We start from the raw sequence: 71,882 nt of genomic DNA, 5'->3' as shown, positions 1-71,882 counted from the left end.
AAGCTTCACTCTTTACTTTTATAGCTGGCTTTTCATGATAAATTCTCCATTTTGAATGCAACTTTTATTGGCATGGCAACTATGGTCATAAAAACTTGAGATAATGGCCCAATATGAGTAGGCTTGGAAACAAAAGGTTTATGAACAGAGAATATTCGGATATAAAATTGAAACATTTTGACTGATATACAAGCTCAATGATGTCTGTAAGAAGGAAGTACAAAAGTCAGAATGAGGAGAGCAGAAGCAGACGAAATTTCAATGGAGTTTTCTTTCTGTTCTTAGCAACTGCTACGAGTATATCCCATCATAATTAATATTCAAAAGAGAGATTTTCTTAGGCTAGTGTATTTGCAGGTTTTCTTTCACAACTGATGAAAAAGAACTTCTCTTCTTGATTCAGTTTCTTCCCCTAAGCAACACCCATGAATGTAGTCCATAATTCTTTGAAAATAGAACAAAAAAAAGACGTGTATCTTTCTTTGCTTAGTGTAGTTCTTCATTTGTTTTTACCAACTTCCATAAGTTGCCCTCACTGAGGATTCACGTAGTCCCTAGCTTAAAGAATGAACTTGGATACTATATATATTTTTGGAAGTGGAGGGAATCTTCAAGAATAGTGTCTCATGACTGTGGTTGAAGCAGAGGATGTGGGCTAGGTTTAGCCCAAGATCAGGGCGAAGCAATCATGTTCAGCCGGGCTATGTTAATCTCTACCCAGAGCTGGAACATGAAAACACACCTGTACATAATTATATAGGGACATCAAAAGAAGGTTAGGATCATTCATATATCAAATTGATGGCCGGGCTATGTTAATCTCTACCTTGCCAGTTCGTAATTGCACAGCCAGAATCATTAATTCGTTGTGAGTTGTGACACTTCAGGCATGAATGTTTAAGTTCCCTCATAGAGAACTTATTTGCAGCAAATCAAGATTTTACTGAAACCGGCATGCACCCGCCACTTCTTGTTGGAGTAAGATAAATTCTGTTCCATTCAACATGGTGAAGAAAGTCATAAAATTCCTTCTCGGTCATGGATCAATGTTTTACACAGCATTCTGTGATGGGCTTTACGTCTAAGATAGCAGCTCCATCTCTCAACAGATATCACTTTTATGGGAACAAGAATCAGCATCTATGCTGGGGCACTATAATCTAGAAGTACTTTTCTAGGTTTAAACCATTCCTTCTAAATGTTAAAAGGAATCCTTCAAGTAAAGAACCAATTGTCTACAATTTTCTGTTCGGACAAACTCTGCACTTCCAGTCACAGTGAAGCAGAGACTGATATGGCATCTTTTCCTCTAACATGAGCAATTACCTGAAATCTGTTTCACTGTAAAACTTACAAGGCTAGACAATTGGTAGGAAATTAGGAGTTTCTCATGCACTAGTTACAGCAGCAAACCCAAATCAGACTACCGCAGACAATGCTTTAAAAAGCTGTTAGCGATTATATTTACGAGGACTAAAAACATTAGACATGAGATGTAACATGAATTTACACTTTGGAATCTGTCGGTTCAATTGGTGAAGCCGAAGAGTCAACTTCAGGCAACAGTCTGAACTTGATAATCTTCTGAAGACTTGTAACTGGCTTGACCTTTCTAACAGGAGCTTCATTTGGATCTTCAATGCACTTTCCCATGAAAAGGTTCCTTTCAGATACTCCCTTCTCCTCATGAACCACTGGAGTAGCATCTGCCATGAGAAGTTCACTTCTTTATCATACAACTAAAGTTACATGTGACAAAATATAAGAAAAATGAAGGAATGGGGATGACAAAATTTTCTAATTGATAAAAGTTCAAGATCTGCCAAGATAGCAGGATCATTTTTAAATATCTAACAAACGAGGAAAGTACACAGCTATCCAAGAACTGAGTTTCTTTTAACATGCAAGGAATTTATATATTGGAAAACTATGTATACTGACCAGTTTCTGAGAAAACATAGCAGGTGCCAATTGTTTCTTCATAATCTCCTATCTGTCACAAAATCAAGAACAAATCAATGGTATTTTTTTTATGTATTAGTTGCTTTATGAGTTAGCGATGGTATCAAGTCCTAACAAATAAAATAAATCAATTATCATACAGTAAACCTTTCTTCCATCCAAGTTTTCATATGCCGCATCATTCAAAATCTTAATATAGGGTTTAAAAATCTCATTGCCAAATGGTAGCATGTTTGATCATAAGAAATTGATGTGAGTTGATAGCGTGGATCAGAAGGGTCTAAACAAAGGTTTGAACATCCTGATGAATCAAATATGTAACTCACCAGCTTCAATTTGTCACCTATAGTTAGCACTGGATTGAGTGTGTCCAGGTCCTACATGAACAGAATGCACATATTAAAAGCCAAACAAAAAAATAGAAAAGATAGCATGGTAGGACAAATAGATGAAACAACATTGCTCAAGATTTTATAGGAGCTCCGGTAAGGTTTCAACTAAAGGATGATTTGAAGAAGAGTCTTTAAATTGTTGCTGTTTTAGCCTTCATATGTATCAAAGAACATAACGATTTACACAGAATACAGAAATGAAACTACCTTTGATATGTGTACCTGATAAATCATATTTTCTACAATCTAACTTCACACACCCACCCCCCCAACCCCCCACCCCCCGGAAAGAAAAAATATCCACACAAGTTAAGCATCACAAATTACAAATTAATATATTTTTTAGAAATTATTATCTGTATATTTTAAATGTGTTTGCAAACACCTCAAGCAAATTATGTTCAAATTACAAGACAATGACTTTAAGATTCAGACTAGTGAAAAATCATAATTTTACTATGTACTTTTGCAGAATTAGTTATTTCTCAAGACAAATAAACATACTGAGAGAACATATGGCGCATTTGGTGGGATTTCAACATGGGCGGCTACAGCATCAAGATCAAGCAAAACATACTCTTCTTCATCCTCCACATACACAGTTTCCATGGATGGCTCCATTATCTACATAAACAAGCAAGCAGTTATAGTCTAGCAGTATCTGAAAGAGTTCAGGCACTATTTAAGAGAGTTAAAATCAAGCCATTCATTCCGAGGATTCTCACTTTGAACCGACGAGATATGACTCCTTTTTCTGTCACAAATTGAACCATAAGTGTTTACACCAAAAACTATGTTTTGTAATCAACACAAGAGTTTCTGTCATAGGCTAATCATATATAACATTCATTTCGAACTTTTTATCCCCTTAAAATCCCAACCATGATTGAAACAATGATGAAGGCATAAGAGAAAGTTAAGATAACTAACAAAAGCCAAATAATGAAACTAGAACCCATAAACTAGTATTAAAGATGAATGAACTCTGACTTCTCATTTCACCCTCCCCCTGCCCCCCCCCCCCCCAAAAAAAAAAAAAAAGTCTTCACTTCTCAGCAGAACAAATTCATTAACTCCAACCTTGACTACACCTCACATTAATATGATACAACCAGCAAAAAACAGCTCTTCCATCAACAATCCACTACTGTATAGATACTGCTACAACTTGCAAAAACTTATTTGGAGACCTCCATTTAACATCACTAAGAGTATCAACTCAGGGAAGAAATACCATCAACAAATATTATAAAGGCACAACCAATGAGGCCAAAAACTTCCATTTAAGACTAAATTGTTAAACCAAAGTGAAATTCGATATATTACATGGAAAATGCCAGTAAAGTTATAGTTTTGGTCAAACAGAGACCATTGCGGTTTAAATATGAATCAAACAATAGGCGAAAGATAGCTCCTCATTTTGGAGAATGTTTCTATCCCTTCATAAACAAAACCTTCACATCCACTACCTGAGAGAAACTATAAGTACCTTATGCAGGGTAAGACATAGAAGCAATTGGAGAGCCATATACATTTAAGAAATTAGGCTATTAGTGATATACTGCTGACCATTCCAGGACACTTGAGAAATTCAGAAAATCATAAATCTACAACACCAAAGAAACAAAATGGAGACACATAAAAGCAAAGAAAGACAGGTGGTGACGTCAGCGTGATAAACTTTAAACCCAGTGTTTGGTTTTAAGAACCACATGATACCCAGGAAAAAAAATGAAGTGGGATAAGAAATAAAGGTAATAAAGGTATCATAATCCGTTTATTGACTTTGAAGGGGGAGGCATTGAATACAGGTTTGAGTCTGCAGGCTAGCATCTCCATGGAAACCACAAAGCTTAATGAGGGCAGAGGGCTCGGCACAGCAAAAGACATCCTTGTATTTCCGTTAATTTTGGAGTTCAAAAAGAAGAAGCAAAAACATATAGATATTAGAAAAGGAAATATCATTGAATAGACTCTGCGAGGTGTCTAAGGGAAGGAGAAATCATAAATTGGTTCCTGTTCAAAATAATGGTAGAAATAAACCGAACCCTTCTCTAATACCGATCCCTCCAACACACCTCGCTCCAAAGTTCCAAACCCATAATCAAAACTATAAATATACTCGGGTGTCAATTATCATTGCAGCATCTCATGTATTAGGCTATCGCTGCTTATTGACGGCGAGAAAACAGATAACACTAGCCATGCCAAAGACAAGAACCAGCCATCGAATTGAAAAGTACGCATATAGAAGAGGTGGAGTGCAACATAGTATTTTTTATGCATCCCCTTTGAAACACAAATAGCACGGAGAGAAACAGAACGAGAAGGAAGGACACCGCGAGAGCAGATAGAGAAGAAGAGACATGGATGGTACCTGCTAGCTGCAAGATTATAGTGTCTCTCCAGAGGGAGTCGTCTCAGGGAGCCAAGGCTGGGAAGTTGGTCTCGGGGTATCGTTCTGAATTCCCTTTAGGGTAAAGCTGTTCGAAACCAACTCGAACCTAAATGGTGTAAACTGTAACGGGTGTTTTCTGTAAATTCCCCATCCCCTCACTTCTTCTCTAGTCTCCTCTGCTCTGTCTCTCCGTCTTGCTCTCCTTCCCTTGCTGGCTTTGGCATTATCTGCCTGACAAATAATGAACTTCCATCCTCTCAACCGGTGGATCAGCCAATGCAGTTTAACCTTCCAAAATGTAAATGCACAATGTCCATGGCATGGAGACACTGTAGTTGACAGAATAAAAATATCTTAGAATTTTCAGGATAACTCCTCTATTGAAATATAGTTTTATGTTTCTCCGTACCAAACGTCTCTGTATGAAGCTGGGTAGAAGGGTGGGTGGGTTCATTTAATGGAACAAAAAAGGAAAGCTTTCCGAGGAGACAAATATTCCTAAAACTAGAGCAGACATGGGATAGACTACAGAGATGCAGAGAACATCGATTGTGACCTAGGCAGTGGTTAAAAAATTAATCTGAATGTAGAAAAAACGAGCTGATCCACCCTAAATTCATACTCTCTCCAAACAACCCAACGAAGAAACAAAAAAGGGTTTTATGCTCGTCGAATCTCTCTGCCTGTTGGATTCTCTCGTTCGATTTGTTGTCTACAAAATTGTGTGTGTGGATGGGGGAACAAGTTCACAGACGAAGACAGTCTAACTTACGCCACTATCAAGTTTCCAAAATTACCAAAGAAAAGAAGGATGCATCAAAACCACTCTGAGACAGATTATATTTGAAAATTGAAAAGAGCAAATTAGGGGAAACTAACGTTTTCTTGCAAGGGCGACAAAACCAGGTTCCCACTAAGCACGCGGAAAATCGAGTGATAATTACGTCTCTCGATTCTTCGATCTCAACACAACTAGATCGCTGTGAGCATTCAACAAACAAAAAATGGAAGGAAACGAGTCCTGATTGTAGAGAATTCCAACTCGTTTATCATCAGGGTTTAAGGGTGGAAGAAAGAAGTGAACAAATCTGTAAAAATAGGATCCTTACTTATTTTTATTTTTTGCTAAAAAAACGCTTTTTATACATATGAGGAAGTTAAGGATGGGATATTATCATATTATATATACTGCAGGAAGAGTTGAACCCAAAGAATGATATTTTGACAGGTTCGCCGGGTCGCTACCCAACGAATCAGGCAAAAGGGCGAAATATTGCTGAGATTTTGACAATATTTCGCCCCCTAGTTTCGGGGGTATTTTTGGTCAATTTGGACTGAAATTTAATGCCTACCTTAATTTGATGCCAATAAACACATTGGAATGATTGATTTTGCCTTCCCAGCAACAGTACAAAGATGATTATGATGATGTCACCCTCTCGTATAGATCTTACGGTTCTTACGATTACGGATCATATGGTTCTTATGTTAATCCTTCAAATCCAATAGGTTTGAGTGCAGATTTGACGAATGATGAAAAACCAGTAGAAATCTTGGACTGAAAAGATAAGCAGTTGAGGAACCAGACTATACCTTTGGTGAAGATCAGATGGAAGAATCATTCATTTGAAGCATTTTCGAAAAAAGAAGATGAGATGCAAACCAAGTACCCCCATCTTTTCGAACTTACAGGTACGTTAGAATTTCGAGGATGAAATTTCTTTTTATGAGGGAGGGATGTAACAACCCCCGTATTTCTAACTCGGGATCCGTATTGCAGGTCCAAGAACCCGAAGGTCTAGTCGGGTAAATTTGTGGAATGTCCAGATAGAAGCCCATGATCCATACCCCGAACCCATGGATCTTGATTCTCCTGATGAAGAACCTGCCTTATCAGAAAATTGGATCTCTGGTAGAAAGCAAGTGGTATTTGGAGATGTCCGGAATGAAGGTAAGACCTCCCCCTTGTGTTGATTAGGGTTAGGTTGTGTTTGGGTTTCAACCCCCTAAGCAAAGCACCCTTGTATATCAATATACTAGGGGGCAATTACTAGTGGCGGTTGATTGAACCAAGCGACTGCCAGGTTCTGCTTGTGGGAAAATGCCCTATTTTGCCCTCTATTCGTTATAAATAGCAACCCTCACCCTACTAACACATTATTATGTTCAGGATTGCTATTTTGGGAGATTAGGAAGCAGTGGAAACGTGCTGGACGGTGGGCGAAGTGCTGTTAGTGATCTGGAACCTTTTCCATTCTATTCTTGGTGATTCTGGTTAAGGTAATGAATCTCTATCTGCTATTCTCTTCTTTTTAACCTCTAATTGATATGAACCCATCCCCATTTTGTTAGTGGTTACCCCATTTGATTAGTTGTAGCTCCCTTTCCAATGTTCTTGATGAGATCCTATCCAGAAACGAATCCCTGCATTTGTTAATGGATGGATCTAATCAAGGGGAGAATTTTGGGTGGTTGATCTTTGTTAATTTTAGGGTTTCGTTTCACCCCTTTGTTATAGACCTATTTAGATTGAAATTCGGACTAAGATCATCCCAAAACAGATTGAAATCGGATGATCAAAAGTCTAATTTTCGGAGTTGGAAACCTGTCTAAAACAGGGCAGTCGCTTGTGGAGGTCGCTTGACCCAAGCAACCGGCTAGTTTCCAGTGACTGTGTAGGTTTGATTTTGGCTTTAATTTTACTCTTGACTCTTATACATTCTTATAACCTTATATATATGTGTCCTCTATTTCTACTTAAAGTTTTATAATTGTGTTTGGATTGCAATTTAAAAGACTTCTACTAAATTACAGGTAAGGACAATCATTCTTATTTATATGCAATTACATATACATGATGATTCAGCTGTTCTATTTACTATTCTTTGACCATGTATCTTGCTGTAATTGTATAAAGCATGTGAATCTTATTGTATACTTGTTATTTGTGGTGTTCCTTGATATACTTCATCTTTTATGATATTGCACAACTGTTTTGGCATGATGATGAGTGATGTAGTGTAATTGTGATGGAAGGGGTATTCCATTGGGATATCTTGGCTGGAGATATTAGAGGCTTGTGGTATGGGACACATGCTCAATGATGCCTCTAGCACTATCATGATTACTAGATGACATACCTAGGAAAGTCTAGAATTGCATGGCTAGGTACCCCATATACTATTACCCTTTCGGCAGGGGAATTGAAGTCGGGTGACCCGTGACAATGGTGATGTGATTCTGTTTCATCCTACAGCGGTAACCAGTCCCGTGCGGAGACTCAGTGGTCCACTGTTGGTCATGCAATGGTAGGGTTGCATATGTTAGGGTTGGGCTCATGGACGCCTAAGGAACAGACCAGGTGTCGTGAGGAGTCATGAGAGCATTCCGCCCCAACAATATGTGGATGACCATAGGGTTAAGGAGTGGAGTCCAATAGCGGTAGCCAGTTCGTGAGGGTTGTCACTCCTAGGTTGCGAAGGATACTGAACCGAGTTGGTTGGTGCCATAAGGGAAGCATCTGGACTCCATATAGTATGTTACCAGTATGACTTGCATTTGATTAGAAACCCCGACATGCGCCAGTACTCATGCCAATGGTCGTGGTGAAAGAGTGTTGACTTAACCCCAGCCATGGTTTGAGAGCCAAGTGTGAACTTACCCCTTTGCCCAGGATCCCTACAGAGGTAACTAGTCCCTGCCGAGTCAGAGTGACTAGACCTATCCAGAGGAGGCCTAATGTATATCTTAAAGAATGTCAACTGTTAGAGACTTGCATAGTTAGATCTTAGTAGCATTCATATTTCTGCATACCATCCATATCATTTCATATGTGCATTCGTGGATTGTATTGACATATATATGAGAATTGTCTGTTCCTTATTGAGTTCGTAAGAACTCATTCCTTTCACTGTATATATTATATGAGTTATACAGATGGTGGCACAACATCAGAAGTTGGAGATGATTCGTATGAAAAGAGCCTTCTCGTATGAAGCTAATGTGGCACGGACAATGGTACATGAACTTGCAAAGCATGAAGCCTCTTGAAGATGCTTGTGCGCTTTTAGCACCCATTGATGGCCGATGGAGGCAGATTGCCAGGATTTTGATGATCGTATGGAGAAAGATTGGAGTACCCCTTTACTTGTTAATTTAGAAAACCAGTTTTTAGATTTAGAAAAGAAAACTGGAAAGAATATTATTTATTTTATTTATTTTGCTTCCATTGAACTCGATATTACATTTGATTATTGATTCTTTCCTTTGATTCTTTCTTGGATATTTATTGGAGTATTTGGACTCTTGTAACCTTTTTTCTATTAATTATTGCCCTTATTCTTGCTCTTGATTGTCTATACTTATGTTTATTATTATTGTTGGATAAGACCGAAGATCCTGTGACTGTTCACTCCCCATGGGTTGTCGTGGGCAAAAAACCCGAGACCGGAGAGTGGGGTGTGACAAAAAGTCGCCCAAAATATCGGCCTGTGTCGCCATGTCGGTAGTGTAGCTAGGCATCGACAATGCGACCTGCTGACACGGTGACACAGGTCGACATGTCAGACCTTGGGTGCAGCCATGAAGATGAGACATTTTAATGTAGACCTACATGTGCACGGTGTGGAAAAGAGGAAGTGACTATAGAGCAGTTGTTTGAATGCCAGTTTGCAAAATGGACATGGTTTGCTAGTGGAGTGGTCAAAACATCACAAGCAAGTATCCTTCCGCTCTCCTTCATTGCTCAAGAGGAGAACCTATCTCTCTCGTTAATCTCCTTCTGCTACTCTAATTGGATGCGATGGTTGTAGCTGTTAATTCCTTTCTCTAACTGTTGGTAAATTATTTTGTTTTCTTTTCTTTATATTGAAGAACATGAATTTGTCTACAGGTACCGTACCTTGCCTGGCCAAAACAAGAGGTTGCTGCCCATCAACTTCACAGATCCCAATCCCCTAAGGATAACAATGGAGTCTTGACTCCAACATTGGACACTCTCCCGGATTGAAAATTGTAACAGCTAGCCTTTGTAGCATTCTAAAAGAATCAATATTTTCTCTAATAAAAAATTAAAAAAAAAAAACTAAAAATATTCAAGGAACACTTGTAAAGAAGAGAAGATCTAATGTATTTTGATCAGAACTTGTAATGAAACCAATTGCCATTAATAGTAGTTTTCCACTTTTATTCACCTCTAAGACTTCAAAGTATAGTGACCACCTAAATCTACATAACAAACTTAACCAATAGCTGCCACTGAAACATTGTAAAAAAATTTGGAAACCAATCACAATCTGTAGCATAACATATATTTAATTTATATATATATATATATATATATATATATATAAATAGCACTGAAAACTGAATTATCCACAAATCAGCTTCTTCTTCCCTACCAAACAATGGGAGCAAACCAAATGAGTGGAGATGCACAGGAATGAAAAGAAGTCGAGCTATTGAATTCAATGCTGTTATCTTCCAATTGAAAGACACCGAAATCATTAAGTACCCTAAATCTTTCTTCTATTGCTGAAATAGTGTAAAAGTAGTCATTTGTGAAGTATATGCAATTTCCCTTAAATCCATGATAATGTAGTGCTGAGACAGAGAATCCAGTATTTGTGTCAATAAATAGCATTTGATCACCCAAGTCCTCAACTTTAACCCAACGTTTACGTGGTAGATCTAACCTGAATATCCAAAACATGTCTGTTGTGGGAGACTCAAAATCAAAATTTGGATCATAATTCATGTTCGGAGGAGGTGAATCATCTAAATCAAATCTAATCCTTCGTATAACTAATAGCAACTCTCCACGAGATTCCACCAAATAACAAAACTTCTGATGAAAGCCAGCATCTATTGCCGGAGGAGCAATGTCACAACTTCTTTCTCTCATCTGAGGAAGTAATTCCAGGAGTACAAGATTATAGCCAAGTCTGAGGGCGTACAGTCTTCCATCATAGACAATAAAGTCGTCAATAGGTGGCCGTGGCCGGATCAAATCAGTGGTAGGAGTCCACATAGTATTCCCTGGCCTACAGAAGGTTAAATGACAGCGCAGACAAAGAGCTACGACCAAACAATCATCGGTTGCAGCCATTGAGGTTGAGGATACAACCTTGTTTTCATTCAAATTGAAGTTGTTGGTAACAGCACCAGGCGACAACAACATAGCCTTGCGAATGTAGTTATGGCTCGGCTCATGATGCAGGAGTATACGAGGAGGAACATATTTAGGTGGAAGTTCAATGCGAACCCTAGTAAATGGATTGTAAAGAAACATACATTCCTCAACATGACCGAACATTATCAACCATCCCCAATTAGACCCACAACACCGAGCACCACCATGGACTTTAGGGAATTCTAATCTATAAACTTTGTCATAAAAGACACTGAAAAAACCCTGATGATCAAAATCACCTCTTGATTCTGATTCTGAGAAGGAAATCATCAACCATGGGAATTGGGGTTTAAGGAATCGAGGCTTAAACAAACATTGACGCCATGATCTACAAACTGCATTGAAACGATGAAACTCCACCAAGTCTAATTTCTCCACTATTAAGATCAAGATTTCATCAGGAAGTGCTGCAATCGAAGTGATATTATTCTTGAAACCACCAGAGTCGCAGTTTACGGTTGATATCTTCAACGGTCTCCGCTTTGAGGGGTAGCAAGGAAGGGATGCCATGCTTGGTTATCAGGAAGATGGGATATAACAGAGACGAGAAAAAAAAAAAAAAAAAAAAAAAAAAAAAAAACAGAGAAACTATCGGATGGAAGATCAAGATGCGGAAATACTTGCAGGGATCGACTGATGATCAATAGATTGATGTCGAATAAGAAACACCCACTTGCGTGAGTTATTTTCACCCTTTAGCTTGATCCAATTATCTGTCTCTGCGTCTACGGAAAAAGAACAAAATTATCCGCCTCTGCTTTGTTCTGATAAGTTCCAAACCATCCCTTATTGATCTCTTACCCACCAGAACATTCAATCTGGAATGGAATTCTGTACCGATTGTGATTCTTCAGATGAAGTTACGGTGCAACAACGTCTTTATTGGATGATAAGTAGAAGTTAAATTGGTTGACGGTTCCAAAGAAATTGTTAAGGTATGGTTAGAAGTATTTGAGTCCAGGGTAGTTATAGTGGGGCCGGGGGCCATGGTTCCTTCAAATTTTTTAAAAATAATATTAATTCTTTTACTTTCTTTTATTTTTTTCAGTTGTTTTCTCTTCTCACATATGAAATGTCACTATTTGCCTCGTCCCCCATATTGAGAACAGTTTTTAAAGGTAAAATAATGAGTATAAATGTCATTCCTAATTAAAAACTAACTCCTCATTATCTATTTATTCTCTCCTCTTTATTCTTTTCTTTTGTCTTTTTTTCATATTTATTCTTTTCTTTCGTCTTTTTTTCATATTTATTCTCTTCTTTTTCTATAAACGATGGTTAGGGAAATTTTTGAAAAAAAAATCTTATTAGGTATTTAAAATTCCATTCCTAATTAGAAACTAACTCAATTCCTATTTATTCTCTCCTCTCTTCTCTCTCAATTTTTTTTTTTATCCTATTTCGTATTCAAAATTTCATTCCTAATTAGAAACTAACTCCTCAATCCTTATTTATTCTCTCATATCTCCTCTCTCTCCTTTCTTCTTATTTATTCTCTTCCCTTTCTATAAGTGTGGGTTATGAAAATTTGGAAAAAAATATATAGTCCACAATTAGCTACTCTTTCTCTTTTCAATTTATTTATTGTTTCTCATTTTCTCATTTTTTTTTTTTTGCTATTCTTTTAATTTGAATTTATATTCTATGTTTCTTTATTTCTTCTGCAATTTGGTTATTTGATTTTGTATTGTGATTTGTGAATAAAATGTCGTCTATACTTAGTGATACGGGAAAATCATGATCGAACCGGGTCCACCCTCGGCTCAATCTTTGACCCAGGTCGAGAACAGCCTGACCATCTCAAGGTCAAATGAACCGGATTAAAAGATAGCGCGTTAAGGAAGGAACCTTGCACATCCAGAAGGCAAGCACGCGCCCGGGAAACTTAGGATAAATAATCCACCAAGAGGCGGTTATTAACACTCACAGAAGTGGACGATCGTGCAGGATAGAGTAACTACCATGCCCTCAGCAAAGGATCGTGTGATTAAGGGAAGCTATCTACTACTCCACGAAAGAGGTCTAACCGTAAAGATCCGACAGCAACCAAGAGAAGGCTCGAACGAATCCAACAGACTGGATTAGAAGGTAAAAACTATATAAACCACAACCTATGTACAAAGAAGGTAACTAAATCGTATTCCCAATATTCGTATTCAAATTTACGCTCTGCAACTTGCCAGAGTTCTGTGATCAGTTCCTTAACTGACTTAGCCTTCGGAGGTGGCCTCCTGACCCCAACGGTCGAACCACGTCTAACGTTATTTTGCAGGTCATTCACCAGTGATCTAAGGTTGAGCAAATTTTGGACGCATTATTTGGCACTATCTGTGAGAAACGCTTCAGAAAGTCATGGTTACCAGATCAGTTGCAGCAGCTGCGGCGATTCAACAAGAACTGAGCATTTGTCCTCCAGATGGGAATAATCAAGAAGATATCCCTGAAGGAAGTCATGCTCGAGAGGTTCACGAAGATGGAGGATTAGGTGGTAACGAACGCTTGAACCCTCCAAATCCTCTTCAACAACAAGTAGATCAAATTCAGCTCCAATTTTTGGAGATGAACTAGACGCTTCGTACATTGGTCAAGCAAGTGGTGTCTCCTCAGGCTCCTAATCAAAGGAGGCTAAAACACGTGCAGGAGAAGCATAGATGCTTATACCTCCGGCACGAGGGCATTCCCAGCAAGGAGATAAACAACTAGCCGAAGGCCAAAATTATGGCCAGAACTTTCAAAGGGATCCCTGAAGGCGGAACAAAGAATTAAGAAGAGGGGAACTACTCAGAAGGGATGATCGGCGTGATAGGCCGCAAACGAGCCGAACCAGAACAATAACGAGATTAGGCAGAGGAGTTTGCACTCACTCGCCAACCTCTAGACGTTCGGGGCGAGAAAGCATTTAGACCGGTGGTGGACGATCGGTGCACATTGGTCGAGAGATTGCTGATATAAATTAGGGGTTGGGACAACTTTCCCGAAAAAGGATGATCGATGACATTTATTCGGTCATCAGAAAGACCCTGTTCGTTAAAGCTATAGCTAGATTCTAATTTCCTCATAATTTTCGGCTCCCAACTTTTTCTTCGTTCGACGGTTCGGGAGATCCCATTGCTCATATCAGTTACTACCAGCAAACTATGGCAATAGCGGGCAATTCTGATGAGATTCTTTGTAGAGTGTTCGGTTCTTCCCTGACTAGGGCTGCTCAGAAGTGGTTCTCAAATCTTCCTTCAGGAAGAATTGTTGATTTTGAGGAGTTGACCCGAAAATTTATCGGTCATTTCCAAAGTGGAATTCAGATCAAGAAAATGGAGGAAACATTATTCATTATCAAGCAGGGGAAGAACGAATCAATTTAGGAATACCTGAAGAGATTCAACAAAGTCACTATGGAGATCGAGAATTTGGATGAGCAGGTAGCTAAAACTGCTATATTCACTGGACTCACAAACCGGAGGCTTCTAGAATTATTACTTCAAGACATGCCTACTACTTACTCCGAGTTGGTGCAAAGGCGGAAAAAGTGACCGAGATCCTTGATGCACGCCAGGGGAAAACAAAGGCCTCCAAAAAAGAGCAGAGGGCTCCTGAAGAAATTAGAAGCCAAAGCAGTCCAATCATGATCGGGCAAGGAAGCCTCGTTTGGCATGGAGGCAGCGTTCTCCCGATCAAAGTGAGTATACACCGTTGAATGCTCCACGGTTAGAAATTTTGATGCAGATAAAAAATCAAGATATTCTGAAGTGGCCACCAAAGATGATAGCCAAGCCAAGAGAACGGAACATGGAGAAGTATTTCCATTTTCACAAAGAATATGGGCATTACACCAATGAGTGCAGACACCTAAAGGCTGATATTGAGAGATTGATATCTCAAGGTTATCTCTCCAGTTTTGTCAAAGGGCGACAGACCGAATCAAGAGTAGCTGTCGAGAAAAGGGAATGATCGAGAAGTAGAGATTGCCAAGTCGAGGTTCCCAAATTAAAGAAGGAAAAAGAAATGATCGATGCTAGCCAATCTCCTATTCTTACCATAATTGGAGGACCCGAACCAAAGTCCCTTAGAAAACTGAAGGCTAAGTCTAAGATCGTTGGAACTGGAGAGACACAAAAATGGAAGAGGTCGAGCAGCGAAAGTTCTATTACTTTCAATGAAGAAGACGAAAGGGGTGTATATACACCTCATGATGATGCGATCATAATCAAAGTACAAATCGGGCGCCGAGAGGTGCATAGAGTACTAGTTGATACAGGATCTTCGGCAAATTTTTTTATCTTACGAAGCCTATCAAAGATTGAAGGTTGAGGAGGACTTAATAAAGCCGTCATCCACACACTTATATGGGTTTGTTGGTTCGTCAGCTATAGCCGAAGGATCAATTCAACTGGACCTTTCGTTTGGAAATTCCCCAAGGAAACTACAATTCGGGTAAACTTCTTAGTTGTTCGGGATCTCCCGGCTTACAATGTCATTCTCGGCAGGCCATCCTTGACAAAGCTAGGCGTTGTAGTCTCAACGAAGCATATGAATATCAAATTCCCAACTGATAAGGGAATTGGTTAAGTATCTTTTGATCAAAGATTCTCCCGACAGTGCCATGTGGCGTATTTGAAGGATAAAGACGGTCCAAAAAAGGCCACAGCGTATCTAAGCACGTTTTTGTAAGTTCTTACGTCGGTTGGTCGATAAGGATTTTGCAACAACAATTGGAGCCCTTTGTGGGAAACTGATCAAAAGGGCACCATGCAAATCAGATCAAGAAGGGTGGTTGGAGACGATTCAAGCGAAAGTGAACCAAAAATTAATACGGGGGATGTGCCTCAAGAATTCCTCGTCTTGACATCCATCAGAGCAATTTGATTAGTTCGTGACCATGGGTCAATTTAATGAACTCTAGAAGCAAATTCTGGACCTAAGCAAACTGATTAGGACAAGCATCCACTAGCAAGTGGTTGTCCCTAGAATAGGTCAGCAGGTTAATTCAGTTAACCTTGATAAAACCAAGGAAGGTCGATCACCAAAGCAAAAGGAGGTTCGAGCATCACTACCCGAAAACTCCGTACGACCATCCCAGAGAAATTAGGATAAAGGAAAAGAGAAGGTTGGAGAGAAATCTCAACCACCAAGAGAGGCAGCATCTAAGGACCCTCCTCTAGGTGATGAACAAGAGGATCGAGAAAGTAGTACTCGTTATACCAACAATCTTCATGGAGAAAATAATAAAGGAATTCTAGCACGTTGACTATGTAAACAAGTGGTTCAACTTGAAGAAATTAAAAGACTCAAGCAGAGATGCTCTATACTCTATTTTGAAGGAGGATCCTTTCATCTAAGCAATCTTTGAAGAAGCACAAATGCCAAAGAACTTCAAATGCCCAACCTTTACAATCGACAGGACAAGATGTCCAAGACGTCACATCATGCATTACAATTCTGTCATGTCCCCATACCGTCTTAGTGAAGTTGCAAGTGCAGAATCTTTCTTGCTTCATTGATCGAAGCTGCATATGAGTGGTTTCTGGCATAGAACAAAATTCCATCGAAACTTGCGAAATTTCCACCGAAATTTCCCATTTTGGAAAATGCGAAACGAAACTCATGAGGACCGGAAAAAAAGTCCTCAGTTTCTATCGAAACTATCGAAATTTCGTCAAAACTTATTGACACCTCAAAACCTATCGAAACTTGTCGAAACTTGGTTCAACCCAGTTGGACCAGCTGGTTCATGAGGAAAAAAAATTCCCAAATTTCGTGGGAAACTTGGGAAATTTAGTGGAAAACTAGGAAATTTCGTGGAAACTTGAGAAATTTCGTGGAAACCTGGGACTTTTTTCCTGTAAATTTTGTAGCTTCCCAAATTTTCAATTTTTTTGTTTATTCATGTTTCCCCAAATACCCACGACAAATACCCCCTCCATCAGGACTTCTCTATCCAAAGTGCGTATTCCCTCAAGTTGGTTATCTATTTCTTTTAAGCATATTGATGACCAGACTTATAAAGTTATAGTTGTCAATTAACTTGACAACCATAGGCATAAAATGTCATGGGATGTCTATGTTCGTTGGTTGGAGGAGAGGATGTTACAGGCATAATACTACTCAGCTCATAGGATGAATCCACTCTTGGCACTCCTCTTAACACTAAGTTGTACTTTCCTTTTATTGTCAACTATTTTGAAGTTAGAAATTATATATTGAATGTTATGTGCTTAAGTAGTTAAGTTTATAATGTACTTTTGGACAACTCTACATTGATGTTATGTACGTTGAATGACATATCTACAATGATTTTTTTAGCAAAATACAACAAATGCATTCTTTATACTCTAATTAGCTTAAATACAAGATCCCACCCCAAAATACTCTCTAAAACCTGTAGAAACTTGATGTCGAAACTTGTACGGAAAAGTCCTCGGTTTCCTCGAAATTTCCCAAATTTCCACCTAAGTTTCCCATTTTCACCCAGTCGAAACTTGAGTTTCCCTCGAATTTTTTACCATGGTTTCTGGGACTTCAGAATGGGTCAATAAAGAATTTTGACCATCTTGGTCGAGTGTTCCTGTCACGTTTCCAAAGCGGAGTGAGTACAAAGAAGAGAGAAGACATCTTGTTCTTTATCAAACAAGGTCGGATGGAATCTGTAAGAAACTATCTTCAAAGATTCAACAACCTAACCATCAAATTGAAAATTTAGATGAGAAGATAACGTTTCATGCGCTATATTAAGGACTCAATCATGAAGGATTGCTCGAACGTCTCTTGTTGGAAATGTCTGAGACATATGCAAATCTGCTCGAATGTTGTCACAAGCAAGCCAAAATATCAAAAACTATCGAGTCCCGGAAGAAGGAACCGACCACAGAAACAAGGGCAACTAAAGAAAAATTCAACAGAGCAGGAATCCGACCACTAACCCAAGCAAGGGAGGTCGGTTAGATCTAGCAAAGCAACTAGAGGAGACATATACTTCGTTGAATACTAGAAGGTCAGAAATCTTGATGCAAATCAAAAGTCAAGAGATACTTAAATGGCCAAACAAGCTTCACTCTCGACCAAAGGATTGTGATAATAGCAAGTATTGCGAATTCCATAAGGATCACAGACATTGGACTGACGATTGCAGAAAATTGAAAATAGAGATTGAGAAACTAATCTCCTAGGAGCAGTTGAAGAAATATGTTTGAGCAAAACAAAAAGCTTCTCAACAACCAAATGGGGATACAAGAGGGCTAGGTTGACCAGCAAAGAAAGGCATCAAAGCCCTAACGGAAACCGACCAAGGAATGAGGATGACAATAAGAAGCGATCCCCAATATATATGGTGTTCAAAGGCCCAACAGAGGAGTCAACTCGGTAGGCTAAGAGAAAGGCTCAATATATTGTGAATGCTGAACTTGAGAAACCAGGCGTAAAGGTGATGTCAGAGCCAATCAACTTTTCTTCCAAAGACATGCAAGGTGTAAAGATTCTCCATGATGATGCTCTAGTAATAAAGGTCATCCTACCCGGAACAGAAGTTTAAAGAGTCTTCGAAGATACAAGCTCTTCAGAGGACATATTATTCCTAGAAGCTTTTAGAAAGATGAAGTTGGATGAAGATATGCTCGTTCCATGAGGAGTTCAACTTTATGGATTCACAAGATCTTTAACTCGAGTAGAAGGAACCATCAGATTAGATATATGGATTGACAAACACCTAAGGGACAGGGTTTTCCAATAAACTTCATAGTTGTTCCGAGATTTGTTGGCATATAATGTAATTTTAGGTCGACCAACCCTGTGTGCTCTAGAAGCGGTGGTGTCATCTCTTCACCTAAAGATGAAGTTTCCGACCAAGAACGGAGTTAGGGAATGCAACGCCGACCAGAAATCTAGTAAGCAGAGTTACATCAATTATATGAGAAAAAAGGCCAGAACCAGTTCAACCATGTCTGTCGAAATCAAAGATGATCGAGACGAGGAAGCCATGCAAAGAGATGAATCAGTTGAAATACTGGAAAGGATCTGTCTAAATCCTGAACAACCAACTCAGGGAACAATGATTAGGGTTGAGAAAGAAGCACACTTCAAAACTAGATTAACCAAGTTTTGGAGGAAAACTCAGATGTCTTTGCCTGGTCAGTAGAAGATATGCCAGGCATAAACAGATGAGTAACCGAGCATAGATTGTGCATCGATCCTCAAACAATTTCGATTGTCCAAAAAAGAAGAAACTTCTCTATTGAGAAATAAGAGGCAATTTGAACGGAGGTTTAGAAGATTAAACAGTCAAATTTCATTAGACGAATCGACCATTCAACCTGGCTGGCCAATGTAGTAATGGTCAAAAAAGCCAACAACAAATGGCAAATGTGTATAGATTACACCGACCTCAACAAAGCATGTCCAAAAGATTGTTACCTGCTTCCCTTGATAAATCTCCTTATAGATGCAACTGGTGGATATGAAATGCTCAATTTCATGGATGCATATTCTGGAAATAATCAAATCCCGATGCATCCAAATGACATGAAGCATATTGCCTTCATGACTAATAGAGATAGTAACTACTATAAGGTGATGGCCCTTTGGTCTAAAGAATGCAGAAGCAACATACCAGAGAGTAGTAAATAAGATTTTCACCAGTCAAATTGGCAGAAATATGGAGGTTTACGTAAATGATATGCTGGTAAAAAGCACTTCAAAGGTCAACCACCTAGCGACCTAGCTGAGGTGTTCGATGTACTCCGAACATATAAGATGAAACTCATTCATGAGAAGTGTGCCTTTGGGGTATCATCTAGCAATTCGTAGGCTTCATGGTATCTCAAAGGGGAATTGAGACCAACCCAGAGAAGACCCAAGAAATTTTAAACATGAAACCACCAAGGAATATTAGAGAAATACAAAGCCTAACAGGTCGGGTAGCTGCACTCAACAGATTTATTGCTCAAGCAGGAGAAAGATTCTTACCATTCTTCAAAGCTCTAAAGGGTGTGTCCAAACAAAAAACTGAAGTATGGAACGAAGAATGCCAAAAAGCCTTTGAGGAGCTAAAGGAGTTTTCTCGGTCGCCTCTGCTCACTCGCCTAATCCCAAAAAGGGAGTTACTTCTATACTTGGCAGCATCGCCAAATACCGTCAGTGTTGTGCTTGGCTGCTCATGGTTATTTTGGCCAATTGATCTTCCAATATGCTAGTTTCAACAATTCTCGTTCTTTACATTTCTTCCTAGCTGCTTGGCCTGTAGTTGGTATCTGGTGGGACTATTTTCTTTCCATAGACAAAAAAAGAGAGGCCATTGACAAATCAATCAAACGAGACTAACAAAGAAAGTAAGCGCATCCTACCCCAGGGCAATAGGTCGGATTGCATACTGCTGCCCCGCCCTCCTTTCCGAAGCCACTGGTAACCGTGAAGGGCCTTTTCCATGTGAAGAGCTAGTATCGACCAACAGTATCAAGCCATATCGCCCAAAAATGAATGGTGCTGTTGAAGCTGCAAATAAGAACTTGATGAGGATTATCAATGGCAGTGACATACAAGAGCGGGGGCGGCGGCCTGTCCGCGCAGAGCCCCTCGGGGCCACGGCGCCGGGGCTCGCGCTTCACAAATCCAAATTTTGCGCCATAGAGCGTGAACCAACATCCGTGATAGGAAAACCAAAATCAGTTCAAGAAGAAGGTAACATCCAAAGCCCTGTCTATTATATAAGTCATGTGTTGGCTAATGCTAAAACCAGGTATCCAGAAGTAGACAAACAAGCACTAGCTTTGGTAGGTGACTACAACCCAAAAACTCTGACCATACTTTCAATCACATCCTATCACTATTTTGACAAACTTCCCTTTTAAAGAAGATACTACACTGACCTGACTTAGCAGGATGACTTGTTACTTGGGTGGTCAAACTCATCAAGCATCAAATTGATTTCCATTAGCGGATTTTGTTATTAAAACCCATTAATCTGAGGAGGATCAAGCCGAGCACGAGCACCGATCTGAGCTTGAGCACCATACTGAGCAAATCAGCAGATGGATCCTATCTGTCAATGGATTTAGCAATGCGCAAAGAAGTGGAGCAGGTTTGCTTCTATGAAGCCCGGGAGGTTTTGAAATTAAATATGCACTCCGCTTCAAGTTTAAAACCTCTAACAATGAAGCTGAATACGAAGCGTTACTAGCTGGCCTCAGATTAGCAATAGCTCTGGAGATCTGATGTTTAGAAGTTAGAAGTGATTCACAACTGATTGTAAATCAAGTAAACGAGGTGTATGAAGCTAAAGAAAAGAGGATGAGCATATATTTGCGCTTGGTCGACCAGTGTAGACTGCATTTGCAGATTTGTTAGTTAAGCAAGTACCAAGAACAGACAACGATCAAGTAGATGCACTTTTTCGTCTAGCTAAAGAAAAGTTATATGTCACTAAAACATCAATCTATCTGGAAGAGCTCGTACATACGAGCATATGTATGGTCGATAATATGCAGATACAAACCGAGTAGGGATGGTTGGGTCTGATCATCCAATATTTATCACATGATCAGCTTTCAGAAGATCAAAAGGAAGCTCGAGTTATTAGACAAAGAGTTGCCTGTTACACAATTAGAGATGGTCGATTATGCAAGGAATCAACAACTCGACTATTGCTTCGATGTTTAGGATCCTAGAAGCTAACAAAGTTTTGAAGGAGATACATGAAGAAATATGTGGAGCAAACATTGGAGCTTGAGCAAGCAAATAAAGTATTAAGGCAGGGATATTTCTGGCCAACTATACAAGAAGATGCAAGAAACTATGTGAGAAGATGCGACAAATGTCAGGCTCATTCCAATGTACCTCATGCCCTTGCAAGACCACTAACATGAGAATTATTACCTATTCCTTTTGCAAAATGGGGAATATATCTGATAGGTCAGTTACCAAAAGCTTCAGGAGGCAGAGAATATTTGGTGGTTGCTATCAATTACTATACTAAGTGGATCGAAGTACAACCCCTTGCTTCAATCAACATCAACCAAATGAAAAAGTTCATCACCCACAACATTATATACAGATATGGAGTGCCCAGTATAATTATATTCGACCATGGAAAGCAGTTCGAAAACACTCTGAATTCAAAAGGTTTTGTAAAGAACAAGGCATTGAGCATTGGATGCTTCAATAGCCTATCCTCAGAGCAATGGTCAGGTCGAAGTAACCAATAGAACAATGCTCGACAGATTGAAGAAAAGACTCGACCAGTTGAAAGGGACATCATTCAATGGCAGTTAGAAACGACCATGCTCGGATTCTTTCAGTTTCAAAAACTCAACATGTTTTCTAAACAAGACCATGCCAAAAAGGCGTATTATACTTGAATCAATAGATAAAAAAGAAAGTAGTTGATGCTAAAGGTTCAATTATCAAACACAAAGATATTCAAGTATCATCATTACAATTAAAAATGACAATGCAAGTCTAAGCATAATAAGCTCAAGCGTTCTTTTGAGTAGACTCTTCTTCTTCTTCAAAACCCTCTTCACTTCTGCCCAAGACACTTTGATCATTCTCATCATCTGCGTCGACTTCTTTCTCTTCTACTGGGCCGGCTCCCAATTTGAGTCTAAAAAATTGTCGACTTCAATTGAGACACCCTTTGGAAAAGGGTCTTAGCCGACCGCCCAAGAAGGTCGAGACATCTTTAGTTCGTTATAAAGCCTAGGGTCTACAGAATCCTAGAATTCAGCCACATCTAAGGTCGGGTAGTGAGTCAAGACATCTTTATATGCATACCTCCGACCATAGTTGAAGCTCGGACTTGCAACCTCAACCATGAATTCTCGGCATTTCAATGTTCAAACCCAGTGGCGGATAACAGAGTGACAAACATCATCAATTAAGTCTTTAGAAGTGGCAGGGGAGGATTGAGCAACACGAGACTTAAGCTCTTCAATTTCTGCTCCAGCAGAAACTCTATCCTTGGTAATAGCCTCAAGCTGGCTTGACATCTCCGTTAGTAGCTTATCTTTTTCTCTCAGTTGCTGCTCCAACTTCTAGATGAGCTCAGACGACGCCTGCTCCGCCCCTTGCAGCTCAACCACTCTTGTCAGAAGGGAAGCTTCCTTCTCGACCAAGCTTTTGTTGCGTGACTTGAAACTCGACACCGACCTCCTTTTTCTTCAAATTCTCTTGTAAGTTGTGCACCGACAGGTGGTCGTGACGCGCTGTCCCCAAGCAAGAACCCAAAGCTTGGGTAAGGTTGCAGAGCATCCTGAGAAAGAACACATCAACAAAGTGTGATCACATAGAACCCATATAAATAATAGAGTCAAGGTGCTCGAACAATACTTACTCAGTCGCTACATCGTACCGATGAAGAGGGGTGAGCCCTTCCATTAACTTTTGGTATGCTCGAAGTAAGATATTTGTAAGCCATTCCTTTGCAATAAGGGTGGTCCTTTGGCTGTTGAAAGGACAATTGACTCAGTTGTCAACGTCCAATTTGGGAGAAGAAGTGGTGATAAGGAAGAAGAAGCACTGGCCGGTCTCAAACTAGTAGAAGCCATCCCGGCCGGAATTTTTCTCTGACGGCAGTGGCTTTTCGGGCATAGATCCTTTGGCCCTAAAGCACTTCTTAGGAAGAGGAGGTTGCTTGACTTCAGGCCTGGATGAGTTGGCCCTCTTCGGTGATTGAGGAGGAGGGCCAAAGGGTACCTTGACCCTTAGACCTCAAGCTTCTTAACCTTTCAGCTTTGGCCAGGTGCTTTTCTTTGACCGCTTTTATTTTCTAAGTTGTGGCCTTAGCACACGTAGTTGGCCTTAGCAACACTACAAAAAAGAGAATCAAGGGTTAAGAACGACCACAAGAACTTATCAAAACAATCACCAAATCATGAAAACAAACACCAACTTATCAGGAAGAAAACCCTAGAAACTTAAGATCTCTGGGTGCTCGAGGCAAAAGCCATTCACTGCTAGAAAATTTTTGTCCTCGGTCAAAATCTTGAGCATCAGTTCTTTCGCTCGTTCCTCTGGAGGAATGAGTATCGAAATATTTTTGGATCTCTTTGGAGGACACTTATTCCATGAGGTCAAAAAAGCTAGGTGTTCGGGGAGGTTGGATATAGAGAAACTTGGGACTCCAACTCTTGGTGTTCGAAGGGAGGATATCGTTCCTTACAAATTTACCATCCCAACCTGATTGGCTGGACGGTCTCTTAGACAAATAAAACCATCATAATTGCTCCATCTTTTTTGCCATAAAAAAAATGCAAAAAGAGAGCCAAGGATGGTTGGACATTTACTTTTGGTCGCTGGCAAAAACCCCAAAAACAAATCAAATTTCTCTAGCGATTTGGGACAAACATTCTCGGACACATCTCAAAGGGACAAAGGATGTCGAAAAAAATTGGGGGGGGGGGGGGGGGCAGGGAGCCTGAATCCACTCTTTAATGAGTCCTCATATAAGACAAACGGCACTTATGAGCACGGTCATTTTTCTCAGGGCTCGGAGGAGGAAATCTAAAGGGATATCATATATTGTCGGAATTTCCTCTAACCTCTGAATAGAGATTTCTGACACCCTAAACTTTGGACCAAACTTTTTACGATCGGATTCTATATGGTCACGTGAAGGATCTTAATCCTGTTCTAATTTATACTGCTGGGGCGTCAGACTATCGACCCATTCTTGCCTCTGGGCCTTGAACCTTGCCCGAGTACTAAGGATCGGCTTTGTTGTACAAGGAATCACTGATGGTCGAGTGTCAAGCTCGGAATCCTCACCATCATTTCTAGACGATTCTTGAGCAGAGCTTGACACAAACAAAGGATTGGATTGACTACTCATCGCTTGCTCGAAGTCAGCCAATCTTTCAGAATCAGAGGATTCGACAGTTTCCACTATGGATCGACGAGGCTTCCTAGCTACAGTTTTTCTTCCTATCATAAGGAAACCGTAAGGTGAATAAGAATGAAGTATGGGAGGTAAGAGACCCTAAATGGTTCACAACATAAAAGGTTCAAAACAGGGCACCACAACAATTGCAGACAAAGAGCGGGTAGAAGAACCCACCGAATAGAACAGCAAATAAGAGAAAAGAAGAACACAATAATAACAACTAAGAGAAAAGAAAGACACAATAATATATGGGCAAGAGAGAAAATTCCACTATAAATAAATAAATATCCAAGAGAGAAGATATTTGGGATGATTAAAGAAGAAGGAAGAGGCATCTTTATAGCCTCTTCCCTCCACATATTTCCACACGCGAGTGGGACAAATTACAACAACCCACGGAGATAGATGAGAACCAACAACTCCACAGCTCTATCTGCCACCACCAGGCATGCTCTACAAGCCAACAGGATCGCACCAAAGAACTGCGGATGATTGCTTTGTCAATGCATCGCAGGTTCTCTCGTGTGGATTTCGATATCCACCCTCCGCTTCCACCACTCACGAACAAAGATATTGTACCATGTGTTTTGTCCCGGAATGAAAAGGGATTCCTGCAATGTGCAAGGCACGGCCAAACAGAGAACTCCGGTGTGCCAAGTCTTATGAACTCGATCCGTGTCTTACAAGCGGAGCGCATATACTGCGGAGAGAGGGAGGATACACCACGCCGCAATGTAAACACAAGCGAGGGATTTCCTATCAAGATCCCGCAAACGAACAACATATCGAAAACGATCCTCCAAACAGAGAGCACAGGTCCTTAATGTATCTTAGGATCCTCTTCACTATAATCCAATGCTCTTGTCGGATTGCCATAGCGACAATCACTCCCCCGCATGTGCAATGCGGCTTGACAACAGCGAGCGAGCAACGGACCGAGACATCTCCACCGCTCAGCAGGACACATACGAGGATAACGAAATAACGGGAAGAGGAGTAGAAATGGCTTACGCTTGCATATTGAAGCGGCGCAAGACTTTCCTAAGTAACTCTTCCGAGATAGCCAAATCTTCCGTTATTGTCTCGGTGAATTTGCATCCCTAGAATCTTGTTGCGGGTCCGGATCCTCATTTCAAATTCCCTAGCCAAGAGCCTTTAATCTACGATCCGATCTTTGTTGGGGCGACACCAACATATCAGACATACAACAGAAAATGATGAAATCATCACACCAAACCTCGATACGACAAGGGCGAAGCAAGTCGTTGTATCCAAGGCTCAATATGAAGGAATCAAACTCTTATACCAACACTGGCGCCTGTTTAAGCCGTATAGAGATGCAACGCAAACCAAGTTCCCCTTTCGGTTCTTCAAAACCCGGTTGGAGCATATAGATTTCTTCTTCAAGATCTCCATGAAGAAATGCGTTTTACATCTAACGCCAAGATGTAGATCAAACGAGCACAAAGGGAACATCCGGACGTAGAAGCGAACCACGGAGAAAAGATTGGAAATCAACACCTCCCGAGCATATCCTGATCACCATGAGATACCGCCACGATCATCACGTGTTGATCTTGTAAACCCATGTTACCAATGGGCTTCCTTCGTGGGTAAAGGTACAAGCTCCACGCTTATTCTATGAAGAGCTCTAGTTCTTCCGAAGGCCATCCAAAGTGACGCTGAGCTATCAACGCTCTGAATGTTGATGGCTCACCATCTCGTAGAAGACAGATGCAATGTTGCTCTCCATAATATAATCGAGCCAGGTTGGTGTATGTCTTTCACGAGGGAGGAACTCAGGTGAGACTCAAGGACTGCTCATCCGATCGCCGGAAGAATTTTCTACCCCGGAAGAACGGATTGGACTCTCTCCGAACGTGTACCTCCGGAATTTCTATTGAAATGCTACTCACATCTCCATTGGCTATCCGCAAAAATGACACTCGCGATGACGACTTGTGGGCGGTGGGATCCCACGGATACCCCGACTCCATCGATTTCCCAAGAACGCATTTCGGATTTTGGATCCAACTTCGAAATTTCTTGGGGATGATACATCACGACAGGGACTCCCAAATGTGTGCGGGGAATAATCAACGCGAGCCACATCTCCACGGGTCTTCAAATCAATCGATCTTGTTGGTGATCGATAATCACAAAGCAGTGTGGCTCGCCCAAAGGACTAGCCATACGGAGCTCAACATCACCGCTCTTTGAGTAGAGTTCTATCAACCGCTGCTACTCCATTCGTTGAGGAGTGTAAGCCACCGTGAGTTGTCTCTTGATGCCTTCTTGATTACAAAACTCAAAGAAGTCATCCCCGATATTCACGCCATTGTCCGTCGAGGCACGATTTTCTCTCGCTGTCAACTGCGCTTTGAATGTTTTGAAACCGAAAACACATCGACTTCTCTTGATAGGAAACACCCAACATCTTCGGAATAATCATCAATGAAAGATACATAGTACCTTGCTCCTCCCGGAGATGTAACCGGTGGTGCCATACATTAGAGTGAACTAATCGAACACACTCCCGGAATCGGATGCATTGAACTTCAATCTATGCGCTTGCTTGTAACACGGTGCTCACAAAAGGGTAATGAAACCTTTGGAGACCGGGAGTAATCGCAGAGAACCTTCAACCCTTGCTCGACATGTGGGCCAATTTTCGATGCCACACTTGTCATCTCTTCGCAGATGCGGTGATGCAACCGATGCTTCTCGCCTCCGGACATGTTTCTCCCATTACTCGTACAAATTTGCGCCCCTTCAGCTTTCATTACAACTAGCGCTCCTTTGACGATCCTCATCATTCCATTTTGGATGCGTGTCTTGCACCCAATTTCATCTAATTGTCCCAAAGACAATAGATTCTTCTTTAAGCCCTTCACATCGCACATTTTGAATAGTGCGTATCATACCATCGTACATTTTCAACTTGATGGTGCCAACTCCAACAATCTCCAAGGCATGATCATTTCCCATGTATACGGACCACTCTGAGAGATAGGTTCATAAGTTTGAAACCAATCTCTGCGAGAGATCATGTGCCATGTTGCTCCCGAATCCAAGATCCAAGCATCGGTGAGCTCCAATCTATCCTTGGATACCGTCGTGCTTTGCTATAAAGAATCTCTCCTTAACAACGCACCCTGAGATGTTTCTACCTTATCTACAATTTGATGAGGTGAAGTGATTTTGGCTTCATACAATTTGATGAGGTGATCCCAAACCTCCTAGCGTTCTCTCTTCTATGCCCGCTAAAATATCATCGATAATGCTAGATGCAAATCGAAAGAGCAATCGCATCTATTTCCACTTTGTTGTCGTGAACCCGCCCGAACACCGATGGCTTCCAGGCGAGTTATCTTTTATCAATAATGCCTTCATCTTCATTTTCCATAATGAGAATTTCGTGCGTCAAACTTGCCGATGTCAATTTTTGCTGCCATTGCTTCTATCACGAACCGTTGTTGGGGAGAATAACTCCCACTATTTCACGTGAAACTTGTCTTCTCGAGTTATCTCCACGGTATATGGTTGAACCAAAATGCACCAGGAAAATTTCGGGAAAGACTGGAGGGACACAAGCGGTCCGCAAAAACCGACTCCTTAGACAAAATCAGAATGCACTAATCACCCAAAACCCAGGATACCCGAAAAGAAACCACGGAAAACGAGAGAGGAGAAAAAAAATTACTATCGATGGAAGGATCCACCAAGGGAATCAAGAGCAACAAAGAGATACTCACACCCTAAACCAAACAAACAAACCCCCAAGGAATTTTCGAGGAAGCGGACACGCAACCACGAGAACAAAAACGCGAACGCGGGTATGAAGAACCCACCGAAAGAACAACAAAAAAGAGAAAAGAAGAACACAAAATAACAACTAAGAGAAAAGAAAGACACAATAATATATGGGCAAGAGAGAAAATTCCACTATAAATAAATAAATATCCAAGAGAGAAGATATTTGGGATGATTAAAGAAGAAGGAAGAGGCATTCTTTTATAGCCTCTTCCTCTCCACATATTTCCACATCAGTCGATGTGGGACTAATATTACAACAAAAGAAACATAGCAAATCAAAAACAAAGTACTGAAAAGACTTGTAAATGAAGAAGAAAATGGAAGAAGAATTTACTTTACAGACGAATAGAAGTTTCTCCAAACAACGCTTGCTTGAAGCACAAGAGTTTAGCCATTCTAAGCGAATAAAAAACACAAATGAAGGGAGAACCTTCTTTTAAGTAAACCAAAGAGGCTAAGCCAGGGCAAGATTTCGAAAGCACGAAGAGCTCTAACACTGTTTAAGCACTCAGAGAAATGAAGAAGTTAGGAAGACAAAGTCAGCAGATGCTTTTATACCCCTTCTAAGTTTCCACTCTAAAGACTTGGAAGAAAAGTAAGTCCAAGGGAGCAGATTTAGGGGCTTTAGAAATTCTAAAAAGATACCCATCAGAGGGGCTAAAAGAGATCTAATCTCAAGGAAAGCACTCATCATCAACGGCCCCTCCTTCAAATTCTAATAAGAAACCGAATGAATGGATCAGATTAACCCACGTGGAAACACAAGCAAACAACAACTTTTCGAAAAGGTAACAAGCCGTCACTTACGTCACGTCCAATTACGTCCAAGTACACGTGGCGCTGCACATATAGATCTTAAAAGAGAACATACTACTATAAATACTCTGGTACACAACGATAGAAGGTAAGTATTCAAAAGTATCTAGTTGAGGTTTAAAAGATATATTAGATTTATGGTTCTCTCAGCCTTGCCTAACTTGTTCATCGGAGACGAAACTCGACCAACACGGTTGAGCAGGATTCTGCAACAACAATATCTTATGTGGGTCATTAAGAATATTAATCACTAAATAAACAATGTATCTACTTGTCTAATATTTTTTTTCTAGTGTCTATTCAATACCCACGATTGAAAAGATCAAGTTGGGTTTATGGAATCTTTGTGGATGGTTTTTCTAAACATTAGCTATGGTTGACTGAAAATTGACATCTCTTGGGATGCTTTGATTATTTATATCCAGAGAGAATCAGATTATGCACAAATTCTCTCTTACCATATTCAGCAGGTATGATGTAGGGGACAAAATGTTTATGATCTTCCCCAATTCCAACTAAATCTCAGGCTTTTTGGTCTGTACGAATAGAAATTTTCTACATTTCTAAAACACCCAAAGAACAGTCTCTGCAAAATATCGCTTATTTAGACTAAGTCTTGTTCTTCAAGTGAGACAACAACTTTTTCTGTTCTAATTTTCCAGTGCATCAACAACTTTTTCTATTCCAATTTTCTAGTACCTTGACTTGAAAGACTAGTTGACTTGGTTGCTTCCTCAGCTGAAATCCCTCATTTCGCGAGGCCACCTCGGTACATTTTCAAAAATTTCTCTCTTTGTTATATCATAGACCAGGAGAGCACCAACTGCACCTCTGTAATAACCAGTGGTGATGGCACGGAACCACTCTTGACCGGCAGTGCTTTCTTGCTTATAATGTGGTAGAACTTTATTATATATAATAGTTTCGAAAGCATTCACAATATTGTGTGCTTCCAATGCTGATGTCTCAAGAAATAAAAGCCCTTCCTTCTCTGCCAAGCCATCCATCATCCTCTGGTACAGCTCTGAAGTGTGTGGCAAATCAATCTTGTTCCCTACTAGCAAGACGACAATGTCGGATTCTATGGAATCCCTCATTTCGCTAAATCACCTCGGTACATTGTCAAAAGTCTCTCTTTGTTATGTCATAGACCAGGAGAGCACCAATTGCACCTCTATATTAACCAGTGGTGATGGCACGGAACCACACTTGACCGGCAGTGTCCCATATTTGTGCCTTGATCGTCTTTCCATCTAGCTGTTTTAGAGAATCGAAGATTTCATTGCATTAAGTATTGAATTGTTGATTAAACATCATACTATACTATACTACTATTATAAAAATATGAATTACAGCAAAATGTTTAGGTCTTCTTTCTAAGACACCCAGCAAACTCATTAATTAATTAATTGGATATTTTTATTAAGTCTGTAATTGTAATATAATACATAACATTTGATAATTAATATTAGATATGATTAATAAATCTGCTCTAAATAGAATTTGAAAGTATATCTAAAACTGCAACCAAACTCAAAACTCCTTTGCATTCAATTTTTCTTTGAGGATGTGCATACATTTTTCTAATGAACTCAAAAGGATATCCACCAATTCACCATTTTAATTTATTCTTGGAACAAAAGCATAAAATTTATTATATGAATCAATGCAATCAGGGGCGAAACCAGGATTCAATATTGGGGGGCCAAAGTATAGAAGTTCAAATTGGGGAAGCACCAATGTTTTTTCGCCACACATATTGTGTGGGCCCTTATAAGACCCATTGGGGGTCTCACCTATGAATTATATTACTATATTGAGAAATAGGTCCACATATATTTTGTGGGGTCACATATATTTGACAAAAATAGGTAAATTATTGATAATGATATTTTTTTTCAACAATATATAGGTAAATTAAAGCATCAGCACACCAAAAAAAATACACATGACTTCAACCCTAAAAAGTAAGATGCAAACCAAATTTTATTTTTTTTCAAGGTAAGAGATTACTTTACTAACTATAAACATTTTATTCACAATATAAAATCAAATAACAAAATTACAGAAGAAATAAATAAAAAAAAGAATATAAAATCAAAAGAATATTTAAAAAAATAACAAAGAGAGAAACAATAAATAAATTGAGAAAGAGAAAGAGTACCCAATTGTGGAGAAGATTTTTTCTCAAATTTTCCTTAACCCACGCTTATAAAAAGGGAAGAATAAATATGAAAAAAAGAAATGGAAGAGAATAAATAGGAAGAAAAGAGGAGAGAGGAGAGAGGAGAGATGAGACACGAGAGAATAAATAGGGATTGAGGAGTTTCTAATTAGAAATGACATTTTATATATATATATCTAATAAGAGTTTTTTTTTTGAAAAATTTCCTTTAACTCATGTTTGTAGAAAGAGGAGAGAATAAATAAGAAAAAAACATGAGAGAGAAAGAAAAGAGGGGAGAATAAATAGGGATTGATGAATTAGTTTTTAGATATAGATAACATTTATACCCATTATTTTACCTTTCAAATTTGTTCTCAATATTGGGGTAGGGGGGCCAAATAGTGAAATTTCACACTTAGGAAGAGAAAAAACTGCAAAAATAAAAGAAATTAATGTAAGAAATGAGAAAATTAAGGCAATTATGAAAAAATTTTAAAAATCCGGGGGCCATGACCCCCGGCCCCTTAGTGAGTCCACCCCTGAATGCAATCGTAACATTTGTTGCAAATCTTTTCTTTCACACTTCTTTGGTCCTAGAAGACTAGAACCAATAACCCAAATCAGACTGTATAACATTGACTTGATCCTCACATGTAATTTTACTAGGGTTTTTAAGAAAATGTACTGAAATCTATTGTGGAGGTAGAAGATGAATCTGTGACACTTCAATTTGTAAACCAAAATTGATGTCATCTCTCAAGCATTTGTTATCATTTTTCTTCTGTCTTTCCATCAAAATATTATACGTGTACGAATGAAATTATACGAAAATCAATTCTTCCAAAGAAACTAGGGAAATAGTTATCTTTTGGATAATAAAAGTAAATAAATAAATAATTATAGATAAGAGAGACTGACATTGCTATTTAATTTTCTCCAATATCCCAAGTTGCAACAAATCTACAATAAAACATTTTCTTTTCTTTTTTTCTTAGTTAGTACTTTAGTTTCTTTCCACAAAACTAGAGGGAATTTAAGCTAGACAGGAATTTAAATGTGAAGTGCATGACAATATAAAATGTGTGATAAATGGTTAACTCTTCACATCATGTTTATTGATTTCACGTCGGTTGTTTTTCCTTTTTTTGTGCCCTATTTGTATTTGTAATTCACGACTGGCCCAACTAAGCCAATTTGAATGGGAAGGGATTTACCCAAAACCGTGGAGGAATCCATTGAAACCCACCCGTTTGGGAGCCTGAGAATTATTCCTGTGTTTGCTCTGATAGATTATCCCATCTGAACCTTAGCCAAAACTGACAGTCAGTGTTTTAATCAGTTTTCAATTTGGAAGATGAAAACTTGATTAGACTACATCAGTAACTGTACATAATAGTATTTGCCAATTGCAGTTCCAACTGTTGGGATAAAATCTTCAATATTTTAATTGCACAGGATTTGGCCCGAAGTGGTCTCTCTGAACCTATGTGTTCCCAAGTGGTATCTCCGAACCTATTTATTCCCAAGTGGTATCTCTGAACCATTTTAATATTGAGCTGGTTTTTGTCAAAGATCATTCACCACGTTAAATTAGACAACAGTTGGAGCATATGTCATCCCACACTTGGCTTTTTCCCCTGTACAATTGTGTCTGGCTTCTTGATGGCGGGAGCTTCGAGTTCTTGGTCTCAGCCAGGCATTGATCCCGAACTTGCGTTACACCTTCGCGGCAATTGGAATCACGATTGACATCGGAGTTTCTGTGCTGGGTGTTGCCTGGGGAATTTATATTATTGGAAGTAGTTTGATTGGTGCTGCAATCAAAACGCTGCATATTACTTTGAAGAATCTCATTAGGTATGAACCTAAGATGATATCATTCAAGGATACATTGTGCAATCAATATTCTGGCCAAGGTAAAGAAAGTAAGGTACAACCCAAACTGAGGTTATTTGTTTTCTTTCTATGGGTTAGCAGAGATGGGAATTGTCCTCTCTCCATCTTTTCTCCTTCGATTTCTTTTTATATTTTTTTATAAAGAAAATTGATTATGAAATTTAGAACGTGGTTTCTTTGGTTTACTAAAAACATCTTCTGTTTTATATGCATGGCGTATTAGATGGAAAATATTTACATAAACCTTAACAATCTTAAATTTGTCATCCTATCTGTGAGTTGTACGCTGAACTGGAAGCTTAATGGCGCCCAAGCTGAGGCAGATGAACGAGGTGGACATATTAATTCTAATCTCAACTAACCCTTTCAATTGTTTCACTGATTCCAAATCCATTCTGGTTTTTTTTTTTTGGTAACCAAATCCATTCTGGTTGATTCCATTATTGTCGCCACTAGTGCTCTCACAAAGCATTTAAATTCAAGGGATGGACAACATGGTTTTTGGAATCAAGGGATCTTTGCTTGCACGGTTTGTGATTAAAATGCCTCCACATTCAGGTATAACCCATTGGCGATGACCATTGAGGAGGCAATTTTTTTGACCTGGCAACCGATTACTACTGCTGCAAAAGGATGTATGGCGGTATTAGAGGTAGAACGTTATCTTTAAGAGGTTTGTTCTCAAGAGGGCAAGAGTGATTGTCTATCCATCTACTACTCCAGTAAATCGTCACACCAAATTACGTGTTCTCTGTAGGAGGAAGCTTTCAGTTTAGACATGTATGCAATCTGAACCACATATGTTGATGTTTTCATGAGTTCAGAAAAAAAAAGGAAAAGGGTCAGCTTGCACACATACCAACAAAACAGACTTCCGTTTACATTGGATTCATTGGCTGCATGTGTGTACCATCTATGTTTCCATTGTGCTTCACAATTACATTATGGTAACATTGAAGAGGGCACAGTTTATATTTACTACATCAAAAAGAGGGCACAGTCAAGGCACACGCCAAAGCGCACAATTTTGTTCGGTTCTCTTTTTTTTCCCAGGTGCAATCGTGCCTCTCTATTCCTTTTTTCCTTTTTCTTTTCTCTTTGATTTCTTTTACATTTTTGAGCAAATTACACTGGCACCCCAAAATTGAGACCTTAAAGCACTGACACCCCACTTTATGTTTAAAAAACATATAGGTCCTATTATGTTTGAATGGTTAGTTATATTATTGAAAAGACTATTATACCCTTGACTTATTCTCCAAATATCTTCCTCATTTATCCAAAAAACCAAAAAGCAATAACCCTGCGTACAATCATTTAATCGTTTTCTTCCCTGCACATCTTCTTTTCCTTCTGTTTTTCTAAGGAAAGCCACGTCTGGTAACACCTCTGCAACAAATCAAAACCCCCTCCAAAACACAATTGGTAATCTTTCCCATTAATGTCCTCCACGGCAGGACCATGTGTTGATAAAGATGGAAGACAAAACGCAAAGGTTCTTGCGAGAAATACCTGGACAATCAATTTAGGCGACATGAATTCTCCCACTAGCTGCTCAAATGCCGGCCCAATCATCTCGTGAATAAGGAAGTTGGAGGAGAGGTTGAACATCTTCTTTATGGTTGCAGGTATTGAAGAATGCTCAAACTCAGAGCTCAGAGTTGGACCTTTTGGGGGCACTTATCACTACAGGAACATAAAAACACACGCTGATCAAACATGAGTTATCATTAATAAGAAAGAAAAGTATAAAATCAAACTGAAACTACCAGTGTCTTTCTTGATCCAAGGAGAGACCATGATTTTCGGCACATAAACTCCCAATGTATCAAAATTGAAAAAGTCAAGAGCAAGGCCCGTGTTCCCATCAAGGTTTGGTACTTTCGCATATGGAGTAGTAACATACTAACATGATCGAAGAACCCACCATGCTCATCATTGTCAAGCTAGGCAATTTACCTTCTCTGGCATCCCTCTTGAACTTCAAATTGTATTGGTGGAAACTCAGATTTATATTTTAGTTTCCATAAATTCCTGTAAAACAAAGTGGCAAGATGCTCTGGAAGTAAATACCACAATCAATCCCATTCTCATGGATAGAATCGAAGATGGTTTTCTATGGTTATCCATGCACAAGTTGTTTCTTAACATAGCTGATTGGCCCGTAAGAAGTTGCAGAGTAGACAAATAGTCTATTAGGCTGGGTAGGTCGAGGAATCGAAGAGAGCCATCAGTCGAAGACGGCGAACTCATGAACCAAATATTCATAGATAGGTAGCGATTTAGGATGGAAGCCATTCATCACGCATCGGAGCGGAGCCAAAGACCGCACGACCAAAAGAGTGGCTTGGATCAAGGTCGACGAACTTGGTGCCGTCAGTGAAGCAGATGGATTGGGAACCTGGGGTTGTTTTTTTATTTTATTTTTTTCTCTTCAATTTTTTGTAAGGGTATTTTTGGAATTAAAAAAAAGTTAACAGTGAATTAATAGTTTTACTAACATAATGGACTAATGTGTTTAATGAAGTGGGGTGTCTGTGTTTTTTAAACATAAAGTGGGGTGTCAGTGCTTTATAGCCTCCATTTTGGGGTGCCAATGCAATTTGCTCTATATTTTTTGTATAAAAAGAAAATTGGTTATGAAATCTAAAATATGATTTCTCTTAAGTGGCTGGGTTTGTTAATTGACCAAAGCCCCTTCTTGTGGTTTATATGTATGGTGATGCGTCCAAAATCTGCTCAGCCCTTAGATCTCCTAAGAATGACCTGCAAAATAAAGCATCAGATGTGGTTCGACCGCTGGGATCGGGAGTTCACCTCCGAAGCCTAAGTCAGTTGATGAACTTAATCACAAACGGCTCTGTTAGAGCACAGAGCTAAGGAATGAATAACAAGAATACAATTCAGATAATAAGCATCTAAGTGTTTTCGTTCATCCCCACCTTGTGAATAGGTGATGTCTTATATAGAATATACCTTCGAATCTCCTTCGTTGGATGTATTTGAGCCTTCTTCGGGTAGTCGTTGGATCTTAACTGATAGATCCGTTGAGTGATAGACTTCTACTAGTTTGGACTAGTAGATGACTCATAGCATAACCCGGCTGTTATCTGATGGCTATCTATATGATAGCGATGAATGACAGCTGCCGAATTATGCTAGCCGTCATTAGGTTGATTAACCTACTCCGAAAGTATCGGATTAGGGCGTACTTGTGACTGAGTTAGTTTTCTTCCTCAGCAAGTTATCTTCTGAACCCGGCTCGCTCGAAAGCGAGTCGATTCCTTTCGTCTCGACCGGAGTCGAGGGTCGAACCAAAAATGAACCCAGTTCGATCATATTTTTTCCATATCACATGGTATATTAGATGAGTAACATTTGACTGAAGTACTTCAAAGTGAACTCTCAAGCCATGCAATTTGAAATAAGAAAGATATCATATTTGCATAACCACATAATGGAGGAAGCATGACTTCAGTTGTTACTTCAATTCATTGAAGTTAAAACTAAGAAATAAAACAACCCAATTCCTAATGGGTTGGTGGTTATTTTCTTCCAACTTTACAATTGTTAAAATACAAAAGAAAGGTTCCGATTAAAGTGAATAAAGTAATGGCTTTGTCACTATTGAAATCTAAAAATAAAAATAAAAACTGCCTCTTACTCTCTTCTGTCAAGATTTTTTTTTTTTTTAGCATTTCTTTTTGAATAAAAAAAAAGGAAGGGAAAAAAGAGAACACCTGAATGGAGATATGCGTCCAATTAACATGACCAAGTTAGAGATCTTCATTGGGTCTAAAATCAATGCAAGAAAGCGAAAACAAAATTTGGATGAAAGAGTCTAAATTTGTTTTATAGAACATTAATGTGTTTTTTGATTCAGTCTCATGATTCTTGTGTCGTTGATTCTTGGTCTTGTACATCAAAAAGATATGTCTCTATGTTTTTTGTTTCATATCAAGTGATTCATATCGATTTTAAATTTTGTGGATTCTGATAGAGTGAATGATATGGACAAAGTATATTAATTATAAAACTTACATGAACAAACTTGAAGGGTATGCATGTCATGAAAGGTTTCGAACATAAAAACCATAAATTAATTTAGTTTTTTATAATCTTAAATAACATCTAAATTATGGCACAAAAATTTGACAAAATAAACAAGGAGCTTTGGGTTTCAAACGAGCAACTTTGATAAATGCCTTGATTATAAATCTGTGTCGAATAAAGTCATAATTATTTGCTTATATGTAAACGACATGCTAATTCTTGGTTCTAATCATTCTGTAGTGAGTGACATCAAAGAAATCTTAGCTAAAGAATTTGACATGACGGATCTTGGTGTTGTAGACACCATTATTGGCATGATAGTAAGTTTTTCTGGACAAGAAATTACCCTTAACTAATTTAACTATATTGACAATCTACTTTTTGGATGGGAATATAGTGGATACAAACTAATAAAGACATCATATGATTATAACAAAGTTTGTATCGAATGATGGTAAATCTGTGAATTAGTTAAATCATTCTAAACTGGTTGATAGTCTTTTGTATGCAATAAGTTGTATTTAACCAGACATAACCTATATAGTAGGTATGCTAAGTTGACTCACTAGTAATCCTAGTAGAAAGCATTGGTTTGCCTTTACAAGGTAATAAGATACCTTAATGGTACTTGAAATTTTGCTCTTCTCTAAATTGGACATTCTCAAATTTTGGAAGGATAATTTTGATGCATTTTATTGCTCAGAAATATAAACAACAAATCTACTAGTGATTATTTTTACACTAGGTGAAGTGGCTGTTGAAATAAAATTCAAGAGATAAACTTATATTGTTTTGAGTTCTATTTTTTATGGAATCAGAATTATAATTTCAAGCCTCAAGAGGAGATAAAGCAGAGAATGGATAAAAGATCTGATCCTGGATATTCCTTTGATTAACTTAAAGATTTGTTTTGTGATAATCAAGTAACAACAATGATAGTTAATACCTCACTCTTTAATGGTAATAGGAGACAAATTAGGTAATGCATGTTATTCTAAATTATCTAATAAAACAAGAAGTGATCACTTTAGTTGATGTGTGATCAAGATAGAATATGGCAGATGCCCTTACAAAGTGATTGAAATACAAATCGAATATTCAAAATTGTGGAGGAGATGGAGTTAAAGACCGTATAAATAGATATGTCTTAATCCAACTCTATGTTATTTTGAATTGTTCAAATTTCATTTAGCTATAGTTAGCATTCATGACAATTTACATATTTCAAATAATTTGACAGAATTGTGGAGTATAGAGGTTTTGTGAAATCATTCCACATTGATGATATAACAACCTTTGTATAAAGCTTGATTACCTTATTATTCAAAATAAGGAATATGAAAATTATTGATATGTTTCGATGATGTTATTGTTATCTTTATATCATTCCATAATCTGATGATATGTTTTCTATACAAAATTTTATCATTCCAAATTTAATGTATAACCAATAACTATATTGAACATGATAACTCTAACGTTCTAAATAAAAATATGGAATGGTTCTTTTTTAAAAAAAATCATTTAGATTTTGTTCTTAGATAGAAACTTGATGAGAATGCAAATTATGTTGGACATGATAATTATAATATTTCAAATACAAACATGGAATGATTCTTTGTAAAAGAAACCATTTAGATCTTGTTTTTGTGTAGAAACTTGTGAGAATACGAATGATTTTTCAGTTATATGTGGGTTGTACTAAATTTTTTTTATTGAACTAGATACTTATGAAAATGATTGAATTTATATATTATGAAATTCATATTTTGATAAATTTGCAAGGGATGGTGAAAATGGATGAACAAATCAAATTCTCTGGCTTGGTAGAAAGAATATAACTTTATCGTGGGCCTATGTTTTTACCTTTGCTAGGGTTTGTGGCAAGCTAAAAACGACCATATTTTTCAACAACAAGTGTGGACTCCAATGCAGGTTGCTATACAAGCAGGGAAGACTAGTACAATTTTTTTTGAAGCCCCTAGTCTCAAGAAAGCTTGGTGATAGCACCATTTCTCTACCTCATGCATCCCAACCGTCTCGGGGCCCACCTGATAGCCCATATATTTCAAGTTTTTTTTTTTAAATTTTTTTATTATTATTTTTTTATGACTCTGATACATCTTTTAAGGCCCCTGTAGGTGAGGCGGGCATAGGTTTTATCCCCAAGAACCATGCAAGCCAGCCTATTTTAGTTGTCTTCGAGCCCGACTGGGCGAGTTCAGCACTTATGGCAGAAACTTTCGCTATGTTCTTTGGTCTATTGTATACAATGGCTTGATTACGTCCATGTGGAATCGAATTCCAAGGTCTGATTCAATTGATTCAATGGTATGGCTCACTACCGTCCCACGACATTCAACCTATTGTGGTGGACAATTAGGCATATTAGTTCTTGTTTTTTGGATTGTAGTTTTTGCTATATTCCTACGAGGTCCACTATCAGTTGAATTCGGTTATAACTAAATGACTTACATGCAGGTCTTTTGTACTTGTGTTTCCTCAGCTTAGCTGTTTTAATAATAATAATAATAATAATATTAATAATAATAATGCGGATTAAAATATATCCACGTGGTAGAATTAACAGCGCAGGTTGTGCCTTCGTTGCGACGCTATTTGACAATCGCTACCAACTTCCTCTTAAAGATGGAAATTAATAAAATAATAACATCAATCACTGTAATCGAGCTACGTGGCACGTCTTCCACGATGGAAATTTGCTAATGGGCCCCACCCGTGTTGAAATCGTTGTCGAGACGACAGTGGAAAACGGCAATTCCCTGTTCCGCAGAGAGAGAAAATGTGTCTTCGTCGTAACCGAGTTCTCGATTTTCAGCTCGGATTTGCAGACTTCTTATAGTGGAAGATATCTCAGCAAAGCGTTAGTATTATAGTCGTTCTCAACCTTTACTCATTTATTCCTCTATCTTTATTTATTCTTTTTTCTTCTTTTACGGTGGAAAAAGACGAAATCGGTGCCGAAAAGCTGCAAAACGATTCTCTTTCTTCTTTTTCTCTCAATCGATCTCTGGTCAGATCCCACTTTCGATGCTTTTCTACGACTATATGTAGTCTTCCTATGAATCTCGCCATCACTGTTTGTTTGTTCCGTCTTAGTATTCTCTGTGCAAGTTTCAATTGATATTCGATCATAGAGTTCTCCTTTTGTAATTCAATAGTTTCTCTCGTCTATGCAATACTTCAGTTGTTTCTTTTCTAGTGAAGCAATTGGTTTTGAGTTCTGATCAAAATTCATAGGACATTTATTAAGGCGTAGGCGTGATTCCTTCCTTCTGATGTTTTATTTCACAAATATATTTCGATCTACGAATTTTTCGTCAAGACCTTCGTTTTTGTATTCGATTTCCTGTATATTTCTTCGATCCGGTGTATTTTTCATATGTTGTTTATACTGTTTAAGATTTCGCCTTAAAATTTGATATTGGAGGGTTAGTATCATCTGAGGTGCCTTTCGTGTCTCTTTGTCGACACATGTTTGTTCCAACCCTGTAAATCAGCCGATTTTGCTGTTGAAAGATCATAAAGTTTATTTCCCGGATGGCAGATCTGCATCGGTCAGCTTCTATTGAAGAATTGCCCTCTCATTTGATTTTAGAGATTTTGACTTCGGGTCGGTTGAGCGCGGGTGATCTCGCCTGTTTGGAGCAAACTTGTCGGATTTTTAGAGGAAGTCATGGAATTTTCACCAACGAGTTCCGGTCTTTTGTTGAGTTGGCTGCTTTCCAGCTATGTAGCTCCGATCCCATATTTGGTTTTCTACCTTCTAATGCTCAGGAAGAACTTTTTAATCGCTGCGGAAATTGGAAGCGTGTGCTGAGGTTCTTGCAGTCCGTGGGACAGTCTTCCAACACGGTCGAGACCGCAGCAGGCAATGTACTAGTTCTTTATTGTTGTTAATAGGAACCTTTCTTTTGACTTCTTATTATTTTCATACTTAGCCTTGGTTTATTTCTCAGGGGAATTTATTCATCATGTTAGATTTTTTTTGGCAAACGTTCATCATGTTAGAGTGATAATACTATAGCTTGTATGTGCCAACTTCTAACATTTTAAATCTTACTTTTAAGTTTTAACCTTAATTAAGGTCTTATGCAATATCATTGCTTTATTTAGTTATTTATTTAAAAATTTTTTCTGGGTAAACTTGGTAAAATGCTTAATTGGTTAGTAGTAAAAAGAAATAATTTTTACCAAAATAATTAAATAAATAAAGAAATAATCCACCACTTCAACGATGATGAGCTTATCTGATCTTCACCTTACCACCTTCCCCGGATCCACATCCTGTGTAATTCCTTCCCCTTCAATTCCCTCATAGGATTGTGCCATGTGGCATTAAGTACTCCAATGGTCACCCAATTCAAACTAGAGTTTAAATAAAATTCAAATTTAGTTTGAATTGGGTAACCATTGGATTACTTAATGGCCACATGGCACAATCCTATGAGGGAATTGTAGGGAAAGGAATTACAGAGGATGTGAATCCCCTTTCCCCCCGCCCCCGAAAAAAAAATATAAATAAATAAAAATAAAAATGAAAAAGTCTATCTCAACATCTTTTGAATGGTATCTTGCAGTGTCATAATGTGGAATATTATCCACAGACGCAGACATTATAACATTTTTTTGGGGCAAGATCATCATACCACTTTAAAGTTTAAACCACAGAAACTGTAAGGTCTTATATGGTGTCTGTTTGAAGTAGGGCAGGGTACGCCTGAACTTCTTTGTCAGACTTCTGGATCCCCTTGAGTAAAGGTGCATGCTTAGCCACTGCCCAGTGAGCATTGGAAGTCTGGGGCTGGATGTGCTGGACAAATCCTGATGCACACCCAATCAGCCATTGGGATGTCTGCAGCACAGCCCAGCCATCAGATGCCTCGCTGGGCTCCCCCAACTCAAAATAGAGGATCCATGCTCCTCCGTGTCTGTTTCCACTTACGTGAAATGATCTTGCTGCCCTCCAATGTATGATATTCTGTTGCATCTCATTGGTGTGCTCCCCTATGCTGCTGCTGAGAGAATTCTCTCTTTAAAAGTAGATATTGATATTAGATTGAAGGGTCCTAAGAGTGATATTTCTGAATTACCAGATTTTCTTTTACATAATTTTTTTCTGAATATCCTTGCCATTTTTATTTTCTTTACTTTTAATGATGAATCAATTGAAGTGGCATGAGCTTCACTATTTCACTAAATATTCTTTGTTTTCGTGTCCTACAAATGGTCATATTTGGGATTTTATTATTGCTTGGAAGCTGAATCAAAGTCTTGTTTTGAATTCCACAGATGCAGATTACCACTGGAGGATACCACACACTGTTGGTCAGTGGCTCATCAGTATACTGTTGTGGATCCAATCTATGTGGGGTTCTTGGTCAAGGTCCTGATACAACACAATGTGTGGCATTTAGCAAGATCAGTTTCCCATCTACATCTCAAGTAATACATGTATCAGCCTCCTACAATCACGCAGCTTTTGTTATGCAGTCTGGAGAGGTTTGTAACTACTAAAAGAGTATCACTTTCTTGAGTGCATTAAAGAAGTGGCTCTATCTTCTTTTTTATTACAGTTTTCTGGTTATGGTTGCTTTAGGCAACTTTATTCGGGCTCTATCTTTCCTTTTTATTACAATTTTCTGGTTATGGTTGCTTTAGGCAACTTTATTCAGCTAGAAATTCCACAATCCCCAACTTCTGCATTATGCTTGGAAAACAACTTACAGGTTTTTTTTAGTTTAAGTGAATCAGGTCCCACGTTTCATCCTCTTCTATTGTATGAGCTTATCAGGACTATTGAATTATTCCTGGAGACCTTATTGGTCCCATATAATTAATTACCCTCCAAAGTTGCAACAGCTACAGAAGTTTAAAGCTACCTTTGTAGCCCAGTTTGGTTATGGCTGGTAGATCCACAACATAAGCTATCTACTTATTGAGGATGCTAAAGGGAAGACACTGAGATAATAAGAAGGATTTCCATGTGATCTTTATTGACATGGAAGAACATATGATTGTGTTAGAGATGTAATCCGGCATGTTCTAATGAAGAGATGGATGTCAAATAAATATGTCGGGTGTAACTAAAGATGCGTGTAAAGGCATGGTGACCAGTGTAAGATCAGTGGGAGGTCAAGTCCAAGAATTCACGCCTATGATTTGGTCACTTCAGGGATCAGCTTTAATCCTGTGTCTATTCATAGTAGACTAAATGAGAGCCATTCAAGACAAGTTCCTGTTGTTAGTCTTCCTAATGATATTATTTTGGTGGATGAGACAAAGGGACGGATTGCAGCTAAGCTGGACTTATGATGAGCTAGGTTTGAAAAATGAACTTTAAGATTACTGAGATGGTCTTACGTTGGGAAAGAGAGATATTGCAAAGATCTAGGAGGAATAAAGTGGAATGAGAAGATTAGAAGTGACATGGGAGTTGTCTTTATCAATGACAAGCTCTAAAAGAGTTGTTGAGGTTGTATGATCATGTTGAACGGAGTCCTATGGACACCCCAGTTAGTAGGAGTGATATGCCCTTCAATAGGAGTGAAATGCCCTAGATTGAAGAAGATAAAAGATCTAGGGGCAGGCCTAAAATGACAATAGGAGACATTGTGAGGAAGGATATGCATACTCTAGGCCTTCTGCCTGCTATGATAGAGCCTATTATAAGGTGAGGATCCATGTCGCAGAACCCATTTAGCTGGGACTCTCCTGACTTACTTGGCTGTTCCTTTTTCCTCTTACTTCATTCATTCACCTTTCTTTGTCCCTTTTCTTTTTTGTTTCCATCTCTCGTTTGTCATCTCAGGACCCATTTAGCTGAGATTCTCATGACTTACTTTGCTGTTCCTTTTTCCTCTTAATTCATTCATTCACCTTTCTTTGTCCTTTTTCTTTTTTGTTTCCATCTCTCATTTGTCATTCTCCATTTTGTGGCCCTCATCTCATATCCAAAAGAGTTGTTGAGGTGCATGCTCATGTTAAAAGGAGGCCTAGTGATGAAACCATAGATCTAGGGTGAGGCTTTAGGTTTTAATCTCCCTAGAATGTGGCTGCCCAGGAGCATTCCAGCAATAGATAGAGGGGTTTTAGGGTTTCCAGTGGTGTTCAGAACCTTCTGAACCTCAATCTCAGATCTGGACCACTGATTATTTAGAATCACAGATTCAAAAATTTGAAGTTCAGAATTAGCTAGGGTTTTCCTTCAGTTCAGACCTGATAATGCCTGATCTGTAGGTCAGAAGTGGTTTCGAGAAAGATAGACTGAGATTTGATTCAATTAGGGTTTTTTTTTCTGAAAATCTTCAAAGTTCTGCAATTCTTCTGAAGAAGATGAAGTGCAGGAAATTTCAAACTTCAGAAATTCAGCTGATTTTGGGGAAACTAAGATTAGGAATATAACCTAGGGCTAGTGGCGACCAAAAAGAAGGTAAAGGGGTCTAATGGGGCTATGGTTTAGGAACTGCAGGTGGGGGAATTCTAGGTTAGTCGTGGGTAAGAGGGAGGAGTGGGAAGCCTGCAGGTGTGGGGAAGGGCCTGGGGGAGTCGTGGGATGTAGGGGAATGACCTAGAGTAGTCATGGGGTTGTAGAATGTTGCTCTGAAGGCACAGCAGCGCTAGGGTGCAAGAAAGGGGAGAGGTGGGAGAGGCTGCAGACAAGAGGGGAAGTGCTGGGAATGGGGTGTTTTTCTTACTTAGATACTCTAAAAGAAGCTTGAAGGCTTTGATGATGCTTGTACTCTGTGGGATTGATGAAGAAGATGAGAATTCTTAAGACAAACACTCAACCAAGGCCCCAATAAGGAGACCCTAGTCCTCAACTCAATCAATTCAATTAGTAACTGAGAATTAACATTGCATAAGAGGCTATTTATAGCCTAAAGTAACATACTCTGACTCAGCTTAGGAGATCCTTATCAGATAAGGATTCCATCAAACTAGGCTTTTATCAACACTTTATACTACGAGATTCCAGCCCTTAGATTGGAGTCTTGTTGACATACTTTATCTTTTAAGCATATGCTAATTAGATAACTTAAGACTAAAGCAAACAACTTAATTCAAAACAAATCTTAACTAGACTCAAACTGACTCAATGAATTACTGAAATAATTTCCTAAATTAAAATTTAGGAGTAAATTAAGGGCTAAAAGGCCCAAAGTACCCCCCTTGTAGGGTTTGGGCACTTCATGGAGGATTCTTAGATCCTTCCCTGGGCCCAAGTTAGGGTTTTGGCTAGGGGTTCTTTGTGTTCACAGCACCTAGGGACACCCCAATTGTTAGGAGTGATATGCCCTTCATTGAAGGAGGTAAAAGACCTAGGGGCAGGCCTAAAATGACCATAGGAAAAGTTGTGAGGAAGGGTGTGCATTGTGTAGGCTTTCTACCTGGAAGGATAGAGTCTATTGTAGGATGAGGATCCATGTCTCAGAACCCATTTAGCTGAGATTCTCCTGACTTTTTGTGCTGTGCCTTTTTCTTCTTCATTCTTTCAGCTTTCTTTGTCCCATTTCTTTTTAGTTTCCATCTCTATTTGTCATTTTCCATTTTATGGTTCCCATCTCATATCCAACCCTGCTTTATCCATCTAATCATTACCCTTTCTTTCTCTTGTTATGTATTAGTGTAGCTGACACCTTTAAGGTTGGGAAGGATGTGCTTCTTGTAGTATTTTATTGAACTAGAAATCCTGACTGCAGCGTGGTTTTGTGTTCTGCAAAAGGCTTATGACTTACTTGTTGTTGTTTCTGGTTGAAAGAGACTCATATAAAATATATAGATGAACAGGGGAAAGGTAATGAAACATTGGGGACTGCAAAGTGGCTGCTGGCGATGTTGTAGGGAAAGAATAGCAAGGTGGAGCGCTTTTTTTTTTTTTGGCCAGGGGGGGGGGGGGGGGGGGAGAGAGTAGCAAGGTGATAAGGTTGGGAAGCAGGAAGTGGCAAGGTGAGATAGAGAGAGAGGAGCCATATGAAACAAAGAGGAAAATCCATTAAGAGAGATTGATAGCTATACCTGCCTAAGAACCATCATGCAGACCACAATTTAGAATGACCTCTGATCGTCTCTGTAGTATTAGGAGAACCAGAACTCGTCCGTAAATTTAGTTAAATGAAACATCAAGCGGTTAAATCAAATCTCCATTTTCGATTTGTAATTCTCCAAACCAGCAAAATAAGCAAACTTTCCTGGGAAAAAATCCGCCAGCTTAGATATGGAGATGACAAGAAACCGTCTTGGTAGGAACCCATTTTTCCACTGTTCAAGGGAACATAGAATATAATAGGAAGTGTGGAGTCCACTGGAAAGGAATTGCTGTGATGTTAGATGAATTAAAAAAAAAGTTGAAATCTTAGCAGAACCAGAACCCTATCTTGCCTTTTTTGAGACACGTGTATCACAAACTGTGGAACAAAGCTCAAAAGTTCAAAATCCAAAATTTGGATAAAAAGGTGGAACCATTAACTACCATATCTCAGTCGATTCTAATCTACAAAAAGTTGATGTCGCCTTGCTGTCCTGCAAATGTTTGAATGTAGGGACTGAGTCTTTCCTAATCGCTTCTCCATATTTTCTTTCCCTTTGTTACGCATGCACTGTTTTCAGCGGATGGGGAAGAAAATCAGAATTTTGTGGAGATTATTATTATTATTATTATTATTATTTTAACCAGATCAGGTGCAAATTGACGTGAGGGTACATGTCTCTTCCGAATTTGGTTTTCATATAATTTTCTCTTTAATTGGGAAGCTGCTTTTTTTTTCTTCTTTTTTTTCCTGAAAAATTGTAACTTTCGTGGGAGTAGCATCAAAAGATGTATTAGATGAGAACAAGAATGGGTACTTTGGTCTGGTTCAAATGCTTCATCCCTCGTCACTCCCTAACCCTTTGGAGAGCCATTAACCTTGCTCTCCCGACCTAGTTCTTCCTTATTGGCCGCCATATCTCCGTTAACCCCAGTTGCATCCTTTATTGGAACGGTTTGAAAGACCTTGACCACCTCTTTTTTTCTTGCCCTTTCTCCAAATTGATCTGGGGGAAAGCCCTAGCCACCATCTGGCCCCGTTCGAGGCATACCTTCAGATTTCCTGTCATTGGCCTTGGATCTTGAGAAACTTTGTAGGATCCTCCATTTGCGATCGGATTGGTAAGCTAGTGTAATGTGCCTCTATCCATGACCTTTGGTGGGAGCGCAATCTTAGAAGATGGACCTCCAAATCCCGCTGTATAGATAAGATTTGGAATGCCATCTATTTTGATGTATCTTCTAAGCTGTTAGCTATCCCCCCCTGGTTGATGATTCCCTAAGGAACATGCTTATTGTTGTTTCCTGAGCTCTTCTTTTCGGTCTTCTGCTTAAAGACCTTGTATTCTTGCTTATTGTTGTTTAATATATTTATTTATTCATCCAAAAAAAAAAAAAGATTGGGTACTTTAGTCAAGGGATGAAGAGATATACACTAATACAGCTATGTTTGGATTTGACAGATATTTTGGGAGGAGGTGGGTATGACGGGGTGAAAGTTTAAATGGTTGGCTACTGAGGGGTGCTTAGTTTTGAAAGGTTATGTTCGGTGACAGGCAGTTGTGTTGCTTGGAAGATCTGATATTTTGGTCGAATTCTTGAGGGGTACTTTGTTTTGAAAGGATGCATTCTATAACAAGGGATATGTTGCTTAGTGGGAAGGATATTTTGGTCCAATGAAAGTTCGTCCATAACTGATTTGAGGTTTTACTTTTATATAGTAGAGTATGAAATGATTGATTTTGTTGGAGCAGTGCCCTGCATATCCAATAGTGTTCCAAGAACAAGATTGCATTCCAGTCATAGCTTGAGTTCAAGTAATGTGTTCAATCAGGTTGCTAGACAGCCTCTCATTGATTGGCAAAACCCTTATCTGTTGCTTGTCTCTTCTTGCATATTGTAATTGTCTAATGAATGCTGCCTGCATATGATGCTTTTTAAAACCCTCTTCATTGTGGTTTTAACATTTTTTAGGTGTTTTATTTTTAAAGTCTGTTGGACAGTCATTTTCTTTCTCAAATGAACAAGTTCTAATTGTCACTATGCCTTGTGACATTTAGAAATGAACTGATATTTAACAGCTTGCCACGTTGCAGTACATTGGTGGGTCCAAGCAATGAAGATCTTGCACCTGTCCTACTGGTCAAGTTGCAGGCTAAAACAGGCAGAGAATATGCATTAAAAGTATGTTCGAAGTTTTTGTAAAGTTATATTGACAAAAACCATTTTACTATTAATGGTAAAGGCCTTTTTGTGATTTTACGTGAGTCTGAAGTCACTTTTGAGGCACTTATTCTATTTGTTTTGGGCTAGTTCTTGATCAGTGTGGTGCAAGTGCTGTGTCTTCTATGACATGGACCCCCTAGCATACTTATGTCAGGACAGTTCATGAAGCATGTGATCATTATGAATATAGCAATTGATAGTGATGTTTATAATTTTCCCAAATTAATGCTCAATATATCCTATACATTAGGGGTCACCATGATGTTGTCTTTTGTCTAATGACACTCTGAGACCGTTAAATGGCCTGGGTCAGTTGGAACCTGGTATCCGTTTATGTTGTGGTCCAAATCTTCTGATGTTTTATTAAATATTGATTCTTTATTTATACAGGTATTCACTTGTGGAGACAATTCATCATTTTGTTGTGGTCATGGAGAAGCAGGACGTTCCATTTTTAGGCCCAGGCTTGTTGAAGCAATGAAAGGAATTCCATGCAAGCAGGTAGAACATGCAGGATCACAATTGTGTTGTAAATGCAAGGGTTTATTCATGGTTATGTTAATGAGAATTCTAAAGATAGCTTGAAATTTGATACATTGGTTCAATCATTACTCCAATAAAAAGTGCAAGTATCTATTCTGTATAGCCATATGAACTTGCATGAAGACGTGGGGTGGTAGCAGTTGATTGGGATAATTTAAACTTGCATGAGGACATCCTATATTATGTTCAAATTGGCAACTCAATCCTCTATTTATGACAACTTGTCAACTCAATACAAATGGATATGTGAATGATTAGTTTAGTGGCGTTTGATATATGGGCAATTTTGATATATGAATGATGACTTCAACATCAAATCAGCAATATATTGGTGTGGAACTATGTTAGTTTCATAATTATTTCATTTTTCTTGCCATGTTCAATTTGCGAACATTTCACTTTATTATGGTATTCATACTTTGCATGTGAACGTAGAGTCTTTTGAAAAAATTTCAGTTATTTATTCTTTTAGATTATTTTCTTATTTATTGACCTAGAAAAAGCTTATGATAGAGTCCCTAGAGCGTTAATTTGGCAAATACTAGAGAAAAGAAGTGTTGCAAGTAAATATATAGATATAGTTAAGGATATGTATGATGGTTCGGTGACTAGTGTTAGAACAGTGGGGGGACAAAGTAATGAATTCCCGATAACAGTTGGGCTACATCAAGGGTCAACTTTAAGCCCATATCTATTTGCACTGGTAATGGATGAATTAACCAAAGACATTCAAGATGAGGTCCCCTGGTGTATGCTTTTTGCGGATGATATTGTGTTGATTGATAAGCCCCAAGTGAGGATTAATACCAAATTAGAATCATGGAGATTAGCTTTGGAATCAAAAGGCTTTAAACTTAGTAGATCAAAGACAGAATATTTAGTTTGTAACTTTAGTCATAATCGGGCAGATGATGAGGTGGTGATACTTGACGATAAAGAGATTCCTCAGAGTGATTGTTTTAGGTACCTAGGTTCAATCATAAGTAAAAGAGGTGATTTAGAAGATGAGGTTATCCAAAGAATTAAAATAGGGTGGATGAAGTGGAGAGGTGCATCCGGGGTCTTATGTGATCGGCGTATTCCATTAAAGCTTCTAGGAAAATTTTATAGGACTGTTGTTCGACCAGCTATGATGTACGGTGCAGAGTGTTGGGCTGTTAAAAAAAATCATATAGATAAACTCAGTTTAGCAGAAATGAGGATGTTAAGATGGATGAGTGGCAAAACTAAGATGGATAAGATAAGAAACGATCATATTAGAGTTGGTCTAGGAGTTGCTCCCATAAGTGATAAGCTTAGAGAAAGTCGTTTGAGGTGGCACGGCCACGTTCAACGGAGACCTATAAATGCTCCTTTACGGAGAAGTGATATAATCCATATTGAAGGAACTAGAAGAGCTAGGGGTAGACCTAAGATAACCTTAGGAGAAGTGGTGAGAAATGATATGTATAGCTTAGGCCTTGTATCTAGCATAGCCTCGAACAGAACTGATTGGAGGGCAAGAATCCATGTAGCCGACCCCATTTAGTTGGGACAAGGCTTATTGTTGTTGTTGTTGTTGTTGTTGTTTCATCTAAGCCTTGATAGTTCTATTGTTTATTTTCTATCTCACTAAAACTGAGTTTGTATTGCTTTTCTTGTTTCCTATTGTCAGGCTGCTACAGGACATAGTTTTACTGTGTTTCTCACCAGGAAAGGCCACGTGTATACTTGTGGGACTAACGCCCATGGCCAGCTTGGTCACGGTGACACTCTAGATAGGCCCACCCCCAAAATTGTTGAGTTGCTTGAGGGAATTGGATGTGTAGTTCAGGTAGCTGCTGGGCCAAGTTACACTCTTGCTGTTACTAGTGATGGAACCGTCTACTCATTCGGATCTGGCTCTAATTTTTGTCTCGGTCATGGTGAACAACGTAATGAGCTCCAACCGCGTGCAATACAATCATTTAAGAGGAAGGGTATTCATGTAGTCCGTGTCTCTGCTGGGGATGAACATGTGGTAGCACTTGATTCCAGTGGCTTTGTTAGTCTCTTTACTCTAAGGAAACTGGGTACTTTTATTCAATTTAAGATGCTCTTAATATATTGATATTTCTGGTAGTAACTATCATGGTATTTGCTTATAAATGGAGCTTGCAGGTATACACATGGGGCAAAGGTTATTGTGGTGCATTGGGTCATGGAGATGAGATTGACAAGCCAACTCCAGAAATGTTGAGAAATCTCAAGGACACACTCGCTATACAGGTTGGGATGATTTTCCTTATTTGGATGTCTTTCTCAGCAGAAAATTTGACTTAGTATAACTCGAGGAAAATGATTAAATTGCTATCTGCTTTGTTTTTCAGTTAAGGAAAATAGATGTCTTTCTAATAATTATCCTGTAACTGAGCAGTTTCAGATCACGGAGTCAACAACTCTGTGTATCTGGGCATGATTGCCAGGTGCATAACCCTGTCCCCTGCCCCACAAAAAGTCTCGTCTTATCTAGGATCTCATTGGGAAGACAAAGCTCCTATCACGGGCATTGACTGAGCAATCTTTGCCTCAGTTGCCTGTGGTCTCTAGTGTGCAAGCTTGGTTTAAAGGATGAAGGCAGGGATAAAGGAACAGCATTTTTCTCGAATTACCCTGATTATGAACCCCCTCCCAAGAAAAATAATGTTCCACAACCTTCGTGCGCCTACTATTATATGCCTTAACAGGCCCTTTCCCTGAACTTCGACTCTCCAGCCCGTAACCTAGGTAATTGAGTAGTTCGATTTTTGAGTTGATTAGGCTTCTTAAGGCCCTGTTTTCCGATTCCTTTTCTTGTCCTAGTTGCATCATTAGGTCCAAGTCCATGGGCGTAATTAACCCAAACCCGAGCTGGTGCTTAACCACTGCTCCAGCGAACCACCTTTCTTGGATTTCTCTTCTCCAACGAGCTCCATTACTATGATTAAAACCCTAATCTTTGCGTCCACTTTCAGCGCCAAACGTGTGATAGCCGCCTCCTCTCGATTGATCTTGCTCCTCAACTACCCCCACCTCGCTAATATACTCCACTTCCAGCGATGCACCCAGCCATGATTGTCCTCTTTCGCGTTCACTGCCCTCACCTAGGGGGGTTCCACTGGTGCTTGCTTCGCCTAGCCGATCCCCCCCTGAACCGATGGTGCTTCTCCCACTTGCCATTCGCATTGGCCTTTGCATCAGGACTCGCCCTGTTATTCTTCTCTCTTCTAGATCTGCCACCCACAATCCAGAAGTTTAGCACTTCTCCACTCCACCTCCTTTTCTGGATTCACACTTCCCAACCTCTTGTTCTCATTGACCTTCTCCTTCTCAAACTCTTGCTCTGTCTGCTGTTCTACTGGGATTTGTTCAACATCCAGCTTAAGTTTCAGAGCTTCCTTGAAACTTGACCAGTTAAATGCCGCCAACTTTTCTAATAAACCCAGTCTAAGGCGTCCCCTTCCAGGTGTTGGAGAGCCACACCCAATTGATATTGATACTCAACTTGATGTTCCACATGGAAAAGTATTATCTCCCCAAGAACATCCAGCTTAAGTTTCATAGCTTCCTTGAAACTTGACCGGTTAAATGCAGCCAACTTTTCTAGTAAACCCAGTCTAAGGCGCCCCCTTGCAGGTGTTGGAGAGCTGCACCCAATCGATATTGATACTCAACTTGATGTTCCAGATGGAAAAGTATTATCTCCCCGAGTGATCCATTCACAGTCCCTTTACTAAAAAACATGGGCAATCCGGTCTTCATCTTCTTCCCTCAGATCAAGCTCACTTTCATAACAGTTTGATAGGAACCCACTAATGGCAATGGAAATAATCAACTTCAAATACAAAAACTATTACAAGACAAGTAAGCAAGCGAGATGATCTGGTTTTGATGGTTCCAGTCACCCCCTACAGCACATTGCTGCCCCTCAGCCAAAGGCTGCCTAAAACACTCGTAAACAACCAATATCCTTTCCTCACATCCCTCCCCCCATATAACTCACTATGAGTCAGTTATGGTAACTTCCCCACTCTCTTTCCTCCATGGCTCCACATGTCCTGCCCCCTGGGGCCCTAACAGCACATACATTGCATTTCAACGTGAAAAGAAGTAAAAGATTTGTGCACTAACAAATCTTATATTCAACCATGGAAACCATATAGATTATTCAATGCCCCCGAGCAATTTCCACGAGCTCAATCACAGTTTCAAAAACTGTCCACAGAGAGAGAAGAAGCACCAAACTGGCTGGGGCAACCCTAATAATTTTCGAAAATGGAGATTCCTAAATTAAAGCTAAGCAACTAAAAAATAGAAACTTCCTATAAGCCAGCACTGGATGGAGTTTGGGGCTTTTTTGGGTGGGCCAGATAAAGTTTTTCAGCTCAGGAGGATTAGGGAATGGATACATTATTGAGGCATTGCTGTTCAGGCTCCACACTGGTATAGATCAAGCCCCCCTTTCAAAGACCCAACTCATAGAGATATCGTGCAATCAGGAAGACTTGTTTGATTTACTCCTGCATCGGGAACATAAAGCATGGCCGTTAAATCATATCCCCCTTTTGGTAGACCTAACTACTTGTATTAAGGACATAAACCTTAGTCTTTTTAAGTCCCCCACACTTCAAGGATGGTTTACTAACTTAGCTATCAAATCCTTCGCAAAATATTAGGATGGATTGAATATTTTGGATACCAGCATATGTAGCTGTGCTTCCTAAGTAATATAAATATTTTCTCTCTTTAAAAAAAGTAAAAAAATAAGAAACTAATAAGGTTGTATGGAATCCAGTCTTCTCGACAAGTATGAATAGTAAGGAAAGAAGGAAACAAAATAGAAGCTACTAGCTACCTGGACTTGATAACTAAGAACCTATTACAAAACTGAAGCCAAGTGATTAGTAGCCTCTTAAGAGAATAATTGTTTTTTTATTTTTTATTTAAATTGGGTGTGAGGTGAGGGGGAGCTTGACAAAACTAAGATTGAAAATGGGGGTAGGACAGACTGGTTTTTTGTATTTAAATTAATTAAAAAAAAAGCTATTATTAGCAAAATAAGTCTCTTAATGTTAAAAGGCATGTTGGTCAACAAAGTTTTAATACTAGTAGCTTGGGTTTAAATGCAAATTCTTTGGGAATACAAGGGTAGTACATGTAATTTTACAAGTTGAATGGTTGAAAATGAAAATACACCATACCTCAGGGAGGTAAACATAAATTTTCCTTCTAACATTTGATCTTCACACCAGCTGTATGTATCAGTCTCCAATCCCCTGTTCCCGTGAACAGTAACTCAGATACTGTTCATTTGACTGTTGAGTCTTCTTTTGTTTTTATAAGTTTTGTCTTGTTCACTTATTATCTTCATACTTTTCTCTTGCCTGTGTTGCATTAGATGATACTCCACCAAACTAGCAATATCACTAGACGATGCTGCCTCTCACAACTTTAGAACCTCACAACCTTGCTGGGTGGGTTTTGGGGCTTGTTCCTGCGTGTACATATTGACTTGTGATCTACGTCACCTAGGTTTTGGCTGGTGGTAATTTTGGGTGCTATTGGTGATGCTTCGAGCTTCAAGAGAGCTCATATTCCCCCACAGGGATTCCTTAAAAATAGCTAAGTGACTAAAATAGAAACTTCCTAGATGTAAATTAGAGAAGATAGAAAAGAGTAAGAGAGGAGAGAAAAGTCATGATATAAAGGAACAAAACACCATCGAAAATTAGCGCCTGGCACTAAGTCTCAGTTATTTTCTAGATCATTTTGCCCTTTAACACTATAATGTAGCTGCCATACATCAAATGAGGGGCTTCTAAAAACAAAAGGTTGAAACAAATTGAAGTTAGAAACTAATAAGGTTTTATAGAATCCAGTCTTGACAACAAGGATGGATACTAAGTAAAGAAACAATCAAAATAGAAACTAGTAGCTACCTGGACTTGATAACTGAGAACCAGTCACAGAACTGAAGCCAAGTAATTAGCAGCCTCTAAGAAATTGATTTTTTTTTAAATCAATTTAGTTGGGTGGGAGGTCAAGGAGAGGTAAGGGGAGCATGACAAAAGTAAGATAGAAATTGGGGAGGATGGACTGTTTTTTTTCCTTTTAAATTAATAAAAAGAACAACCATTTTTAACAAAATAAGTTTCTCTTATTGTTAAGGGCATTAGTCAACAAAGTTGTTATGCTAATACCTTAGGTTTAAGTGTCAATCCTTTTGGATTACAAGTATGGTGAATGTACTTTTAAAAGTTTGTGGGTGAATACGAAAGTAAACCATACCTCAACGGAGGTATGTGTAAATTTTCTTTTACTATTTGATCTCCACACCAGCTATATGTATCACTCCAGTAACTGTTCATGCGAGTACTAGTAGTAGTAACACACTGTTCGTGTGAGCATTAACTCTTCTTTTGTTATTATAAGTTTTGTCTTGTCCAGTTATTACCTTGATGCTTTTCCCTGGTCTGGGCTGCTTTGGATGATACTCCACTAAACCAGCAAAAATGACTTGTGTCGTGTCATTATCAAACCAGGCTGCTTCTCACAACTGTTGAACTTCATGAGCTTGCCGGGTGAGTTTTGGGGCTTGTTCCTGCGTGTGCATATTGACTTGTGATCAACGTCACCTAAGTTTTGGCTAGTGGTAATTTTGGGTGCTATTGGTGATGCTTTCAGCTTCAAGAGAGCTCATATTTTCCCATGAGAACTGCTTGTATTCATCCAGCAGATTCACATGATAGCCTTTTTTTTTTTCTTCCAATTTTTTAAATGGAATCTCTCTTTATCCAATAGAGTTCCGAACTTGGTTTGAGATCTCATGAGATCTCGTGATATATCTCTCAATATATCTCGCTTTTTTAAGAAGGCGAGATGAGGTGAAGGGCGAGACGAGATGGAGGGCAAGATTCCCACATCTCGCTCGAGACCTCGCCAAATCTCCTCATATCTCGCTGAAACTCTTAATTTTCGTCGATTTTTTGCGGATTTCAACTGGATTTTCACTTGCAACTATCATTAGCACATCTACAACACCAAAGGAAAATCAATCATTTTATGCTTGTCTCATAAACTTATGACTTATGTAAAATTTCTAATGATTGTATAATTTTATAATTCTATTCTCGAGAGTCGAGTTTTTGATACTCATATGGATGGAATTTTGATAACATTTAAGTTATTTGATACACTTACTTTTCATTTATAAGCCTTAAAGGTTCTATATTTTATGTTATATAACCTTGCATTCCCCAATCCTGAAGCATTTTTGTTTCACACTTAGGGTCAACTTAGAACTCATACTTAGGGTTGTTTCCTAACAAATCCAGGGCCACCAGTGTGTTCAAAGGGACTAAATTAGGCTAACTACTAAGTTTGAGCCCAACCTAGACTCTAAAACCCATCGAGATTGACCATCAAGTTGGCCCAAAAAAAAAGACCATCTTTTGACTGAGATCTTGCCAACTCGGTCAAGATCTTGGTTTTTGGAAAGGGCGAGATCTCACTCTCGAGCGAGTTCTTGAACCATGGTTCTAAAGAGAGGGAGAGAGAGAGAAGAAAAGGAGAAATTTGAATGCGATGCTCAAACTATAGTGCTCTGGTGCCAAGTTGCTATTTATGAAAGAGAAGAGAAGTGGGTGGGAGAGTATTCTCAACTCATCCCGTTATTAATACACATAAATGTAATGCCAAATTACATTTATGCCCTGTGTTAATATAAAACAACTGAGATAAATTGAAAAGAGCAATATCAACTTACAACATGATGGCTTTGTGCCTAAAATGCCCCTGTTAATTACCACAAATTCAAGATTTGATTTCTGTTTTGTATCAGTTGATTTAATTATCTTAGTCGTCCATCAGTGAGCCGGTTCCTCAATCATTTCCTCTGTTGCTTTTTGTTTCTTCAAATTTTTTCTTTGCACGACTGATAAGTTTGTAGTCAATAGTGACATCCTAATCTTTTGGTGCTGGTATTCTCCTTTATCTTGACTTGGTGCAGATCTGTGCGAGAAAGAGGAAAACTTTTGTTCTTGTGGACAATGGCTCTGCTTTCGGTTTTGGTTGGATGGGATTTGGGAGCTTAGGGTTTGCTGACATGGGAGCCTCTGAAAAAGTTATGAAGCCCCGAGTTCTTGATAGCTTAAAAGCACACCGTATCTCTCAAATTAGCACAGGGCTTTACCACACTGTTTTGGTCACCAGCAAGGGCCTCATTTTTGGCTTTGGGGACAATGAAAGGGCACAACTTGGTCATGATTCATTGAGAGCATGCCTCAGACCTACTGAGATTATCGTCCAGGAAGCACAGTTAGATGTTGCAGAAAGCATAACATTTAAGACATGAGGATTTGTAGTTTAGTACTTTGTAAGGAGCTGCAGTTCACTTGGCATCTCAGGGGTAAGTTTCAGATGAAGTTCCGAAAATCAGTAATGTTTGATCCAGTGCTGAACCATGTCAATGGTGGTAATATCAACTTAGAAAACATTAGGTAATGAGATTCCTTCATCATGCATCTGTCAGTACTGTTTGAAATTTGTGCACAATAATTCTTCATGATGCCACTGCTAAATTTTGAGTCATGATTTGTGAATTTAATTTACAGACTACAATTTTCTATGATGCCAAAAGTAACTGCCACTCTTATGTCCCTCGGACAACACCCATCCCCCTACCCTTTTTTGACCCCTTTTACTTTGCCTTTGAGGGAAAAGCTGCTACAGAGGCTTTCAGTTTGATGAAAGAAGTCTGAGACTGGAGAACAAGCAGTTCCCTCAAGATTGAATCAAAAACATCAAGCTGTTATGAAGGCTTTTCTTGATTACAGAGTAAAATGGAAAACTGTCTTTGCATCCTAAAACATCTAGAAGCCCCCATGAAAGGTGAACTATTAGCCGTCCATCCTATGGAATCCAAAACTTGATACAATGCCTGTACCTTGGTCACCATCCTGTTGCTTTCATGTTGAAACTTAGGGACAGGGATAGAAAGGGTGCTTTGCTCATAGGATGATGGTTTCTGTTATATTTGCTTCTTCACCCCACCTGGAGTGTACAACACTGAGAAAATTATTCTGGTGTTTGCAATGAAAAGTTGGTTCGAATATGGCCATTTCTGTTTCCTGAATGACTTCTTTTCCGTTTCTGGTGCAATGGTAGTAGATGCAATTAATCTAATTTGCAAAAGCAGGTTATACTAGTGATCTGTTGATATCCTGTATCTCTTCATCTTCCTCTCTTAGGAGGTAAGTCATTTCAAAAGGAGCAATTTAGGAGAACACATTGTGTTATGCTTGTTTACCTATCCCTCTCCAATGGAGGCTGTATTCCTACCCAAAATCACACACATGGAATTGGTTTCTTTCGATCCAACGGAGTTGTTCTATAATCTTGGAAAATAAAATTGAAAGGATGAACATAAATTGCTCCTTCACCAATAAAAACTCGATTACTTGCATTGCTAGAATTATAGACACTTCACAGCAGGAGAGTGAACACGGGGTTGAGTCATCGTCTATGTGGCTCACATAAGTTCCCGCATGTTCTAGTGCATTCCAGCATAGATCCCTGGTCGCACTCCTTTTTGACACAAGACACCATAACTTCGCAATTGAAGCATGTGTATTGTATGATAAACCGTTGACTTCATAACAAGAAATGAATTAACTTCTAGACGTCGGTCTTGTTATGTGCAAAATAAAGTAAAAATCGGCTTCACAATTGACTTACTAAGAATGTATAAAAGACGTAGGCTTTAGCTAATGATTTCATATTTATTGAATTTATCATAAACATTCACACACAAGAGAACTCACGAATTAACGTGGTTCAGCATTCATTGTGAAACTTACATCCACGGCAAGAAAACCCCAATCAACGTACTTCTGAGTGAGGCTTCATTATCTTTAAATAGAAAATAATAAGAATTTACAAGAAGTTAAATTCTAATATGACTCCCTTTCTCTGTTAGTCTCCTAGGAGACTAGGAGACTAGCAAGTTACATTTATAACACTCCCCTTCAAGTTGGATCGAAGACATTATTTGAGATCAACTTGCTCAATGCAATTTGAAACAATCCCTTTGACAAGGCTTTGGTAAAGACATCTGCAAATTGATTTTCACTTCTTACATAAGGGGTTTCTATAGTTCCATCCTAAAATTTCTCACGAACAAAATGATAATCAACTTCAATGTGTTTAGTTCTTTCATGAAACACTGGATTAGAGGCAATGTGTGTAGCCGCTTGATTGTCAGAGAACAACTTCATGGGTTTTTTAGAACCTCTCACCCCCAATTATTGAAGTAGGGCACCAATCTAGACTAATTCACTAGTGGCAGACGACATTGCTCGTTATTCTGCTTCGCATTAGAACGAGCGACAACATTTTGTTTTTTACTTCTTCAAAAGACTAAATTTTCTCCTACAAAAAGCCAGTAGTTGATCTTCGACCAGTAGGATTGTCAGACAATCTGCATCGGCATATCCTTCAATGTTTGTGTCCATTCTTCTTCATGTAAATGCCCATTCCTAGAGAAGACTTCAGATAACGTAGTATATGATTAACCAATTCCATGTGCCCTTTGGTAGAATTATGCATAAACTGACTGACATAGTTCACTGCATATGCAATGTCAGGTCTGGTAATAGTCAAATAAATCAATTTTCCAACCAACTTTTGAAAACAATTATTATCTTGCAATGGAGAATCATCATTAGTAACCTTACAAGTGTAATCTATGGGTGTGTTGGCTAGTTTCACACCCAATTTGGCAGTTTCTTTCAACAAACCTTTGAGAGATTAATAATCATTTACTACACCTGACAACTTCAATTCCAAGAAAATATCGAAGTAGTCTCAAGTCTTTAATATCAAAAATCTTCTTCAAATATTCTTTGAGGGTATTGATTCCTTTATGATCATCTCCAGTGATTACAATGTCATCCACGTATACCAAAATTACTGTTGTGCCAGTAGAGCCTTTCTTCACAAACATGGAGGAATCTAATTCACTTCTAGTGAATCCAAATCTAATAAGAGTTGTACTTAACTTTTCATACCATGCTTGTGGTGATTGCTTTAAGCCATATATTGCTTTCTTCAATTACAAGCAAGTCCATCTTGTTTTTTTAATGGGCAGCCCTGGAGGAATTTTCATATAAACTTCTTTTTGTAAGTCTCCCTGTAAAAATGCATTTTTTACATCCATTTGCAAAAGTGGCCATCCATGATTAACAGCAACTGACATCAATATTCTTACAGTATTCATTTTAACTACAGGAGCAAATGTCTCTCTATAATCAATTCCATATGTTTGAGTATATCCTTTGGCAACAAGCCTTGCCTTATACCTTTTTAGAGTCCCATCACTCTTGAATTTGGTCTTGTAGACCCAACGACATCCAACTGGATGTTTGCTACTTGGGAGTTATACTATATCCCATGTTTTATTTTTATGAAAAGCTTCTAGTTCCTCTTTTATAGCCTTTACCCATTTAGGTGAATTTTTAGCTTCAATAAAATTGGTCGGCTCCTTATAGTCTTCAATGGCCGAAAGATATGTAAAATATTGAGGGGATATATTATCATAACTTATATGAGATTGGATTGGGAGCTTAATTGTATGATAAGTGGTAAACTCGCGCAATCTCACTGAAGGCTGAGAGACCTGATGGACTTGCTTGTAAATTGAAGAAAGCAATATATGGCTTAAAGCAATCGCCACGAGCATGGTATGAAAAGTTAAGTACAGCTCTTATTAGATTTGGATTTATAAGAAGTGGATCAGATTCCTCCATGTTTGTGAAGAAAGCATTTACTGGCACAATAATAATTTTGGTATACGTGGATGATATTGTAATTACTGGAAATGATCATTAAGGAATCAATACCTCAAAGAATATTTGAAGAAGACTTTTGACATCAAGGACTTGGGACAACTTCGATACTTTCTTGGAATTGAAGTTGCAAGGTCTAGTAAGGGATTATTTATCTCTCAAAGGAAATATGTTATTGATTTGTTGAAAGAAACTGGCAAGTTGAGTGTGAAACCAGCCAACACACCCATGAATTACACTTGTAAGGCTACTAATATGATTCTTCATTGCAGAATAATAATTGTTTTCAAATGTTGGTTGAAAAATTGATTTATTTGACCATTACCAGACCTAACATTGCATATGCAGTGAGCTATGTCAGTCAGTTTATGCATAATCCTACCAAAGGGCACATGGAATTGGTTAATCATATACTACATTATCTGAAGTCTTCTCTAGGAAGGGGCATCTGCATGAAAAAGAATGGACACACAAATATTGAAGGATATGCCGATGCAAATTGGGCTGGCAATCCTACTGATCGAAGATCTACTGGCTTTTGTGTATTCATAGGAGAAAATTTAGTCTCTTGGAGAAGCAAAAACAAAATGTTGTCGCTCGTTCTAGTGCAGAAGCAGAGTACAGAGCAATGACATCTGCCACTAGTGAATTAGTTTGGATTGGTGCCCTACTTCAAGAATTGGGGGTGAGAAGTTTTAAAGAATCCATGAAGTTATTCTGCGACAATCAAGCGGCTACACACATTGCTTCTAATCCGGTGTTTCATGAAAGAACTAAACACATTGAAGTTGATTGTCATTTTGTTCGTGAGAATGTTTAGGATGGAACTATAGAAACTCCTTATGTAAGAAGTGAAAATCAGCTTGCAAATGTCTTCACCAAAGCTTTGTCAAAGGGATTGTTTCAAATTGCATTAAGCAAGTTGACCTCAAATGATGTCTTCGATCCAACTTGAGGGGGAGTGTTCTAAATTTAACTTGCTAGTCTCCCAACTTTATAAGGAGACTAGCAAAGAGGGGGAGTCATATTAGAATTTAACTTCTTGTAGAACTCTTACTCTTTTCTATTTAAAGATAATGAAACCTCACCTCAGAAGTAAGTTGATTGGGTTTCCTTGCCGTGGATGTAGTCTTCACATTGAATGCCAAACCACGTTAATTCTTGGGTTTTTGTATGAATGTTTATAATAAATTCAACACAAGCTAACCAAACAGTTAATTGTATGAACCAAGACTCCATAGATTTGAAATTTATAGATTTGAAAAGCCACAAGAATTATTATTACAATTAAATGGACCATATCTGATTTTCTTGTTCATGAGCTTGATTTTCTATTTTGACCCACGAAATCACAGATAGTGCAATTTATTATATCCTCCTACTTAATTTTATTGGGATCTTACCACTGCGCATTCCAGAATCACCAAGGATGGGAGAGGATAGGATATCATTCGTTCATGTATCAAGTATGTGTTGGGTGATTCATTAACTTACACTAGTCATGATAATGTTCCTCATGAACAACTTTAACAAGAAAGAATAATGGAGTGTTCAATTACCAGAAGTCAAAAAAACACCAGAAGGATATCCTTCTCCTAGTCTCCCTCAATGTTTTCTGAGAGAGATGACACTAATATGTAAGTGTTTGAGATAAAGGCATGACCTAACGTCCTCTATATGGATATCATGATGCACTTCTCACATCAAGGATTGCTGGCTAGACTAGGATTAAGAGGAACTGATAGACATGCCTGAGGAGTACGTAAAAGAAAGGATGAGATGGCGAGATGCCCTGAATCATAATAAGTTAATAGACGAAACAGATCCAGAGGAACTCACAGATGTATCTTAAGAAGAAACGAATATTATATTATCATATGGCAGAAACCAAATCTGTTGCAGGAACAAAATAGGTTACCAACTTTGCTGGAATTGATTACAGTTTTTTATATTACTTTCTTACTGACTATTTTTCGAAGACCTAACTTTCTAGATATCCTCAAAGGAGATTTTCTTTTTTCACATCTTGTTGATCCCTCCTCACCACCCACCCTAGGTGCCCTCTTGTTACTTATTTGAATCTTTTTATTATTAAAATTCTTTATCAAATTATATACATACATTGATACATAGAAGGCCGTGTCTTTTCTTTCCTTTCTCCAAAGAAAAGAAGGCCTTGTCTTTCAATAAGATGAGGGGAAAAGTCTTATAACAAAGTTCTTATATTTTCTAAAAAGTGAAGGCCTGTGAGCTCATTTTATTAATGTAGAAGGCTTGATATTGTTCAACTTTTTGTTTGTCCAGTTTTTTGCCCTAAAAAATTGAACGATTTTAAAAAAATAATTTTATCATTTTGAAACGTTAAGATAGAAAGGGAAGAAATGGTTTATTTTTATTAAGAGAAAATAAAAAAATAAAAAAAAATAAAAAGGCGAGAAAAGACTTTCCATCATTCCAATTTCCATGTACCCATTAATAGAAAGAATTATGAGGGCGTTACCAGTTCCGTTTCTTCTGGTTCATAGGCTGCATTAACACGAATTTCCACCGTGGTTTCCCATTCAAGTTGATCCATATTTTTAACGTACCATCAAGAAACCTCATTTACAGCTAATCAATTCAAAGAAAAATCTTAAATTTCTTTTTTTAGGATAAGAAAAAGTTAGAATGATTTTATATCCAGCTGTTATCAACTTCTCCACTCTCCGGCTCCTGGTTATACTTATACCCCTCTGAGGTTTTTTTTAATCATTTTTCTCCCAGTTTACCAGTATTTTTCCTTTTGAGGGTAGAAATAGTTTTTATTCTTATTATTTTTTGTCAAAGGAATTTATCCCTGCTTTTATGATTTTTACTCCTTCCCGATCCATGAATTCAAGAGCTGATCCATGAATCCGATACCAAACCTCAAACGATGATGCCGCAGAGAAGATCTCTGGAAGCCTCCTCGAATTAACCTACAGGGTCAACACATCGGTGAGAAAATCTTCCTCGAATGATAATAGCTAGAAGGTGGTTCGGCATAAACGCAATTGAATAAAACAGAGGAAGAGAAGAATTAAAGTTAGGGATGATGGTGATAATGGGAAATTAAAAGACTTGTTGCTGAGGGTTTTCTTCTAAAGCTGCAAAATAGACGTCTGCACCTTGTGTGTTGTTTCCATCGTTTTCTTCTCAAGCAAGTGAACTGAAGAACCATCAGAATTTGATGGATGTCTCTTGTTCCATCGTCCTGCAAAACACTTCCAAGTTAAAACTTTCCGGAGAAGATTCAAGGTTGAAACTTTGAAACAGAAATATTCTTTAACTCTCTTTTGGTCTGTATTGATAATTGCAGTTTTGGAAGAAGAAATTAAGAAGCATAGCCCTTTCACTCTTCATGACTAAAGACTACTAAACCGACAATAAAATAGAACAAAAATAAAAGAAACCACCAAGAAAGAAAGATTCAAATCACAAGCCGACTTGATTTGAAAACGTTTCAGACAAGATTACAACCCCTCAAATTTTTATTTTTCAAAGCTCTTTTTGGAAATCGCGATTCAAAGTCCGTCTCAATAGGAAGACCATTTCAGATGTTCGCGAAAAACCTTCAGAATATCCGGGAAAGTAACGATTCCGATCAAGCTATAGTCGTCTTCAATGACCCAAACATAGCTAACGCGGTGCGCCAGCGCCTGTATCATCACGGCCACCAAAGAACTCTTTGGATGACACACAATCGCTTCTGATCTCCTCATAATCCTCGCCGAGTAACTTCCTGATCGAGACCTGATCACCCGATTCGATAACGATCGAGTAGGCGATGAAGAGTATTCGTCATCCGAAGACGAACACGAACTGAATTCCTCCATTAGTTCCAACATTCCTTCAAGATTCCTCTCTTTTAGCCTTGCCTTCACCACTCTCACCAAATCTTCCGGTGGACCACCGCAGTCGATGTAAGCCATAAGATCGCCGGCTGAGAGTGTTGCGATCGCTGCTGCGACAGTCTCATCGCAACTTGCAAGAGTAAAGGGAGAGATCTCTCCAATTAGTTTCCCTGACTCGTCGACAACTGCAACAGAGGTTAGACGACTGAGAGAGCGACCAATGGATTCCACGGCCGATATCGCCGGCTCATGATAGTTGACGGTGAGGACTTCAGTGCTCACAATGCCGAGAGATTCGATTGTCAAAGCAGGGATTGGAGAGAAGAGGCCAATGGAGCTCAGGAGGAAACGAACTACGTCTTCCTGAGTGAGCCAACAGAATTCACGGCCGTTGTGGAGGGTAGGACCGCAAGAACTCTTGTGGAGGTGCTTTTTTCTCGAACTGCTGTGTATTGGAACAACGATGTTCTGCGCTCCTTCAAGAATGAGATCGATCGCGTCTAGCAAGCTGAAAATTACCAGAAAAACAGACGAAATTATTTTCGGATTTTGGAAATTATAATTCCAAATGAATTGAAGTTTATAAAACCAGAAAAACAGAAAGAGAGAGATCAAAATCAAGAAATTCTGCGAAATATGAAACAATCCAGTGTTTAAAAAACGGTAAAAAGAAGATCCGAATGAATCAACCCCCAGAACATTGCCGCCTCACTTTCGAAAGAGAACCTCCAAAAAGCGAGAGCCAGAAAACATGGAAAAGGATCAATGAGAATCAGGTGTCAGTATTCGAACCTTGAGTGAGGCTCAACATGTCTCACGAGACCGGAAATCTTCGGAAGAAGCACAGAGACAGGAGATTTAAGCGCAGATGATGGAGAAGAGAGATTCTTTTCCTCGCAGAGATAGCAAATAACATCCACCATGCAAACCTTGCCTACGCATCGACAGTCATCAAAATCTGGTATCTCCTTGGAGGAGTGATCGCATATCCAAACGCTCAGATAAGATTCTTCCGATTTCTTCAGCGCGCTTAAAGCTTCGCCGACGGTAGCAGAGATCGAAAGCGATCTCAACGCCGGTTTTCCAAGACAGAGGTCGGATACCTCATGAACCAAAGAGCTAACTGCCATACAATAACAAACAGAAAATTAAAGCCAACAAAGATCCGAACGAGAAACGTTCGAATGAGTTGCAGAGAGAGAGAGATTTCGATCTCTCAAGCAAGAAGCCAAGAACAAACCCTAAAACAGGGGATAAAGAAGAAGAGGCGATTTCGAGAGCCTTGTGAGAGGATTTTGCTCCGTTAAGACTCTTTGATAACAACTCAAGCTGTTACTTGTAAGCTGTGACACGGGAAAGGAGAGAGGTTATATTTATAGGAGGAGGTTACCGGGAAAAAGAGGTAAAACCGGTTTTCATCTACGTACGGTTCAGCAAATTGTGGGTCCACGTCACTGGCATAACTGGTAAAAGCGGTCCTCATCGACGTATCGTTAATGAAAATTGTGGGGTCCACGTCACTGTTAATGCTCTTTTTGCTCGTGTGTAAAGCATTTAGATTGTTATTATTTCACCGTTTCACGAAAAAAAAGAAAAAAAAAATGGAATTTTAACTGTTGCAACTTGCAAGTTGCAATCTTTAATCCATTCACCCGGCTTTAACTGAACCCGGTCTAATTTCATGGTTCAAATAGGAAAGGCGCGTACGCGTAAGTGGAGAAAATGACCTCTTTCTCGACTTTTAGAGTTGAGTGCAAGCTCAGGGCATTGAGGTCATACATGACAATAATTTATTTTTTTTTGGTAAACATACATGACAATAATTCATTCTTAGTTTCTTAACCAAGAAAAGAAAGCAGTAACTTGTTACAAGTCAACACACAATCTTACTTTTACTCTCTTTCTTTCTTTTCTTTTCTTTTCTCTTCTTTCTTTCTTCTTCTTCTTCTTCTTCTTTTTTTCTTTTTCTTTCTTTTTTATTTTTTTTATTTTTTTTATTTAAGACAATCATCCCACTAAACATATCAATAGGTTTGATACATGTTCATCGATTACATCTCTACTCCCCTTAAATCCTTCCACCATACAATTAAAAGGAGTTCTACTTTAAATACTGAAGAAATGAATCATAGATAACATTCCTCCTAAACATTTAGTGAAGAAATGTGAGAAGAGAATATTTTTTCTGCACACGACTATAAAGGACCTTAATTCAATGTTAAAATCATAAATCTTCTACTCCATTAGGTAAGAACACATTTATCCATTCTAGATTCACATCTACAATTTTGATAACATCATTCATGGTTCACCAAAAAAATACTTAGTAAAATTAGTTTTTGAACCCTAATGTTCCAAGTGGGTCACATAAATATTTAAAGAAATGTATACAAGTATATTTTTAATTATTATTTAAATCCCTAATAGTAGTGTGTATGATTTTATTTTCCATCAAAATATATCCTTCTATTTTTTAAGAAGGCAAAAGACATATGAAGGAATATTCTTTATACAAAAAAGTTAATATAAAGAACACTAACAATAAAAATTAATTTTAGTTTTCCATTTTTATGAATATAAATTTTATGTTCACAAAAAGGAGGCTACACAACATGTTTCGCTCGATCTTTTTTAACTTGTGATGTCAGTTGATCGTATACAATCAATATCTATCGAAGGTACTCTTCCTTTTTTTTGGGAATGATATAAATTCAAATAACAAATAGTGAAGTGTTATGTTTCACTGTAGAATTATTCATTAAACCAAGTAGAGAATTCGAAAACGGTGACTCATGAAATATGGCATGTTGACCGAGTGAATTAAACCTTTTTGATCATGTGGCACATAAGTACATATCTACTTTTCTTATTAAGCATGCTTGTCTCACCTATAATTAAATTAATAACCAACAAGTCAAGTTCAGATTAATTATCCATGATAAATCTCCATCTTCCACATTAGAAGGATGTGACATTCTTTATATATGAGATCTGTATTCTATGCATGTTCAAGATCTGTCACAAACCATATTGTGTGGATGACAAAGCTATAAATTTGATTAAATTTGACAAGAAGTATTGTATTCTAAGCATAATATCAAAACGTGTGTCAAACTATATTGTCCGAATAACAAATATGAACTCAATTAAACCCGATAACAATCTCGTGTTCTACCATGATTAAGATTTGTCTCAAACTATAGTGTGTAGATAACAAATCTAAACATTATTGAATACACAATTGAACTTATGATTTCTAACAATTTTCTTTATGCAAAAATGAAACCCCACCCCTCCAAAAAATTTTAAACATACATGATGGGAGAGAGAAAGAGTATTAATGTATTTGATTAGCTTGAGGGTGACCTGTTACCCACCCATGTGACCACAAGAAAAGCTCAATCATGTAGCTAGTGTACCTCTGTTTGTAGGCTACCTTACAAAATCGTACCTGACCTAAGTACAAACATATATCGAAAACACAGTCTCTTCATTTTCTATTTTTTCACCTACACAGTCACTTCTATTTTCTAACCTTGTTGGATTTATTTGTTTCTATATAGATGACTACCACTACTGTGCTAGAAATACATCCTCCAATTGACTTAAATTACATTATATTCTATTCAAATCAAATTTAGGGTGCTTACTTTTCTTGAAATAGTACTGGCAATCTATTAGTAGTTGTAACTACACAGTGATATTATAATAAGTATAGCTCAATATTGATCCCCCTTGTGGTCCTTTGTTAGTCTCATTTACGGTACCTACTTTTCTTGAAATAGTACTGGCAATCTATTAGTATTAGTAACTGCATAGTGGTGTGATAATTAAGTATAGCTTAGTACTGATTGTTTGATCCCCCTCGTGGTCCTTTGTTACGAACGAATGTGAGATTAGAAGAAAGTATAGCTAGGTTTGTGGTTGGCACCTCCTCAAGCAGAGAAAAGATAGAAGATAGTTGTTCATTCATAATCATTCCTTCCATTACGTTGTTCTTATAGTTCCCTCTCTCTCTCTCTCTCTCTCAGCATCTCAATTCCTCTCGATTCTTCCTTATCCAATGACAAAGTTGCCTTTTACTATCAACGGATACCTCCCCAGATTTCCCTACACAAAATCCTGCAATTTGATCAGCCTCCTCCTCTTGGCGAGATCTTTCTCTCATTGGAGCTGCAGACTGTGTCTGGTGGAGGTTGTCGAGGGGTTCAGCTGATGTAGTCCTCACAATGGTCCATGCTGGTGCTGCATCAGATGCCATATCATCAACAATTGAATAGTCAACCATCGTAACAGAGCCGCTGGGCAACCACCTCCTCAAGGTCTAAAAGAGGCCATAACAAAACCTAAACAGTCCAATTTACCAGTAAGTTCACTCTCTAGAGGATGAGAGAGGTTAGACACTCACAGAGGAGGACTTCTATTTTCTGACCTTCTTGGACTTATTTGTCTTTAAATAGAAGACTACCACCATTATACCAAAAGTATATCCACCAATTGATTAAAATTACATTATATTCTATTCAAATAAAATTTAGGGTACCTACTTTTCTTGAAATATTAATGGCAATCTATTAGTAGTAGTAACTACACAGTGATGTGATAATAAGTATTAGCTCAATATTGATCCCCCTTGTGGTCCTTTGTCAGTCTCATTTAGGGTACCTACTTTTCTTGAAATAGTACTGGCAATCTATTAGTAGTAGTAACTGCGTGGCAGTGTGATAATAAGTATAGCTTAGTACTGATCGTCTGATCCCCTTCACGGTCCCTCGTTAGTCCCATTTTTGGCCTAACGCCAAAGATACCATATCTCATTTTTACGATAAAATAATGTTCTTAACCTATTGTCTCGTCTCAAACATCGAACCCCACTCCGTCGCTAGAAATATCTTCATCCATTATACATACATTGACCTCACATCAATGTAAAACTATATAAGTAACTATACAACAATTTTGTTTTTCTTTATAACAAGTGCGCCCTTAAATCAAGCAAAATTTGGGTCCTCATGAAAATCCAAGAAAGCTAAGACCGTACAAGAACATGAGCAAATCCTTGTATGAGTGGCCCCAAGTGTTTTGGTGATGGAATTAAACTACTTAGGACCACTTGTTGAAGTGTGGTTTCATGTGGACTAAGCCATCACTTTCTTTTAAAGGAAGTAAAAGCAACCACAGAGTCAGAATTGTGTTGGTCCCAAGCATATGGTATATTTATTATGAATGGATCCATGCCACATATTTCTAGATAAGTCTCTAATTTTTGTGGTCTATTTTAATTTATTCTACAAAACTGCATGACATCACATGAAACTTTGCAAAATCAAATCATATTGAATATGAAAAGACATTTTTGAAGGTGAATTTTGACCAAAAAAAGATAAGATTATATTTAAAATATTTTTCAAACTATAATCGATTTAATCTAATCTGCAATGTCCTTATGTTTCGTGAGTTGGCATGTATCCAATTTTACTGGCATGAAAGTGTTCAAGAACAATAAGTTGTATTTTCTTTTTATTGTAACACAAATCATGCAATCTAAAGATTAACCTAACCTCATAATTAATGTAATCTAATGTGGTGTCTTTTTTAGCCAGATGCATGCATTGGAAACTAGCTTTAGAAACATAGATTTTCAATAATATCAATTACAAATCTTATCTTTGTTTTTCATTTCAAAATTTCATCACTATAATAGACTTATAAATTCAATATCAGTTACAAATCTTATCTTTCATTTTCATTTCAAAATTTCCTCATTATAATAGACTTATAACCAATGTTTAAAGTATCGATATCGAGTATCGTATCGATCAGGTGATTTTAAGAGACATGTCGTCTTGTATCGAGTATTTTATCGTTCTAACTAATGCATTTTAGTGTAATTCAATAGAGAAACGTATCGAGATGTATCGTATCGATTGGGTCAAACATGGATACGTATCGGCTAGTATTGTATGGTATCATGGGGTACTTTAAACCTTGCTTATAACTAACAAAATGGTAGATTGACTTCACATCCAGCCTTAGTTTTTGGCCAAAGCATGCAAGTAATTTGAATTCAAATAATGTTCCAGAATTTATGTGGATCAAAACATATGCAAGATTTATGCATAACTAATCAAAATTAATTAAGGGAAAAGATTTTCTAGGAGTCAGTTCAAAATCAAAATTATACAAGTCAAATTAAAACACCATACCTTATGTGATAAGTAGACCTCGTGGGCATTTAAACTCATGAACTCTTACTTCAGAAACTATTTATTTATGGTTGCTGGGAGTGGGTGGTTGATTTGGACCCTCCTTCTTCAATGCCTCTCTCCCATATAAATATATAATTAATATTAATTTATATATTTTTTTAATAAGTTCATTTAACATTGAAGGCAAATTGAATTGACTTTGATCCCATATTTCTCTAAATTTTGTCCCCAAAGTATGCTGATAGCTATGAGGAGCCATCTCTTACTAGCAAGTAGTTCTACTATGGTCAAAACACATGTTTCGGTAACTGCTCTCGTAATAGCGAAAACCAGTATTCTATCTTCATTCATCACAAGCATGCTGTTGTATATGTAAACAGGGGTATACTTGTCATTTTACTTACTCTTAGGATTGAGTGAGTCTTACGTATTTGTTAGGGGGGCAAAGTGGTCTTTTTAGCCTTGTGTTAGTATGCTATGTATTTTTTGGGGGTTTAGGATTAACTGATTCATTCGATTCTCTCATCTTCTCTCTCTCATTCTCTCTGATTCTTGTTCTTGGTTGTGTGAGTGGTGTTTCGATTATGCCCTA

General features: G+C 38.4%; 4 protein-coding genes, 1 long non-coding RNA gene and 1 pseudogene across 9 annotated transcripts; 1 reads left to right on the top strand and 5 right to left on the bottom strand.

The window, feature by feature from the left end:
* Positions 1-781: 781 nt before the first annotated feature.
* Positions 782-5,844, bottom strand: LOC149004641 (uncharacterized). 2 transcript variants are annotated; one of them, XM_089136063.1, is made up of 6 exons: positions 5,632-5,844; positions 4,732-5,081; positions 2,859-2,978; positions 2,289-2,339; positions 1,942-1,993; positions 782-1,706 (listed from the first exon to the last, which is right to left on the bottom strand). In XM_089136063.1, exons 3-6 carry the CDS (start codon positions 2,973-2,975, stop codon positions 1,507-1,509), a joined length of 420 nt encoding a protein of 139 aa, XP_088992189.1. In that variant the 5' UTR covers positions 2,976-2,978; positions 4,732-5,081; positions 5,632-5,844; the 3' UTR covers positions 782-1,506. The 2 variants fall into 2 exon arrangements, with proteins under 2 accessions (XP_088992189.1, XP_088992188.1); XM_089136062.1 differs by lacking the exon at positions 4,732-5,081 and having other exon boundaries at positions 783-1,706.
* Positions 5,845-10,147: 4,303 nt separating this feature from the next.
* LOC149004640 (F-box protein At2g17036-like) lies at positions 10,148-11,452 on the bottom strand. Its single transcript, XM_089135685.1, has one exon. The coding sequence runs from the start codon at positions 11,450-11,452 to the stop codon at positions 10,148-10,150; it is 1,305 nt and encodes a 434-aa protein (XP_088991811.1).
* Positions 11,453-23,104: 11,652 nt separating this feature from the next.
* Positions 23,105-29,108, bottom strand: LOC149004639 (uncharacterized). The gene is made up of 3 exons (XR_016175476.1): positions 28,954-29,108; positions 23,256-23,731; positions 23,105-23,174 (listed from the first exon to the last, which is right to left on the bottom strand). It is a non-coding gene; the product is annotated as an uncharacterized LOC149004639 (long non-coding RNA).
* A 5,268-nt stretch (positions 29,109-34,376) lies between these two features.
* On the bottom strand, positions 34,377-35,906 carry LOC149004638 (non-specific phospholipase C6-like; annotated as a pseudogene).
* Positions 35,907-40,325: 4,419 nt separating this feature from the next.
* LOC149004637 (Regulator of chromosome condensation (RCC1) family protein) lies at positions 40,326-59,302 on the top strand. Of its 3 annotated transcripts, none has more exons than XM_089167711.1 (6): positions 40,326-41,448; positions 42,865-43,074; positions 49,217-49,327; positions 51,024-51,392; positions 51,509-51,616; positions 57,375-59,281. In XM_089167711.1, exons 1-6 carry the CDS (start codon positions 41,113-41,115, stop codon positions 57,717-57,719), a joined length of 1,479 nt encoding a protein of 492 aa, XP_089023837.1. In that variant the 5' UTR covers positions 40,326-41,112; the 3' UTR covers positions 57,720-59,281. The 3 variants fall into 3 exon arrangements, with proteins under 3 accessions (XP_089023837.1, XP_089023838.1, XP_089023839.1); XM_089167712.1 differs by having other exon boundaries at positions 41,356-41,443; positions 57,375-59,297; XM_089167713.1 differs by lacking the exon at positions 40,326-41,448 and adding an exon at positions 48,697-48,784 and having other exon boundaries at positions 42,938-43,074; positions 57,375-59,302.
* Positions 59,303-62,902: 3,600 nt separating this feature from the next.
* On the bottom strand, positions 62,903-66,413 carry LOC149004636 (CBS domain-containing protein CBSX5-like). Of its 2 annotated transcripts, XR_016175686.1 has the most exons (3): positions 65,874-66,413; positions 64,356-65,589; positions 62,905-64,166 (listed from the first exon to the last, which is right to left on the bottom strand). XR_016175686.1 is itself a non-coding variant. In XM_089169490.1 (2 exons), exons 1-2 carry the CDS (start codon positions 66,209-66,211, stop codon positions 64,764-64,766), a joined length of 1,164 nt encoding a protein of 387 aa, XP_089025616.1. In that variant the 5' UTR covers positions 66,212-66,413; the 3' UTR covers positions 62,903-64,763. The 2 variants fall into 2 exon arrangements, 1 of the variants encoding a protein (XP_089025616.1); XM_089169490.1 differs by having other exon boundaries at positions 62,903-65,589.
* Between the last annotated feature and the right edge of the window lie 5,469 nt (positions 66,414-71,882).

Source organism: Hakea prostrata, chromosome 9, assembly GCF_041222555.1.
Source record: "Hakea prostrata isolate BN-2017 chromosome 9, UWA_Hpros_2, whole genome shotgun sequence".
Taxonomy (NCBI): domain Eukaryota; kingdom Viridiplantae; phylum Streptophyta; class Magnoliopsida; order Proteales; family Proteaceae; genus Hakea; species Hakea prostrata.
This window is presented reverse-complemented; position numbering and strand designations above follow the sequence as displayed.

Bases quoted from the DNA above. Each gene is read 5' to 3' on its own strand.
- LOC149004641 (XM_089136063.1), bottom strand. From the start codon at position 2,975: ATGGAGCCATCCATGGAAACTGTGTATGTGGAGGATGAAGAAGAGTAT. The intron at 2,340-2,858 runs GTATGTTTATTT...CTGTTCATGTAG, and splicing joins ATGCGCCATATGTTCTCTCA to GACCTGGACACACTCAATCC. The intron at 1,707-1,941 runs GTCAGTATACAT...TTCTCATGGCAG, and splicing joins CTATGTTTTCTCAGAAACTG to ATGCTACTCCAGTGGTTCAT.
- LOC149004640 (XM_089135685.1), bottom strand. From the start codon at position 11,452: ATGGCATCCCTTCCTTGCTACCCCTCAAAGCGGAGACCGTTGAAGATA.
- LOC149004637 (XM_089167711.1), top strand. From the start codon at position 41,113: ATGGCAGATCTGCATCGGTCAGCTTCTATTGAAGAATTGCCCTCTCAT. The intron at 43,075-49,216 runs GTTTGTAACTAC...TTATTTATACAG, and splicing joins TTGTTATGCAGTCTGGAGAG to GTATTCACTTGTGGAGACAA. The intron at 49,328-51,023 runs GTAGAACATGCA...TCCTATTGTCAG, and splicing joins AAGGAATTCCATGCAAGCAG to GCTGCTACAGGACATAGTTT.
- LOC149004636 (XM_089169490.1), bottom strand. From the start codon at position 66,211: ATGGCAGTTAGCTCTTTGGTTCATGAGGTATCCGACCTCTGTCTTGGA. The intron at 65,590-65,873 runs GTTCGAATACTG...GGTAATTTTCAG, and splicing joins CATGTTGAGCCTCACTCAAG to CTTGCTAGACGCGATCGATC.